General features: G+C 36.6%; 2 protein-coding genes across 4 annotated transcripts; both read left to right on the top strand.

Annotated features, from left to right (window-relative positions):
* The first annotated feature begins 20,709 nt into the window (after nucleotides 1-20,709).
* Nucleotides 20,710-33,809, top strand: LOC110631726 (twinkle homolog protein, chloroplastic/mitochondrial). 3 transcript variants are annotated; one of them, XM_058139140.1, is made up of 21 exons: nucleotides 20,710-21,102; nucleotides 21,235-21,362; nucleotides 21,912-21,967; nucleotides 22,050-22,107; nucleotides 22,196-22,306; nucleotides 22,907-22,990; nucleotides 23,254-23,334; nucleotides 23,549-23,614; nucleotides 23,702-23,818; nucleotides 25,110-25,157; nucleotides 25,250-25,335; nucleotides 25,428-25,488; nucleotides 25,809-25,991; nucleotides 28,361-28,492; nucleotides 29,347-29,408; nucleotides 29,880-29,963; nucleotides 31,172-31,303; nucleotides 31,580-31,676; nucleotides 31,765-31,899; nucleotides 32,189-32,256; nucleotides 32,605-32,768. In XM_058139140.1, exons 1-21 carry the CDS (start codon nucleotides 20,841-20,843, stop codon nucleotides 32,690-32,692), a joined length of 2,139 nt encoding a protein of 712 aa, XP_057995123.1. In that variant the 5' UTR covers nucleotides 20,710-20,840; the 3' UTR covers nucleotides 32,693-32,768. The 3 variants fall into 3 exon arrangements, with proteins under 3 accessions (XP_057995123.1, XP_057995124.1, XP_021635356.2); XM_058139141.1 differs by lacking the exon at nucleotides 32,605-32,768 and adding an exon at nucleotides 33,677-33,809 and having other exon boundaries at nucleotides 20,711-21,102; XM_021779664.2 differs by lacking the exon at nucleotides 32,605-32,768 and adding an exon at nucleotides 32,796-32,952 and having other exon boundaries at nucleotides 20,711-21,102.
* LOC110631733 (patellin-4) lies at nucleotides 33,687-35,755 on the top strand. Its single transcript, XM_021779678.2, has 4 exons — nucleotides 33,687-34,706; nucleotides 34,839-34,963; nucleotides 35,062-35,203; nucleotides 35,306-35,755. Exons 1-4 carry the CDS (start codon nucleotides 33,687-33,689, stop codon nucleotides 35,561-35,563), a joined length of 1,545 nt encoding a protein of 514 aa, XP_021635370.2. The 3' UTR covers nucleotides 35,564-35,755.
* The last annotated feature ends 32,913 nt before the right edge of the window (nucleotides 35,756-68,668 follow it).

The following is a 68,668-nucleotide window of genomic DNA, read 5'->3' as shown; positions in this document are numbered from 1 at the left end:
CTCCAGAGTTAGAGAAGATACATAACGTCTTTCATATGTCTATATTGAGGAGGTACAGATCCGACCCATCTCATGTACTACCAGTAGAAGAGATTGAAGTGAATCCAGACCTCACATATGAGGAAGAACCCATAGAGATTCTGGCATATGAGGTGAAGCAGCTACGGAATAAGCAGATACCATTGGTTAAAGTGCTGTGAAACCATCATTCGGGCCAAGAAGCTATTTGGGAACGAGAGGGGGACATGAGGAGACAACACCCACCAAGAAGCTATTTGGGAACGAGAGGAGGACATGAAGAGACAGCACCCACAACTGTTCAGAGATTGATACCAGGTAAAATTTCGAGATCAAATTTATTTTAAGAAGGGGAGAATTGTAACATCCCTATATGTATAGCCTGGTATATTTCACTGTTTCGATGATCGGTGTCGGTCTGAACAATTGAGGGGATTAGAACCACATCTAAGACACCTAGTAAGCCCTGAATGCAAATAATTAGTGACTGTCAAATAGTTAAGTATAAATAAGAAAAACAAAACATAAAAGGTTAAATGAGTAGAGGGTCACAATGATAGGTGACCTTACTGGGAAGTCACTGCGAGGTCAGTCCTAACCCTACTTTTGAACCGAAAATTATGACGCTGCTGTCCTAAGGACTATTGCGAACCTAGTGAAAAAGAGAAAATCACAGAAAATGATTGATAAGTAGGTCAAATAATTAGGTCAGAGTTCCGGAAGAAACACAGGATTATGTGCAAATCGGATCAAATCGGTGGGAGGCAAATTGGTCAATTCACCCATATAGGTGACTCCTGATCTAACTGTCCAATAAAATTGGAGAAACGAAAATTTCAGAATATAAAATTTATTTAAAGAAGAATGGAAAAATAAAGGAAAAAGAAAAGAAAAGAAAAATGAAAATGACATCACTCACATACCTCACACATGATGTCATAATTAGATTTTACTTAAATAAAATTTGACCAAGTCAATTTAAGACATAAAAACCAAAAATTGGAAAAAAAAATTAAATTTGTTATCTTCTTCCCACAACCCTTGCCGTCTCCACTCTCCTCCCTCTCTCTTTAAAACCTCCATTAAAATACTCTATTAAAGCTTGGTCTCAAGCTTTTAATCCATACATTTAACCCTAATTTCCTTAAAAATTCCCAAAAAACCTTGCTAATTCCACTAGAAAAGAATATTGAAGAAACAAAATAAGGAAGAAAAGTGAAGATTTGGAGAATTAGAAATCAAAGTTGAGGTTAGTAAGTAAACTTGAATTTTGTTGTTTAATTTCTATGTTTTTAGTTAAGTTAACTTATAATTTAACTTAAATTCAAACAAAAACTATTATGGGGGACTAAATATAAAATTCAGCCAGCAATAGGGGGAAATGGAATTGCATGAATTTGATGGAATTAAAGTGTTAATTTAGTTGAATTAAGCATGTAAACAAGATCTATGCACTTTAATTTCATTAGATTACACAATTGAGGAATTAGGATTCTTGAACCTTGAAATTTGGGGGAAAATTATAGAAAATGGTCAATTGATGCAAATGACCTTAATTAAGGTTAGAAATGGTCAATTGGGACCATTTGTGATGTGTTGGAATTGGTAGAATTGAATTGCAATTCAGATTGGTTAGGGGTCCTAATCTGGTAGCTTGACCTAAGTCCCTTTCAGGGACCAAAATTGAAATTTTACCAACCCAATTGGTATGAGGCTAATTGGGAATGAAAATAGATACATAATGGCACATTTTTTATTTAGAAACCATGCCTAGAAAATGACATTAACATAGTGAACAATTAGGTCAAATCCGGGTAATGTGCACTGCCTTTGTACAAAAATGACCATATAAATAGTATTTATTTATTTGACCATAACTTGGGCTAGACAGGTCCAAATGACCTGATTTTTGTGGAATTGGAAAGGTATGACATAGCACTACAACTTTCATGAAGAACACCAATCCAAATTCTGCCTATAATCAAGTCATTTTTCCACCCAAATTTAGTTGTCCAAAACTATCAGAACCTAAACAAGCCCAGAATTCTGGGTTAAGAACTAATCCGGCCAGCCTTATTCAAATGGCCATATCTTGGCCTAAAAAACTCAAAATGGAGTGATTCAAAAAGAGAATTAAAGATAAGATAATAAGGAACAACTTTGATGAAGGACACTTAGCCAAATTCTCACAGTAACTAGACCAATGGAATAGTGCAATACAGAGCACAAAAACTGAAAATTTAAAGTTGTCATTAGGAGACCTAAAAAATTGAAGGGGCAACAAAAACCAACAAATTAGGCACCCAAAATGTGGTATGTGGGTGTAATTAGAATTCACATACCTATTAAGCATGAGAAAGTCAACATTTTAACATAAATAGTAACCCCGAAATGCAAATTTTTAAGAACATGATTTTAAGCATATTAAGATTAGAATTAAGTAGACATGAATTTATTTATTGGATTTATTATAAGTTATGATACTAAAACACTGTAAATTATGTGTTTCAATTGAGAAGAATACGGAAAAAGGAAAGGAAACATTGAGTCAAGGCCTAGAGGCGACTCATACGAGATTTGTGCACAACATATAATTTTTTTGTAAATTTTCTTTGGCAAATTATTTGAATGAATAAATTGTAACTTAATTGTATTGGAAATTGTGATTTAATGGAACAATATGCTTTTGACCTAAATTGTTAGAAAATTTAGTGGTATGTGATGAATTACAAATAAATGTTTAGAAAATTGTTAAGATAGTTTTGAAACCACAGTGTCATGACCATATATTTGAATGCCTCACTAGCATGATTAGTGGGAGAAAATAATTTTAAATTCCCTCTCTGGCTGAAGTATTGAGGTGTGTGCCAGTAGAGGAAGAAATTTGAATGGGCGCCCATAGTTTGAGCTAGCTAGCCTTGGCATGCCTCATAGGCCTCTGGCTATTGAGATGAACAATATATTAATGGCAACATATGACTGTGTGTTTTTATAAAATTTGTTTATAAAATTTGTTTTATGACTTATGAATTAAAAAATTATTTGACTAAAATTTTCAATTGTGTTTTGCATTTGTATACCATTTTCAGTACCATATTTAGATAATTGTGATTTAATTTATGTTTAAATTAGTATTTTTAGTATGTTGTGCACCACTGAGTCATTATACTCAGCGATGACTTTTTATTGCTGTCACAGGTAAAGAGACTAGTAAAGCAGCCGAGTGAGCTGCTGAGGATCATAGTACTACCTTGGATCTTTTGTCAGGTATTACATTATACCCTTATTGTATATCTTTATTTTGATGTAAATGACTGTATATACATTATAAATTGGTCTTGAGCAGTTTGTACAGAAATTGTAATAATATTATTTTTGGATTTTCTGTTATAAATTTATACTGATCAATAAAATTATTTAGCATTATTTTTGAAGATATTTGAGTTGAAAATTGACTTGAATTGTGGAGTTTGGGAAAAATTGTGATGAATTAAGCTATGATGGTGGTTGATTTTAGTGAAGTGCATAAATTGGAAGTATTTTCTACAGGTGAAATTTTTTTATTTTTCTCAATTATAGCCGGTACTCTGCCAAAATTTTTCCAAATTTTGCGAAAAAATAAAAGTGGACAAAAATTTTACATAACTTTTAAATTTCAATTAAATGTTTTTAATGTCTACTAGAAATGCTCACCACTTTCAAAAAGTAAGAAAATTATTTTAAAATCCCTTGTAGTGTATTTAATGGATTATCGGTAGACGGAGTCAATAATTTATTAGGTATACTACGAGATCATGTTATGCCTTACAGAGGGGTAAGGTGTGACAATTATATACATTCCAAAGTTCTGATGGATGTTTGAGAAATTACCACTTCAATTGACATTTTCATAAGCAATTTGACAATTATGAAAACACTAATTTAACTAGCGATTTTGTGTGTATCTGACATACTATCACTATGGGCACCACATTTTGGGCCAACCTCAAGTCACGACTCACATTTAAGCCGATCTCCCTCGTAGGCGTTTTTCCCGATCTCCCTCGTAGGCTTTTTTCCCGATCTCTACCATTTACTTGACCTCAAGTCATTTTCTCCGAATCCGTAATAACTTGTTTCTAGATGAATAGTAAATTAAGAGTCTATCCGATCTCATGAACAAATTAAGTATTTTTTTATCCCTATGTTTATTCGACCTGTTGTCGAACCACCGGAATTTGCATTGTGTTTTCCAATCCCCTAATTCCAAACTTCAGGTAGTTTTAGGATCAGGTCTCACTCACAAATTAATATCTTATCCGATCTATAAGTGATCCTGAACTTAGCAAAATTAGATCGAGACCTGGTCTTAAATCATTTATTTTCAAAAGTTTTATTATCCATTGTGCTTAATGTTTACCGAGCTCTTTTTGGACTTATCCAATTAATTAGGAATTGAGTTAACACTCATTCGCTCTTAGTTTGGTATTTTTTCGATCACATTAGGAATCGATCACTGAAGAAATTAAAATTCATTCCAAAGAAAATTGTACAAAAGTTATTCGGCATGAGGGTCTTCCCTAACTTGCTCTTCAGTTACATTTTCGATCTCAACATTCTCTCTCCCCTCCCTCTCAGGCTCTTCCTCGCTCTCATCTTTAGCTCTCAGGATGAGCTCCTTCATCCAGGAGAAGTCTTCTTCAGGATAGCTCTTTACGAGCTCGGCTAGAAAATCGCCATGAGCATTCACATAGGCACCAGCCTCTCTCACCAGGGTCTCTTCTTCTTTCACTTTGATCTCTTCAGTAAATCGAGTGAGATCGGTAGATCGGCAGACCTGAGCATCTTCAAATTCCTGCTCCAGTTCTGCTATCCTTTCTTTATAAGACTTCGCCCGATCTTCTATCTTAGTGATGTTATCATTGGCAGTTGAGAGTTGGGCTTTGGCAGTTGCTGCGTCCTGTATCGCTTTCATAATCTTCCGTCTCAAGAGATGAGCCTTTTCTCTGATCATATGCTAGTTCGCTATAGTCTCCAAACCCAAGCTCATCGTCTGAGTCAAGAGATCGTCAATGCTATCCTGGACCATCCTATTCCGATCTTCCTGAAAATAGATAGTAGCACCCAGGACCTTAGCTAAATCAAGATTGCCTCGAATTAAGCGATTCCTTTCCAGAGAATGAAGAAGGACCTAAGCACCTCGGGAGAGCATCCTAACAGCCGGTCTGAAAGGCCCCCTTCTGCACTTGAAGAAACCGGCGGAGGTGGAGGTTCGGCCTGTAGAGGTGGAGAAGGAATGACCTCTAACTCCAAGGTTGGCTGCTCTGGAGGTTGGAACAGAGAGCTCGGTACTTCTACCAAGTCCCGCCTCGGCGTCTGGGCAGCAGCAGCAACAACTTTTATCTCTCGTACTTTCTGGGTGAGCTCCCTCTTTCTCTTGTGGCTTTCCTTTGCAGTCTCGCCTCCCACCATACTTACACAAAGAATAAGTTAGTGAGATCACTAAGGTTAAGAGACTAAGGGTCTATATTATACCGATCCTGGGACCGAGGTCAGAGAGTTGCAACTCATAGTCCTCACGGGCGATCAAGCGCATCATCCACTATTTCAGTTCGGCCATAACCACATCCAAACATGAATACTTATGAGCGATTGCCTGATCCTTTAACTCCTTCACCACGGCATCCTTGTCTTTATTTAAGGCGATCTTCTTTGGTACTTTAGGGCAATCTTCAACTCCTGCCAGCTACGTGGAATGCTCTCAAAGCCATTTGGATCCTTACTCCTCAGTATGAAAAATCAATCTTTCCAGTTCTTCAGCAAAGAAGGGAGATCAGTGAAGAGCCCGCAGTTCGGCTTGGCTTGGAAAAATCAATATTCGTCATCTTTTCGCCAAGCGAGCCTACGCAATTCAGCAAAAACCTTCACCATGGGCTCAAGCATTTTAGCTTGGCATAGACCTCTGAAGGCCACCAGGGTCCGCTAGGAGTTCAGATGCACCTGGGCTACACAAAAATGGTGGAACTTCAGAATGGCTTTATTGAATTTGTCTAGGGGAAATCGAAGCCTGGCTTTTAATTGCTCTTCATACACCATGATCAGGTTAGTTTCTTCAAAGAAATTATTAGCCCAAAGATTGCCATAGCATCTGATATGTTCAAAGGAGTCGATTAGAAGATTTTACTCTTAGCTAATAGACTAAAGATCGGTCTCCCCGACGACCGATGGCAACTAGTCCATGGGTAAGTTCTCTTTCCTTGAAGTCGACGCTTGTTTTGACCTAGTCGCTTGACCATGGACCGGGATAATGGCTGTGGAAGGTTCAGGTCATTCACTTGATCTGACCACATCACCTTCATCTGATGTCCATAAAATGTGAACAAAGGGAGGGCTAGCAGCTCTCTGACCATCGGTACCGCTCATTTTCAAAGATAAAATTGATCAGAAAAAGATTAAAGCTCTTATCGGAGTGTAAATCAATGCTGAAAAATTTTAGGAAATGAGAAAGAGCGTCGTAATTACTCAGGGAATCCGAAAATAGCATAAGTGGGCATATGGCCAATACTCCTTCCTATTTATACCTGCCTAAGCATTAAATGCTCACGAAACCCTAAGTGACGCATCGGTTAGCAAAATTTGACCATTGCGATGATTCTAGAAACATGGCAGGGAGATCGGATAGTTAAAGGTCGGTTACGAGAGACCGGTCGATGAGTGTGATCTAGGAGATCAGGTCGGACACAGTTATAAGAGATCACAAAAATAATGCAATCATAAAACAAAATAAAAAATCAATTTTGAATAAACAAAACCTCATTTCATTTCCAAAAGGTCAGATTAGATCATTTTGGTGATCTCTCAAGATCAACAATTACAAATTTCCCTTCACTACATTCTCCCTATCTCGCTCCTACGGTTCGAACCATTTCTGATTCCAAGATGCCACTCAAGAGATGCCTGGAGATCGGGAGGGTAGCTCTCATCAACTATGGCAAAGACTACGAGAAGCTCGGTGTCTTAGTCGATGTCATCGACCAGAACTGAGCTACGATCGGGACCCCTGATATGTTTAGGAGCCAAATGAAATTCAAGAGGCGGTCACCGATATTAAGATTGAAATTAGCAGTCCCCTTGTCAGAGATCGGTTTACAGGTCATACCGGTAAACCGATCCAAGATCGGCACGGTAGTTAATTTTGACCCTGATTGGTCAATTAGTCCAGTTCCCTCACCATCATCAGACGACACCCTCATAAGTCTCTGATCACCGAAATTGTCCATTTTCAGGAGAGAAGCAAGGAAAACATTTGGAAAAAGATCAAGGTGGTTGTCATGAGGAAAATTCTCACTGGAAATGTAACACCCCAAATTTTTAAATTTATTATTTTGTGAGTAATATTAATGTTTTAATTTTATTTAAATTTTAGGAAATTATTTGAAATTTTTCAGATTTTAGAAATCGGGTTTGATTTTCCAAAAATATAAAACTTTGATGATTTTTAAAAATTAATTTAAAGACCACGTGGCAAAACTAAAAATATATTTTGGATTCTATGGATTTTTCTGAGTTTTCTAAAATTTTTTCGGAATTTTTGGACCTTGTTTTTGGTCCTACGATAGAGTAAAAATTCAATTTCGGGTATCCTGAATCGTACCAGCTGAATCGAACTGAACCGAATCGGACCGACCAAATCGGGCCAGCTCTTCTTCTTCTTCTTTTTCTTCCCATGTGCGTTTTCCTCTCTTCCTCTCTCTCTCGTTTTCTCTCTCCTCTCACCGCCCCTCGTCGGCCAGCCGCCACCCCAGCCTCCCCACCTCGCCGGCGCACCGCCCGATGCCTCCCCACTGCCGGCCAGCCTTCCAAGACGCCGGAAACGACGTGCGAAGCTCCCTTTGCATGCGCGCTCCCTTTTGGCTTCCCGGCCAAAATTCGGCCTATCCGGCCACCGATTGGGCTGGGTCTTGTGTCAAACACCATCTACACCTCGAGAGCTTTCCATAGACACTAAGAACACCAAAATCCATCTAGCGATTTGCTCAATTTTTGTTCGAAAAATTTTAGCCCATTTCGACTTTTGGGCTAGATTTCTCACAAACCGTGAACCCCACGAGAAAACCGAGAGTACCAGAGCGCTCCACTCGTCGAGAGCTTCGCGGCAATATAAATTTCAAAATTTTTCGACACCGTTTTTCGGTGGGTCCCACGAAACTTCGTAGTGTTTTTCTGAGCATTAAATGAGCTTAGAAAATTCCATAAAAATTATATACTAACCCCCGTGTTGTGGGCTTCGTGTAGGTACCTTCAATTCGTGAAAATTCGACAGTTGTCCAGGTCTGTGAATTTCTGGCCAGACAGACCGACTACCAAAAAAGTCTTGGAATTGGATCGAGATTTTGGCTACCCCACCGTTGTCAGATACCCCGAGCACGTTCCCAAGATCAGAATCTGCATAGGTAAACCCGAACCTTACTTTTTCGTAATTTTCTAGTACTTAAATGGGATTAAAAATCCATAAAATATTCGTGGTAGCTCAGAAAATTATGACTCATTTTGCATTAGCCTTGTAATATTACTAAGGACCGCGGGGCAAAGTTTTAGAATTTTTAGAGTTTATTTGGGTAGTTTTTGCAAAAAGGGTCAATTATAAGGACTAAATTGTAATTTTATATATTGTGATTGATGACTGTTTGGATGGGCCCAGGAGGGGCTGTGTGATGTGATTGAGATGTGGTATATGGTTTGTGGATATAGAAGTGTGTTTTAAGCCTTTTTGCAGGTTGGGTAGGTCCTAAGTATAGGGGAGACTCTGTCGGATTTTCGGCACGACTTATGACGTATTTGGTCTTTTCTTGGTTTGTATTGAGTCAATTGTATTAAATAATTGTAATAAAATTGTCAGGTGAGCCGGGACAGCCTTCCTCCTCCACCCAGCCACCACAGTAACTTCGGTTGAGTCTGTGAGTAAAATATTAATTTTAATTGTAATTTCGATATTATTATATGTTCAAGCATGCCCATGCATTACTTATATGTAAATATCTATGTAGTTAAACTCTAGGCACGTTTTATGTTGCATTCATAATTGTTAAAGTGCCATGGATGTTATTGTGGTAATTTGGAGCAGTGTGCGTGAGTTGGCGTGCGTGTGGTGTGGTGTTGGCTATAGATAAGACGGGTAGACACGGTTTGAGATCTTCGCTAGGACCCAGTCCATCGGGGTAGACACGGCTTGAGTTCTTCGCTGGGACCCCAATTTGGTTTATCAAGTGGAAGTCCGAGCTTGAGTTCTTCACTGACACAGTTTGGATTAAGAGGGCTGTATAGGGGATCAGCTCTCATATATGTATTGTTTGACATTATCAGGTGTGTGAGTACTCCAAATTACCTTTTTGCTATTATGATGTGAAAATATTTCCGATGTTGCATTTCACTCTACAGGGTGCATTAACTTTAGATAGTTATAGAGATTATGGTTAAAATTGATATTTTACTCTCTGAATTGAATGCTCACTCCTGTTTATTATTTTTCCAGGCTACAGGAGGATTATTGTTGTGGTTAACCTGCTTTTCTTCTTTGCAGGTCGTTTATTTATGTTTGTGTAATTCTGTTAACTAGAAATATTTATTTGATTTGGGTCTGTAATATAATTACCATGTTGGACCTGCAAACTTATTATATGCATGTATGTTGGACTGGATGAGGGAGCTGAGCTCCCATTTATTTTTATGACATTTGAGTATGTGGAGGATGAGTTGAGCTCCCCAATTGATTATATATTGTTTTTACAGGTTGGGTGAGTCAAAAACTCACTGTTGAAAGGTCCATTTTATGGCTGGACTCTGTTCGGTTGAATTCTTGAAATTAGGCCCAAATGGGACTTAGAGTTGGGTTAAGGAATAGTTAGGCTTACTACGGGCCTCGAGGGCTTTAGGCTAGCCTAGGTCCTAGTACCGATTCGGCCCATAGGTTGGGTAATGACAAATGTGGTATCAGAGCTTAGGCTCCAGATTCATAGGGAATAATTGTTTAAAATGTTGAGAAGAGTCTAATAGGAGTCACATGCGGAAAATAGAGTCCACATTCGTCTTGCATTGTCATCCTTGCTTCTAGTTTCTGCTTCATATAATTGTGTGTAATTATGAGTCTATAAAACTATGTAATATGCAGTTTTTAAATTTTGTGGACTAATGTTGCTGCATTTCAGGAAAATGCGTAGAAGCAGGAGAGCTGCCACTGCACCAGAACCAGATGTGCCTGATGAGGTGTCGGCACAGGAGGAGGCGGCTACCCCGAGGAGGCGGGGTAGAAGGCCTAGAGCTGCTCAAGTAGAAGAGCAGCTGCCACCAGTTCAGGAACAGTGTTTTGCAGCCCCGGGTCCCATGGACCCTATGGCAGCTACTCTAACTGGTTTGTAGAGAACCATCGATATGATGGTACAGTATATGGTCCACCCTCCCCAATAGTCGCAGTCCACCGCACCAAGAGGGGAACCTTACAAACAGATAATCAATTTCAAGAAGTTGGTGCCTGGTACTTATGATGTGTCAGACGATGCCTATCGGTTTTTGGATTCCTGTAGACAGGCAAGAACAGAGTTACAGTTGACTGATAGGAGACTTATAGAATGTGTACAGCATGTCATGGGGCCTATGCCTAAACAATGGATGAATGATTACATATTACCTCGGATGGAAGGTTTGTCATGGACCTAGTTTGTGGAATTGTTTATCAATCGGTTTGTACCAGAGAGTTTTAGAGATCAAAAGCAGTAGGCCTTTGAGGCCTTAAGACAGAATGGTAGGTCTGTAGATGAATATGCTACATAATTTCTGGAACTGAGCAAGCATGCCCCTACAGCAGTAGCTACAGAAACTATGAAGGTGAAGAGGTTCCTAAAGGGGCTGGACAGGAGGTATGCAAACCTGGCCATGATGTCTGATCAGTCTTTGATATGGTAGTTGATCGAGCCCGATAGATTGAGATTAGCTACACCGGAGATGATAGTGGAAGAGCAAAGAAAAATAGAGCAGAAGGTTCTTCAGGTGTTCCCCACATGGGTGCTCCGGATAGCGAAGGCCAGAGTAATTACAGAGGAAGAAGTAGGAACAAGAGGAGTGGTTTTAGACACAAATCCCGAGGATTCAAACCAGGGTATGGATCCAGTAGTGGTCACAGTTCGGGATACAGCAGTTCTGGGTCTAGTTCAGGATCCTCCTTGGCACCTTGTGCACAGTGTGGAAGAGGACATTCAGGACTTTGTCTGATGGGTTCAGGAGTATGTTTCAGGTGTGGCCAACCAGGTCACTTTGCTAGGGAATGCCTCGTGTTCAGCGAGCCACCGATGGGGTCACAGGGTTCTGTTGAAAATGTTCCTCATCAGTTTTATCCTGGTGCTTCCAATATGGCAGGCAGTCAGTTCAGTGGCCAACAGGGCCGAGGACAAGGGGGACGTGGATTTGGAAGCAGATCAGGAGGTAGAAGTCAATATCAGGGTTTTGTAATGCAGGGTAGGGGTCAAGCTCGGGTTTTCACCCTGACCCACTAGGATGGTCAGGCTTCCAATACAGTTGTGGCAGGTATTCTTCTAGTCTGTTCCTATGAGGCTCGTGTTTTAATAGATCCGGGTGCTACGCACTCATTTGTCTCCCCAGTGTTTGCCATGAGATTGGATAGGAACCCTACAACTTTAGAATGTCCTTTGTCTGTAGCTACCCCATTTAGTGACAACATAGATGTAGATATGGTTTTTCCGGGTAGCCCAGTAGTAGTGGATGGAAAGATCCTTCTAGCAGACTTGGTTCCTCTACCAGTAATGGATTTCGATGTAATCTTGGGAATGGATCGGTTGGCAACTCATTATGCCACATTAAACTGCAGGAACAAAAAGGTGTATTTTCACATACCTGGTTGGAAGAGTTTAGCTTTGATGGTGACAGGAGCGTGGCTCCATATAAGTTGGTGTCAGCAATTAGTGCTAGAAAAATGTTGAGGCAGGGATGTCATGGGTATTTGGCATTGGTGAGAGATACATCTGTGGAAGGTGTCAACATGAAAAATGTTCCTGTTGTCAGAGAATTCATGGATGTCTTCCCTGAGGAGCTTCCAGGATTGCCACCAGGAAAAGAAATAGAGTTCTGCATTGATGTTGTACCGGGTACAAACCCCATATTAATGTCGCCTTATAGGATGGCACCAGTAGAATTGAAAGAGTTAAAGGAGCAACTACAGGAGCTTTTGGACAAGGGTTTCATACGTCTGAGCACTTCACCGTGGGGTGCTCCTGTTCTATTTGTGAGAAAGAAGGATGGGTCCTTGAGATTGTGTATTTACTATAGACAGTTGAACAAGGAAACTATGAAGAACAAGTATCCACTTCCTCATATCGATGATCTGTTTGATCAGCTCTAAGGAGCTAGATTCTTTTCCAAGATAGACCTACGATTAGGCTACCATCAGTTGAGAATCAGGAATGAGGATATGTCCAAAACAGCATTCAGGACAAGATATGGTCATTATGAGTTATTGGTGATGTCTTTTGGACTCACTAATGCACCAGCAGCCTTCATGGACTTGATGAACAGGGTGTTCATGTCATTCCTGGACCATTTTGTCATCGTATTCATAGATGATATTTTGGTATACTCTCGGACCGAGAAAGAACACGTGTGGGAGGATGGTGTTGCAGACTTTGAAGGAGCACCAACTATATGCCAAATTTTCAAAATGTGAATTTTGGCTAGAAAGCATCTCATTCTTGGGACACGTGGTTTCTAGTGAAGGTATTCAAGTGGATCCCAAGAAAATTGAAGCTGTAACTGATTGGCTTAGGCCTACAACAGTCACTGAGGTGCGAAGTTTTCTGGGTCTAGCTGGCTATTATAGGCATTTTGTGCAATATTTTTCCAGGATAGTGGCTCCCCTAACTAAGTTAACTCGGAAAAATGTTCCATTCATTTGGACAGATGATTGTGAGAAGAGTTTCCAGATGCTTAAGAAGTGTCTAACCACCGCCCCTGTGTTGACACTACCGATGAGTGGTGAAGGATATACCGTGTACTGTAATGCCTCTAGAGTTGGCTTAGGATGTGTTTTAATGCAGAATGGAAAAGTAATGGCTTATGCTTCAAGACAGTTAAAGAGGCATGAGTAGAACTACCCCACCCATGATTTGGAAATGGTGGCTGTAGTCTTTACACTAAAAATCTGGAGACACTACCTGTATGGTGAAGTGTGCGAGATATACACCGACCACAAGAGTTTGAAGTACATTTTCCAACAGAGGGATTTAAACTTTAGACAGAGAAGATTGATGGAGCTTCTGGAGGACTATGATTGCACCATCCAGTACCACCCTGGGAAGGCCAATGTAGTAGCAGATGCTTTGAGCAGAAAATCTTTTGGCAGTTTGGTGCACATATCAGCGGAGAAGAGACCGTTGATTCAGGAAGTACATGAGTTGATGGATCAAGGTCTAATCCTAGATCTTTCAAATGAGGGGGTATTGTTGGCTCATTTTTCAGTAAGACCAGACCTGCGAGATAGAGTCAAGAGTTTCTCAGCACAGAAACCAACAATTGATGAAGATCATAGAAAGAGTACAGCAGGGTGAAGGTGGTGAGTTTGGATTTGCCAATGATGGCGCCCTTATGCAAGGTTCTAGGATATGTGTGCCCGATGTGGACATTCTCAGAAATGAAATCATGCAAGAGGCACACTATACACTGTACAATGTCCACCCAGACTCCACCAAGATGTACCATGATGTGAAAGATAGCTATTGGTGGAATGGCATGAAGAGAGACATAGCAGACTTTGTGTCCAAGTGCTTGACTTGTCAGAAGGTGAAGTTTGAATACCAGAGACCATCAGGGAAGCTACAAGACCTCCCTATCCCAGAATGGAAGTTGGAAATGATTATTATGGATTTTGTGACTGGGTTGCCTTGTACCACGCGAGGATATGATTCGATATGGGTAATTGTAGACCGCCTAACTAAATCAGCTCATTTCTTATCTGTGAAGATCACATATTCTGTTGCACAGTATGCCCAACTCTATATTTGAGAAATCGTTAGATTGCATGGAGTTCCTGCTTCTATAATATCTGACAGAGGACCCCAGTTCACTTCTCAATTTTGGAGAAAGTTACAGGGAGGCACTTGGCACGCAGTTGAACTTTAGTACCGCTTTCCACCCTCGCATGCACGGCAAATTGAAAGGACAATCCAAACACTGGAAGACATGCTCTGCATGTGTGTTTTGGATTTTGGAGGTTAATGGGATGATCAGTTACCTTTGGTGGAGTTTGCCTACAACAACAGTTATTATTCTAGCATAGGGATGGCACCCTATGAGGCACTATATGGAAGAAAGTGTAGGTCTCCTCTGTGTTGGACGGAAATGGGAGAAGCGAAGGTGCATGATGTAGACCTAGTACAGTACACTTCAGAGATGGTTCCTTTAATCAGGGAATGATTGAAAACAGCTTTCAGTAGACAAAAGAGTTATGCAGACCCCAGACAGAGGGATGTAGAGTTTACAGTAGGTGACTATGTATTCCTGAAGGTTTCTCCGATGAAGGAAGTCATGAGATTTGGAAAGAAGGGCAAGTTGGCATCTCAGTATATTGGACCTTTTAAGGTTACTGATAGAGTTGGAGCAGTTGCCTATAGGTTGGAGCTACCACTCAACCTTTCTCACGTTCATCCTGTATTCCACATCTCCATGCTCAGGAAATACATTTCTAATCCTTCTCATATGTTGCAGCCGGATGTAGTAGAGCTGAAAGAAAACTTGATGTTTGAGGAGCAACCTGTAGCCATAGTGGACTACCAAGTGAGACAGCTAAGATTAAAACAGATCCCTATAGTTAAGGTTTTGTGGAGGAGCCAGTTAGTGGAAGAGTGCACCTGGGAGTCAGAGCAGGACATGCGTAGCAAGTATCATTATCTATTTAATGTATAATTCAGTACCTTATTATGCCTTGTGTAAAAATTTGAGGATAAATTTTCTATAAGGAGGGAAGAATGTAACATTCCAAATTTTTAAATTTATTATTTTGTGAGTAATATTAATATTTTAATTTTATTTAAATTTTAGGAAATTATTTGAAATTTTTCGAATTTTAGAAATTGGGTTTGATTTTTTAAAAATATAAAACTTTGATGATTTTTAAAAATTAATTTAAAGACCACGTGACAAAACTAAAAATATATTTGGATTCTATGGATTTTTCTGAGTTATGTGGAATTTTTTTGAAATTTTTGGACCTCGTTTTTTATCCCAAGGCAGAGTAAAAATTCAATTTTGGGTATCCTGAATCGAACCGGTCGAATCGAACCGGACCGGATCAGACCAGTCGAATCAGGCCAGCTCCTTCTTCTTTTTCTTTTTCTTCCTGCGCGCGTTTTCCTCTCTTCCTCTCCCGTTTTCTCTCTCCTCTCACCACCCCTCGCCTGCCAGCCACCACCTCAGCCTCCCTACCTCGCCGGCGCACCGCCTCGACGCCTCCCCATCGCCGGCCGGCCTTCCAAGCCGCCGGAAACGACGCGCGAAGCTCCCTTTGCGGGCACGAGCCGTTTTGGCTTCCCAGCCAAAATTCGGCCGATCCGGCCACCAATTGGGCCGAGTCTTGTGTTAAACACCATCTACACCTCGAGAGCTTTCCATAGACACCAAGAACACCAAAATCCATCTAGCGGTTTGCCTAATTTTTGTTTGGGAAGTTTTAGCCCATTTCGATTTTTAGGCTAGATTTCTCGCAAATCGTGAACCCCACGAGAAAACCGAGAGTACCAGAGCGCTCCACTCATCGAGAGCTTCGCGGCAATATAAATTTCAAAATTTTTCGACACTGTTTTTCGGTGGGTCCCATGAAACTTCGTAGTGTTTTTCCTAGCATTAAATGAGCTTAAAAAATTATGTTAAAATTATATACTAACCCCCGTGTTGTGGGCTTCGTGTAGGTACCTTCAATTTGCGAAAATTCAACAGTTGTCCGGGTCTGTGAATTTCCAGCCAGGCAAACCGGCTATCGAAAAAGTCTTGAAATTGGATCGAGCTTTTGGCTACCTCACCGTTGTCAGACGCCCCGAGCGCGTTCCCGAGATCAAAATCGGCATAGGTAAACCCAAAACTTGCTTTTTCATAATTTTCTAGTGCTTAAATAGGATTAAAAATCCATAAAATATTTGTAGTAGCTCAGAAAATTATGATTCTTTTTGCATTAGCCTAGTAATATTGCTAAGGACAGCAGGGCAAAGTTTTAGAATTTTTTGAGTTTATTTGGGTAGTTTTTGCAAAAAGGATCAATTATAAGGACTAAACTGTAATTTTACATATTGTGATTGATGACTGTTTGGATGGGCCCAGGAGGGGCTGTGTGATGTGATTGAGATGTGGATATATGGTTTTGTGGATATAGAAGTGTATTTTAAGTCTTTTTGCAGGTTGGGTAGGTCTGAGGTATAGGGGAGACTCTGCCGGATTTTCGACACGACTTAAAACGTATTTGGTCTTTTCTTGGTTTGTATTGACTCAATTATATTAAATAATTGTAATAAAATTGTCAGGTAAGCCGGGACAGCCTTCTTCCTCCGCCTAGCCGCCATAGTGACTTCGATTGAGTCTGTGAGTAAACTATTAATTTTAATTGTAATTTCGATATTATTATATGTTCAAGCATGCCCATGCATCACTTATATGTAAATATCTATGTAGTTAAACTCTAGGCACGTTTTATGTTACATTCATAACTGTTAAAGTGCCATAGATGTTGTTGTGATAATTTGGAGCAGTGTGCGTGAGTTGACATGCGTGTGGTGTGGTGTTGGCTATGGACAGGACGGGTAGACACGGCTTGAGATCTTCGCTGGGACCCGGTCCTTCGGGGTAGGCACGGCTTGAGTTCTTCGCTGGGACCCCGATTTGGTTTATTAAGTGGAAGTCCGAGCTTGAGTTCTTCGCTGGCACAGTTTGGATTAAGAGGGCTGTATAGAGGATTAGCTCCCATATATGTATTGTTTGACATTATCGGGTGTGTGAGTGCTCCAAATTGCCTTTTTGCTGTTATGATGTGAAAATATTACCGATGTTGCATTTCACTCTACAGGGTGCATTAACTTTAGATAGTTATAGAGATTATGGTTAAAATTGATATTTTACTCTCTGAGTTGAACGCTCACTCTTGTTCATTATTTTTTCAGGCTAAAGGAGGATTATTGTTATGGTTAACCTGCTTTTCTTCTTCGCAGGTCGTTTATTTATGTTTGTGTAATTCTGTTAACTCCTAGAATTTTTGCATGTGTTAAAAATATTTATTTGATTTGGGTCTATAATATAATTACCATGTTGGACCTGCAAACTTATTATATGCATGTATGTTGGACTGGATGAGGGAGCTGAGCTCTCATTTATTTTTATGACATTTGAGTATGTGGAGGGTGAGCTGAGCTCCCTAATTGATTATATATTGTGTTTATAGGTTTGGTGAGTCAAAAACTCACTGTTGAAAGGTCCATTTTATGGCCGGACTCTGTCCGATTGAATTCTTGAAATTAGGCCCAAATGGGCCTTAGAGTTGGGTTAAGGAATAGTTAGGCTACGGGTCTCGGGGGCTTTAGGCTGGGCTAGGTCCTAGTGCCGGTCTGGCCCATAGGTTGGGTTGTGACAGAAAAATTCAAGAGTAGAAAAGTAAAACATCAGAAATTCACTGGAGAAAGAGAATGTGAGAGTGTGAAGGACGAAATTCCTTTGCATATATATAGGGCCTTGGCATTTATTGCGTGCAGAACTCGAAGCGGTTCATCGGTAATTGAAGAATTAATTGTTTTAGGAGATGAGAATGGGATCGAAAATTAAGATCGAGAAGATGAAAGTTCAGATGCAGAAAGAGCCGAATTGAGAGATTGGAATAAGAGGTCTTAGGTCTACCAACCACAATAGAGATCGGTTAAACTAAGATCAGAGGGCTTAGAGAATCAATCATGACCCTCGAATTTGTAAGATTAACTCATCACCATCGGATCTCAAACAGTTAAAGCAGCCCAGTACATTTCAATTTACATCGTTGATCACATTTGTAAGGAAAGATTTGAGACCTTCAGATCAAAAGTGAATAAATGATTCGACACCTTTTGCTCCCAGCCCTTGGATCCATTCTATAAGGCGGAATTCCCGATCGTTAGATTAAAGAATGAAAGGACAGAGATTCTGAACTAAATCCCGACCCTCAATCTTGATTCTCTTTAATTGTAAGACGTCAGATTGCATCCTTTTAAATACGAGCCATCCATATCTTCCTGCTGGAATCCTGACCCTCTATTTTGAGTACCCATTCCCTATAAATACTTGCATGCAATACTGTAGTAAAGGGGGAGGATCGTGAGAAAACCTCTGCATTTTGATATAGTTTTATTGCCCTTCATTCTGAAACCCTTGAAATTCTTACAGACTTTAGAAATAAATTTTCTAAAGGATATTTTCACTGAGGTTACAGGTATTGCAATTCATACCCTTAATAGCCATGCACCATCTTGGAAGCCCAATCGTAGTTCGTCATTAAGGCCTCGTTGTCATCTCCCTCGGTAGCTTAAAGTCATTCCGTCATCTCAGCTATAGCAGCACCAGAGTCTGCAGAGCATCGGTATTGATCATCCATTGTTTCAGCTCTCTACAGGTAAACGTCTAACTTGTCCATCATTAAGTATCGCTAGTTTGTGTTCATGACGTGAGTATTCTTAAGGTGTCTTGTCTCACTGAGTTCTCAGAATAGGAACATACCAGGTCTGACTTGTGTCATAAATATTACCTTTGGCCTCCTATTATTTATAAGTATTACAATTATCATTATTTTCAATTCTTTTTTTTCATATGAATGAAAGTTCGGGTCGCTAATGCTCCGTAACTATCGTGAGAAGTATGGATAAAGGTGACAACTTAGAAATTTTCGACCCGAATAAATAAAGAAAATAATTAGGAAAATAGATGTATTTCGGGTCGATGTAGAAGGTTTGGATAAGTTGTGAGGTCGGAGACTGAGATTAGCTCAGATAAGTAAATTATGGGATCGAAAAGAAACGAAGTAACCTCAGGCGATAAGCTAAAAGAATGGAAAATCAAGACAAACTCGGATCATAAGACACGAAACCTGAAACAGAAAAAGTTCAGACAATAAGCTATATGGGTAGAAATAAAGGAGTTCGGATAATATAGAGGTCGTGGAATTACGCGGAAGATCGATGAAGAGTTAGGATCGACATTCGCAACTTTTAAATTCACTTTACAAAATGAGAGTTCGAGAGAGAGTCCTTACCCGAATTCTCTTAGCCAAAGTTCTAATAATATTTCAAGAGATCGGGAGAGAGTCCTTTCCTGAATTCTCCGAGTTAAAATCCTAATAAAATATTTCAAGAGATCAGGAGAGAGTCATTTCTTGAATTCTTCTAGTTAAAATCCTACTAAACTATTTTAAGAGATCGGGAGAGAGTCTTTACCTGAATTCTCTTAGCTAAAATTCTAATAAAATATCTTAAGAGATCGAGAGAGAGTCCTTACCCGAATTCTCTTAGCTAAAATTCTGACAAAATATTTTAAGAGATCGGGAGAAAGTCCTTACCCGAATTCTCTTAGCTAAAACTCTAATTAAAATATTTTAAGAGATCGGGAGAGAGTCCTTACCCAAATCCTCTTGACTGAAATTATAATAAATACATTTAAGAGATCGAGAGAGAATCTTTACTTAAACTCTCTTAGCTAAAATTATAATAAATACATTTTAAGAGATTGGGAGAGAGTCCTTTTCTGAATTTTCTTAACCAAAATCCTAATAAAAATGTTTTAAGAGATCGGTAGAGAGTCTTTTCCTGAATTTTTTAGTCAAAATTCAAATATTCTAACACACACCATGCCCTCAGTTATTTGAATGTTAAAGTACATAATGTGTGAGCCGAGAGTCTTCCTCACTTGTTATGAATCTTTAAGGTCCTAATAACATCTATTTAGAATTAGAGTTCTAATACGAAGAGGGAGAAATTTGATAAAATATTTAACAAATCAAATAAACATAATACCCATTCAGTGTAGGATTATCCCATATACCTGTGTTATTGGGAAACCCAAAATGATGAAATATCAAATGTTCCTTTTAACAAGGACCAATATTATAACTCCAACCCCACAATTATCAAATTTAACTTATGAAGAGCACATCGTTAAATTTGCTTACCCTCGTTGAGAGACGAGGTGGTGTGCCTAACACATTCCCCACACGTACATAGACCCCAAACTTAGAATCTCTGTTTTAGAAGTGATTTTATAAATTTATAAATTTTTATTTTTACTAATGATTTCCTTTAATTTTTTTCAAAATTAAAATGACGACTCTTCATTTTTTTCATTTCTGTGAGAATCATCCGGTGACTGTAAAATTTTTAAGACAATCATGTTGACTTTGACACACATAATAACTTTGACACTTTGATATGATAGTTTAATATTATTACTAAAATGGCCTTTTGTATTGATAATTTTATGTTTATTTTTTAAACACTGAAATAACTTTCAGAGTTAATATTTTTATAAACACACATTATATTAATAAATAATTTCAAATTCACATTATTTTAATAAAATATTTTTAAAAACATATTATTTATATAATTAATCCATATCCTTTACGCCAAGTAATTAATTAATTAATTATTCCTCTCAAGCCCTTAGAAGTTAAAACCCTCGAGCCCTTAGCCTTCAAACCGTCGTAAGCCGTTGGCGTTCTTCCTCTCCTCTTTCTATCCATCGCCATGGAGCCCTGTTGAGAGTCTGCCAACAAAGGGACCAACGAAAGGATGCTTCGTTTTGCTCATTACAATTCTCAAACCCATCTCCGCAAGCTTGTCTTCTCGTCCTCAAACATTGGTCTTCTTCATATGGGTTCCAAATTATTTCTCAAACCTGCAACGCCATCTGCTCCTCTTTCTTCAAGAAGACATCTGTACAACTCATGTAAATGTCTGGTACCAACTTTTTGTTCTAAACCTATCTCTAAAATCCGCCCTTATTTCCTTAAAACTAATGGCTTCACCTCAAATGCCACTGTTCCAGCTCCAGGTATGTATCTCTCTTTCTCTCTCTATATGTGCCTCTGGGTTTCTCTTGGAAGGACAGAAAGAAGAGTAATCGTGTGAACAGATAAATGCATATTTAAAACCTAAGGTATGGAAATCTTTGTTCAATTTTCAGTTCATGGTGGGGATTCGGAAGTGAAGAACTTTAGAAAATTGGAGATTCTAAGGCGCAAATTGGAAGAGTTGGGTATTGAAATGGACACATTTACTCCTGGCCAACATAATCACTTACAATGTCCAATGGTAAGCTTTATTACATGCTACTCTGTTGCATGCCAACTTTATCGTTCTTTAGCATCTGCTGGGTATTGAAAGTAATATTTAAAGTGTCTTCTTCTTCATTTGTGTTTATTTATTTATTTATTTATTTATTTTTATTTTTTTTTAATTGTGTGGCTATTATGCACAAACATTGTCATTTTTCAAGCTTAATTAGAAATTGTTGATGGCAGACTCTTGGGTCGCTGGAGAAAATTTTAATTTTTAATAAGGTCTTTCTTTCATAATAATTAATGTAAATGATCTTTGACATCATATAAGCTGATTACTTTAATCTTTATCAATGGAAACTTTCTTTTCTTCTTTCCTATGAAAATTGGAGTGTAAGCAAAATGTTTTGACGTTTGGTTTATTTTTTTTGCCTTGTACTAAACTTAAGCATGGAGGCAGTTCATATCGACTATCATTTGGTAAAATCTCGGTTCACATATGCTAGTAGGAATTCATTTTCTTAACTTTAGATCCCAATGTTTATTCTATAGTACTTACATGTCATTATTTTTTCTATGTTAGTGCAATGGTGGTGATTCGGAGGATAAAAGTTTCTCTCTGTTTATCAGCCCAGATGGGTATGCTCTTGTAGTTTCTCTCTAGCAATTTGTACTTCTAGTTTTTAACAGATTGACAACTTTGCTCCTTATTGATTTATAGGAGTGGTGCATCCTGGACTTGCTTTCGAGCTAAATGCGGATGGAGTGGTGGAACCAGGGTAAGATGTTTGCTCATCTGGATGTGAAACTGCATTTTTATCATTTGTTTTGGGAATTATTCCTTTAGCACTATTCCTCTGGTTTCAGCCCTTTGCAGGAAGAAACTCTACATATGAGAGCTCAATTCAAGATAACAAGGTTAAGCAGAAAAAGGAAATCACTGTGGAGAGTCTGAAATTGGAACCACTATGTAGCGAGGTTGTTAGGTTCTATTTTGCTCTCCTTTCTCACTTTTTATGAAATGGTTGTTGAGTTATGATGCCTAACATGCTTATCTCCTTACCAGTACCCAGTACCTAAGATGGCTTGGGGGGAAGTAGTCAGAAAAGATATAACAAACTCTAGATCTTTTTGAAGTGGTAGCCCTAAATTGGTTGGAGTGGAGGAATCCATGTAGACAACTCCATCTAATTTGTGATTAAGGGTTAGTTTGGTTGAGTTGACTTGAATTGTTTTCTACTTTCTTATGCTGACTGCACTTGGGGGAAAATTTATTATGGGGTAAAAGTTAACTGCTTATTGTTATATATTTTATGCTTGCTTATTTCTGAACATTGAAGATGTGAGATGCCAATATTTAATTTCTGTAAAATGCTTATGCTTTAGCCTTAATCACTCAAATTAGTATTTGAAGTATGTATAATGTGTGCACATGTGTGTGCAACTATCTTAAATATGTTTTATTTTATCCTTTCGAGTTTTCTTTCAGATTGCATTGGTTGCATATGCTTATTCAACTTCATTTCTACACTATTATTTGCTAACACACATGTATATCTTTTTCTGGCCTTGTTTCAGCTCATTGGTTACTTTGCAGAGCGGTTAATATCAGCAGAGACGTTACAGAGAAATCGTGTTATGCAAAAAAGCTATGGTTCTCAGGTGCATGATATTGCTGAATCAAGAAAAAGTAATCAATGGTTATGTCATGTTATGGTGTAGCTCGAGCAAAAGTTTTTTATTTATTTATCTTTTTTTTCGTTTTGTGGGAAGGGGTGGATGGTGGAATATTTTGCCTATATGAAATAGTAATCCTTTGATGATCTGTTCTTGTGGCAGATATTTTATTTGTCATTTCAATCTAATGTGGGCAACAGTTCTGCAGCTTCGGCCTTGTGAAATAATTCTTTGCATTTTATTGGCAGATTATGATCGCATTTACATATTGGCGAAATGGAGTTCTTACCAGCTGCAAATATCGAGATAGCAACAAGAAATTTTTGCAGGTACAGGTTTTGTGCTACTATTGCAAAGAACAAATTTAGAAAGTTTGATAATTGCACAAAACAAATTTTTTCATGATGAGAACAATAAATAAAAAGTAATAATAATAAATTTCAGCAATTGCCATTCCTTTCATTCTAGACCAATAATGGATTTTAAGTCACTTGATGAATTTGAGCAACTGGAATTTGATATTTTATTCTACACTTATTCCAGGAAAGGGATACAGAAAAAATATTTTATGGGCTGGATGATATCAAGGAAGCTGATGATGTCATTATTGTATGTCCTCTTGTCCTCCATGGGAAATTCTTTACATATATACTTAACAACTTAACCTGAGACCTAATATTTTATTTCTGATCATAGGTTGAAGGTGAAATAGACAAGCTTGCAATGGAAGAAGCTGGGTTCCGTACTTGTGTGAGTGTACCTGATGGCGCGCCTCCAAAAGTTTCTTCAAAAGAGTTGCCTTCTGAAGAGAAGGTCTGTGTCTGTCAGCTGTCAAATTTTGAGTCTTCTTAGTAGTAATAAATAATTACTTTTGTCATTGCTGTTTTTATTTTTATTGTTCTAGTTAATTATTGTTGTTTAGTTGAATCATCCTCTTTTTTTCCCCCCTCACCTATAAGGGTTTAGGAGTGTTGTCTTGTCGATGTAAATTGTCCACTTAACTTTTAGTCCTCTCAATTGAGGATGTAAAATCGCCATTAGAGGATAAAAAGGTTGCCTGCATCTGTATAAGAAAAGGAGATATGTTTATAAGACCAAAAAGATCAATGAATTCTGTGGCATCTTTCATATCCCCAAGGTATTCTGACTAACCAAAAATCATTATCTTAAGTTGACTTTTTTCGAGTATTTAGGGAGATGACTGCTCCCCTGAAAAGCGCTCTCATTTGATCATGAAACCAAAAACTAGTGGGAGGGATTAAAGATCTTTTCTTCCAACTCACCCTAAACTATTAAATGGAAAACAATCAATAGCAGAACTTTATATCCTCAACAGAAAATATGCAATCCTCAACCTTTGATGACACACATTTGATAAAATATTTATATGCCAGCTTTCCTGTTAAAAAAAGTAAAAAATCTTTTGACTTGTTTTTAGGTTAATGAATTGACATTATTCTTGTGAGAACTTGAGATTATGTCAAACTTCTTGGGAGATGGTAAACGTTATACAGTTGTCATATGGGGAAACATCCAAGTACGTCTAAGACCAAGCACAACATTCATGCATTAGATAAGTTACTCGTCAATAAATTGAACTTTTTGTGTGGATTGCTCATCCAATTTTCATCTGTTCTTTGAACCGCCTTGTGTAGTCATGGGGTCAGTTCCATTTGATCTAGCCAACGGGCGGCACAGATTTTGTAGGTTGGGGTTTTCCTATGATTGCACTCCACGTCTACAGCAATATAAATTGATTGACATTGCATACATAACTGTGAAAATGAACTATGCATACGGAGCAAAGCGTTAGGTTTCCCATTACCTTTGGAGTGGAAGAATAAAACAATGCAAAATTCATCCCAGAAGCAAACATATAAATGCAAGTCTTGTTTCATTGCTCTAGATTTGGTGTGTGTTACAAGTTAATCAAGTAGCGGTTTTAATTATTCCTAGTGGCATCCTGAGGGCATTACTTTGTCAAACTCGCAATTTATCGAGTCAACTTTAAAAGGCAATGTGCCTTTGTAGTTTCAATGATAATATTGCTTTTTGTATTAGAAACTCAGAGCTGATTCTTCTTGGATATATTTTGTGAAGCTAGGACACAAAATATCAATATCTGTGGAATTGCAAAGAGTACTTGAATAAGGTTAGTGTAAATTACTAAAGTGCTTTTGAATGTAACTCATCAATGTGAAAGGATTTGGATTTTGAACATTGTATCAAAACATGCTATGATAGGCATCTCGTATAATACTTGCTACTGATGGAGATCCACCTGGTCAAGCTTTAGCTGAGGAGATTGCACGTCGCATTGGAAGGGAAAGGTTTGTCATTCTCTGTGATAATACTGTTGAGCTTTGTCTTGTGAGTCTATACTAGTTGTTGAGATAATTCTTTGTTCTCTATGGGGATACAGATGCTGGAGAGTCAAGTGGCCAAAGAAAAATAAAGAGGAGTATTGCAAAGATGCAAATGAGGTCTGATATAAATGTTGCACGTCTTTCTGTGTTACATAATGTTCAAATGAGTTTTAACCATGATAGTGATTTATGTGGCACATCTTCTGCAATATGGGAAGAGTACCATATGCAATATGCTATTTTTTTCCTCTCCACTGGACTATTATTCTTCAATGAGTTATATGTTATGCATCATCCCATGTGATCAGTTTCATGCATTTTTGGTTGGTATTTTTTTTTTATGTTTTAAGAACAATAGTCAAAAGAACAATGAAGTTACTTTTGTAGCTCTTTTTTTCTTGGGATAACTGTCTCACTATATGTCAAAATATGCTCAGGTTCTCATGTTTTTGGGTCCCAATGCACTTCGGGAAGCAATTGAAAATGCAGAGTTATACCCTATCCGTGGGTTGTTCAACTTCAGGGATTACTTTAATGAAATTGATGACTATTATAATCGGACTCTTGGTTACGAATGTGGTGTCTCAACTGGGTGGAGGGCTCTAAATGAATTATATAAAGTAAGGATAATTTGTTTTTTCCTGAGTTTTCATTTTTTTCTATTTAAACCTTTGTTTCTCTCTTTAATAATGAAGAATACTGATTGACATTATGTTATACTGGGTTTTTATCTTACAAAAGTAACTTCCACAAGATTATTTGAATGAACATACAAACGACTAAAGGTGATTTTTGATGGTACCCTTACTAATTTGTAATTCTAATTATTTTTAAACATTTGGTTGAGAAAATTATCTCTATTCCAAATAATGGTATAATTGCCCAAAATATATTTGTAATTTTCAAATAATCATGTTGACTGTTAAGCTTTTTCATGCTCATTTAATGATTATGATTTCAACTCTCTCTTGTTCACTCATTGCTTCAAAATTTAGTAGTTTTCATAAGTTACAATATTAATGTCAAAATACATATCTTTTTCAAAACATTAAGATAATAATAGTAATCATATTAGTGTAAAATGATTTTGTAGATGGGTAGAGTATTTTTTGGATGAACAATTTAATTAATCTGTTTTTTTGTTGAACAAAATTTTTTAATTTTTGGAGATACCTACCATCTTTGATTTCAAGAATGGAATGGGTTGGCACCCCATTGGTGTTGATCAATAAATATTTGCCATGGTGTTGATGAATACATTATTTCTAATTAATAGCATTAGAGCTTTTGAAAATGTGACATTAATGAGTTCCTTTCATATCTTTTTAATTGGCTTAATTCCCAAAGATTTAAAGCCTAAAGATTAAATAACTGGGGATTTGAAATTGTTTAAAGTCTCATGCAAAATTTTAGATATAGTTTAAAATGAATATGTAACTTTGCATTTCATTGGAAGTACAAGTGACAAAAAAGGGTGGGTTTGGTTTGGGTTGTAAATGACTCATGCACCTATTTATTACCTGTTTAAAATTTATGTGGATGACCATACCCATTTAATTCAAATTAATCGTAGTTCAACCATTTACCTAAATCAATGTTTAAATTGCCGGTGTTATTGACTAGTATGATTGTCCACCAATAGCTTTGGTGCAACCTTGACCACCCTTTTGTCACCATTTTCACCACCTCATCACTATTCACCACCACCACCAATCTTGCCATTGTGGTAGTGGCAGTCAATGGCATAGTAGGTAGGGAAGTGGTTATACTCACAAAACTCTGTTTAGCAATTAAGATGGGTACCCATACCCAAATATTATTTGAGCCCACATTAATGGGTGGGCTAGGATGGGCTATGATTCATTTAATACTCAAATATAAGGCCGTTTACAAACATTTAGATGGGTTATGGTTCAGTTTTGCCACATCTAATTGTAACTACTATCAAGTTGCCACATTGTAGGGGCTCGAAGTGTAAGGAAGTTTTTGTGGTTTAGATTATGATATTGAAGGCATAGTTTCTACCATATAATTTGGTGTTGAATATATATAATTATATTGAAAGTATATAATATATTTAAAAATCATGAAAAAACATATGTATAAAATTGTTTTTTTGGTTTGGTTCAATAAGTGTCCGGTATGGTTCCTATTCAATTCTTAGTGAAGAATTAGAATCGAATCAAAACAGTAAATAAGTTCAGTTTGATATATTCTAACTGATCCTGTATAGTTCTTTAGTTCGATTAGGGATCCCCAATAACTGTGCACACCCACAGTTGACACCCAGGGAACAACAATGTTATACTTCACTAATTAAAAAGGTTTAAATGATGATACATCCATTTCTTTACGGGTTTTTATAAATTTGAATTCTCAAATTTCTATTTTCTAATTTATGATGCTGTTTGGCTTCACTTATGAAAATTAGCTTATAAAGTACATGTTTAAAATTTTAAGCAATTACGTGTTTAGTTAAAGTTCAAGTGGCTGATTAGTAACTAATATTTGTGTTAAAAAATAGCTTATAAGCACATTTACTATTAAAATTATTAAGAAGGATATTAAATAAGATATATGGTAAAATTTTAAAAATTAAATGAGGGTAACATTGTAAAATATTTGATCAAATTAGCTGACAAATATAGGGCTTATAAGCACTAACCACTAAATTAAAAAGTTGTTCCTAAACTTGTTATTATTATTATTTTTGGCTTATAAGGCCAGAAAATGTTATAAACAAACAGATAACTTATTTTTAGAGTTTAAAAGCTGGTTTGACTAACTTATGAGCTACGAGAAACATCTTCTAAGTTTAGCCCTTTTTTTTTGTTATTTTCTCTCGGAAGTGAGTTCACTTGTAAGTTCTGTTCTGAAATAAGCATGAACTAACATTAATATATCAAGTTAATTTGTGTTTTTCACTCTTCTGAAATAACCATAAATAAATAAACTGATTAGTTTCAAACGTATCAAATTTTTTTATTAGGTTATGCCAGGAGAATTGACTATAATAACTGGGGTTCCCAATTCTGGTAAAAGTGAGTGGATTGATGCTCTCTTATGCAATCTTAACAGCAGTGTTGGCTGGAAATTTGCACTTTGCTCTATGGAGAACAGAGTAAGCTAATTATCAATTTTAATTTGCATTTGTATGGCATTGATGGAAGTGTTTGCTGTCTGTCTCCATTTATGCATGTGTAACGTGCAGTATATACTACTTCCTTCATCCCATTTCAATAGCTTTTTAAGGTTTTTGCACAAGGATTAAGGAAATGATTGGATAGCATCATTTTTATTAAAAATATACTATTAAGTGACTAAAATACCCTTATAGTATCATTGGAATGTAAAAGGGTGTTACGAAGAGATAAATGCATTGGGAATAATAATAGACAAAGGTAAAATTGGAAAAAAATAATAAATGCTTTCTTGATTTTCTAAAATAGCAAATAAAGTGGGACAATTTTTTCTAAATCATCTATTACAATGAGATGGAGGGAGTGTTATTATTATTATTATTATTATTATTATTATTATTATTATTATTATTATTATTATTATGGAAATATTGGGGATACGTGATCCTTAGTTATCTTGCTAAATTTGAAATGTTATTAAACATAGATTAATCATAATAACTTTTGATGAAACTGAAATTGCATTGTTTTATAACTTGTTTGCCTTTTCAGGTATGACATCTTGGTGTCTGTAGAATCTGTCCCCCAAATGGTAGTATGAGAAAAAAATTGTAAATATTCTGATGGGTCAACATTGAGCAACATATTTCTGTAGACTACTTACTATAAATATTTCAAAATTGTTAAATTCTAAACATGTTAGATTTATTGTTTCTGTCCTTGTGCAAGTTATTGTAGACATTTGTTAAAGAACCACTTCAACCTTATATGCTATGTTTATTCACAATGTCGTTGTGGCTGAAGTCATCTTACTCTCTTCTCATTTCACATATAGGTCCGGGAACATGCTAGGAAACTTTTGGAGAAACATATAAAGAAGCCCTTTTTTGATGCGCGGTGAGTTAGGGTGAATTTCTTTGTTATTGCTGTGTTGCCCTTGGTTCCTTATTGTTTTGTACTTTCTATGAAGTAACAGCCATTTAATTCTTTGCTTTAAAATGTACTTGTATTAGAACACCTTTCTATAGCATCATTTGCCTGGACCAGTCCTTAACTCCTTATTATCATGTCTACCTTGCCCATAACACATGCTCCAAACATTGGATATATCAGTTGTTCTCTTGTAGTATTTCTGTTTGTTTATTGGCAACCTATATGTTTATCTGTTGTGAATGGACAAAGAAGACTGTCATTGATTGGAAAAATAGAAGCCCTTCATAATAGATCGATTTATTGTTGAAAATGCCATTTTTGTTGATAGTTTGTGTTTTAAACTTTTCATTTCTACTTCTCTAATAGCTTTTAGCTCTCAATTCTCATGCTATTTATACTTTTAATTTTGTTGTTTGCTTGCTTTGCCTATCATAGTTATGGAGGGTCTGTTGAACGAATGAGTGTTGAAGAGTTGGAGGAAGGAAAACGGTGGTTGAATGATACATTTTACCTCATAAGGTGAGTTACATTTTAGAGTTTTCCTGTCTATAGTTCATAATCCTGTCCTGCTTGGTTATTATGATTGTTCTGAAGTCAGAACCTGCACAGGGTTTGTATTCATAATCCTGTCCTGCTTGTTTATTATGATTGTTCTGAAGTCAGAACCTGCACAGGGTTTATGTTTGGTCAAGGTTAATCAATACTTAATTTTTATCACTTGTATCTTACTGTGATTGTTAATATGCATAGATTATCAAGCCCAAGCCTGTCCTTCAGTAGGTAATATATTGAAGATCTTTAGCTTTTACTTCTAGCCAAGGCTACCATTTGGATCTTACTGATTGTTTTGTCAATAGATTGGCAAGCAAGCCATTTCTTAGTTGGAGAATATACTGATCTGAAGGTCTTTGGCTTATATAGTTACATCTCCTTGGGAGGTTTAATCAAAATTTTTTGTCATTTGTGTCAAAGGAAGAAACTATTGTGTGTGGTTAATTTAAAAGAAATGACATCAGCTGACATTTAAATATGGCAAGATATTAAATCAGACAGTTATTTCATATGCCAATTACTACATTATATGGGATTACTTGTATATACATGTGTATTATGTTTTCTTCCAATTCTAAGTGACCCACAGCATATTTATGTACTTACATAAAATATTTTGACTCTCTGGCTTAGAATTTAGAAAATACACAAGTCGAGCTCCTAAATACAAACTCACACCGAATATCTATACCCAACTGGCCAAGCCTCAGCAACGTAACCAAAGAGTTTTTGCTTTTTTGCTTCCTAAATCACCATTTCAAATCTCATTAAGTAAATTACTGCTCTTCCTGCTCTTCCCAGGCTTGTTCTAGTGCGCAAATCTGTATGAAGTACGAATTTAGATGTTATCAATGCTAAAACCTCTTTACATCTTTACTGATATATTCTACCCTGTTGTAGATTGAATGTGTAGAAAAAAGCATGCTCACATTATCTTCATAGACTCAAATTAATATTTCTTTTGGTGGCTTGGGGAGTTTGATGTGCTACTTTTCAACTCTTTATTTTTTATTTTTTTATTTTAATTTTTTTATTATGCTTGAAAAATAGTATGAGTTTTCACATGCTCAGGTTTGATCACTGTCATTTTTTCTGATTGAGTCCACAATATTACATATTAACAATCTCATGTTGATGTCTTTTTGTGTTTGTTTTTCCTCTTGACCGTGGAACAGATGTGAGGATGATAAACTTCCAAGTGTAAATTGGGTTCTTGATCTTGCAAAAGCAGCAGTTCTAAGGCATGGTGTGCGAGGACTTGTAATTGATCCTTACAATGAGCTTGACCATCAGCGTCCTATTAGCATGTGGGATTTGAACCTTGTTCCATTTCTACTTCAATTTGTATTTTTGGAGAGACTATTATTATTTGCAACTTCGTTCAATCTTTGTGGTGTCTTATCTACACAATTGAAAATAAATCTTGCTTGCTGGAAATTAGATGGAGAAAATAAGTTCCTCCAAAATGTTAAATTGTATTATTTGTATGAGAGCTCTTCTTGTGATAGACTGATATTCGGTCCTCGTGTTGTAGGCTTTGAATTTACAATTTGTCCTTAAAACATTAAATTTTGGGGTGACAGGACTGAAACAGAGTATGTAAGTCAGATGCTTACACTGGTCAAACGGTTTGCTCAACATCATGCTTGTCATGTTTGGTTTGTAGCACATCCCAGACAGGTTGGTTGTCATGAGCTCTGTTTTTATCCGGCTATTCCTGAATTATAATCACTGTTCTTAGTTCTTACCTGTATTCTTCATCCAACAGTTACACAACTGGGTTGGGGCTCCTCCCAATCTGTATGATATAAGTGGCAGTGCCCACTTCATAAACAAATGTGACAATGGGATTGTTATTCACCGTAACAGGGATCCTGAGGCTGGACCTGTTGATCAAGTACAGGTGGGTTACATGTGTGTGTTTTCATGCTATAACAGTTATCTATCATAAAAAATGTCATCGCTGTTGTTATTTGACATTTTGTATGCATAGACACAATCCAAATGTCTGTGGGTATCAGGCAAACACAAAAACACACACACACACACACACACACACACACACACACAGCATCTTTGCCTGTTTGTGTGTGAATGTGTTGTGGCACCTCGATACTCTTTTTTTTTCAGTGTCTTGTTATTTGTCATTATTGTTGGATGCAAGCCAATTTATATGCATTTATTAATTGCAGGTTTGTGTTCGGAAGGTGCGAAATAAGGTCGTTGGAACCATAGGTGATGCTGCCTTGTCCTATAATAGGTATAAAACTTCAATTTATATCAATATGGTATGAGACGTATTTGATTAAATTGCAATTGGCCCATCCTCAACTAGAATTCAATGAATTGAACATTGGAAATCTCATGTGGCATATAAAAGATATTTTTAAATCCTAGTAATCTCATGTGGGGTACCTAAAGATCAAAGTCTTCATTTTAGGAGCTCCACATATGATTATTAAGATTATAATAGTCTAAGATAGATGCATTGTTAGATTTCTAGTGTCCATTTGATCAGATTTTGGTGAGGATGGGTCAATTGCAACAGATCAAAGTGTTGTTACTAAATTGACAAAAATAGAAGTTTTCTTATGAAATTGGAAACCAGTGCAAGGTATGGCTATATCAATGGTGTAATTTACCCGACTGATGTTCATATCATTGGTTTCTTTCTTCTGCCAGAATATCTGCACTAACAAAAGGTTATTTTTGTTGTTGTGGTTGTGGTGGTGGTGGTATGGTTTTGGTTTGCTTAAACGCCTTCCATGAAACAACTGCTGATCACATGCTCTTTGGCAGGGTAACTGGTGAATTCATGGATATTGATTAAATCATCTGGAAAGAAGATAGGCAGATATGCAGTGACTGAGAAATATACTTGTATATGTTATTTAATTTTTATTTGGCAGAACTTTCCTATATTAAGATGTTCATCATTGAAAATCTTTCTGGATTATGTTCTTTTTGTAAAATCTACCACATGGAGCTGAGTAGGCCAACAAACAGCACTAGCGTGTGGGGCCAGAACAATTGTTAAGAATTAACAACACTGGCAACCAATGCTGTGATGCCAAGCCGCAGCCTGCTAAAACAGAGATTCTATCTCTGCTGCCCAGAATTGGTAAAATATACAGTGCTAAACAGTAATTGTCCAACAAAAAAATGCATTAAAAAAATACTCACTGAATGACTTTAAAAAAAATAAATAAATAAACGTACAGAACAAAATGGGTATAAAATATTAACCCAATCAGCGTGTGAAACTTTGTCGAAGTTCATGGAGCCGATCATACCATATCAATGCTTAGTAACTTGTGGGCCCGACAGGATTCTCTTAAGCCAGAGTATTTGCTGGCCTCCAGGCTAGCAGAACCCTTCGGAAAGAGAATCCGCCCAACGGCTACCACATGCAGTGGCTGGCACCAGATAAGTGACCGTTGGCGGGTCCCGGGGTCCACCCTTTTTAAATATATAACCGTTATACAACTTACCTTCAAAAAACCAAACTCTACCTCTCTCATCAGACCAGAGAGCGGAACAAATCCAAGAAAACAACATCCAGGGCTTGAAAAGGTGGGTTATTGCTTCCATCGGTCCTTGTTTATTTTTTTCAAGTGTGGAACTTAATTTCTTGCGTTTTCTTCTTCTTTCTTTGAGTTTTTCTGTTTGGTGTGGTGCAGGTGATTAAGCATGACTGTTGAGGAAACTCAGGTGGTGGCTGAGGTTGTCATTCCTCAAGAAGAGCCTAAAAAGGATGTTGAAGAAAGCAAGAAAGATGTCCAGGAGGATTGCCAAGTGAAGGAAGTTGAAGATGATGATAATTCCAAGCCTAAGACTGTTCAGAAAAGCTCTTCTTACAAGGAAGAGAGCAACTTTCTTTCTGATCTTAAGGAGTTTGAGAAAAAGGCCCTGAATGAGCTCAAATTGAAACTCGAAGAAGCCATTGTTGGAAACAGTCTTTTCAAGAAAGAGGAGCTGAAGAAGAGAGAAAAGGAAAGCGAAGAGGAGAAATTGGTGAACATGGAAGAGACAGAGAAGGAAAAAGAAGCCAAAGAAGGGGAAGGAGGTGAGAAACAAGTGCAGGAAGAATCTGAAAAGAATGAAGAAGGAGATGAGAAGGAAAAGCCAATACAAGAATGTGAAGAAGAGAAGAAAACTGAGGTGGCTGTGGAAGAAAATGGAGTAGAAATTGACAAAGATATCTCCATTTGGGGAATCCCACTTTTGCCAAGCAACGGAGCAGATGGCACCGATGTGGTCCTCTTGAAATTCTTGAGGGCTAGAGAGTTCAAAGTCAATGATGCTTTTGAGATGCTAAAGAAGACCCTTCAATGGAGAAAGGAATCCAACATCGACTCAATCTTGGATGAAGATTTAGGAGTCGATCTAAGCTCGGCCTTCTACATGAATGGGATTGATCGTGAACGTCACCCAGTGTGTTACAACGTTTATGGGGTGTTTGGAAATGAAGAGCTTTACACTAAGGCGTTTGGAACTGAGGAGAATCGCAAACAGTTCTTAAGATGGAGATTCCAGTTGATGGAAAAGGGTATTAGAAAGCTTGATTTGAAGCCTGGTGGTGTCACATCTTTGCTTCAAATCAGTGATCTAAAGAATTCTCCTTCTCCATCAAAGAAAGACCTCAGGATTGCCATGAACCAAGCTGTTGGGCTTTTGCAGGACAATTATCCTGAATTAGTTGCCAGAAATGTGAGTTTCTTTTGGCTGTTCAATTTCTTTTTTATATCAAAAATTTTATTTTTCTTGTTCTAGTTTCAGTTTATCACTGATAGATATGAAATTCCATGCTCTTAGTCTGTTCTTGTATGGTTTTAATTGCAGATATTTATAAATGTTCCATTCTGGTATTATGCTCTGAATGCCCTCTTGTCTCCTTTCCTAACCCAAAGAAGCAAGAGCAAATTTGTTATTGCTCGTCCTGCCAAGGTAACAGAGACTTTACTCAAGTAAGTTGTCTGTCTCTTTTTTTAACTCCTCTCATTGAACCTTTCTGTAGATAGCCCCCAAAATTTCTGACAAATTGTATTCAATTGGTGATTGACAGATACATTCCAGCAGAAGAAATCCCTGCCCAATATGGTGGCTTCAAAAGGGAGAATGATTTCGAATTCTCAACCGAAGATGGAGTTTCTGAGCTTGTCATCAAAGCGGGATCAACAGAAACCGTTGAGATACCTGCAGCAGAGGTAGTAAATGAGACTAAAATTTTTCATTTTTTTCCTGTTAGATTGTGAAGGTTAGTTAAAAAAGAAAAACAAAAAACTTAATTGATTGCTGTTTGATGACAGGTTGGAGCTACACTGATCTGGGATCTGACTGTTTTGGGCTGGGAAGTGAATTACAAGGAGGAATTTGTACCAAGTGATGAAGGATCTTACACCATCATCATTTCAAAAGGAAAGAAAATGAGTTCTTCTGAAGGACCAGTTCGAAACACTTTCAGGAACAATGAACTTGGGAAAGTTGTCCTCACCATCGAAAATAGTTCGAGCAAGAAGAAAAGGGTTATGTATCGCTACATGACCAAGAAGAGTGCTTCCTTCTGAAATCATCTGTTTTCTGTAATGTTTACATTTCATTGGTTATTACATTCTTTTTGGGATGGGAAAACATGATTCTTTTTCTCTGCTTTGGTTTATTCTTCTGAATTTCCTTGTTACAGATTGGTTTATATATGTACGAGTAATAATAAGTTAAAGATTGATCGATTTAATTCTATATAGTTTACCAGTTCTGCATCTTGTTCTATGTACTGTTCTTGAGATACAAATTTTTGGTTTAGTAGTAACTTGTGACTTTGCTCAAAGGTGGTATCAACAAGTCATTGATGAGAATTGAGAGGTGCAAAAGTGTTCAAAAATGATGATTAACCACTAAAGATCAGCTAAAGATCAGAGAAAAGTACTCTTAGCTATTGAACACTTAGCTTAGACATAATCAATTTTTTGTGGTCTCTCTCAATCATCTTTTCATAATAGTTTAGTAGAATTATGAAATTTTAATTTTCAATATAATATATATGGCCGAAATAAATGGTTTAATTTAAATGAAATTAAAAAAAAAAATTAACTTAGAATCGCAAAAATTGATAATGAGCAAAAAAGATTAAAGATTAATTTTTATTACTTTCAACTGAATTTATTACTTAAATCAAAACTCATGCGAAACATTGATAATCAAATTCATAAAATTAAAAATTTTGACAAAAATCGATAATTATTTCACATATTATTACTGATATTATAAATATGATTTACGAAACTAAATTTTTAATTTTTTTTAAATAACTGGTTGCAATATGTACTTGTCAGTTTTATGCATAAGAATCAAGATACAATTTTATCTCAATTTTAATAAAATATATTTCATACTCTTTTAATTTAAAATTATTGAAATATGTTTTTCACGTAAAATATATATGAACTAGTCATATAATTATAATATAGCTAATGTGGCGGAGCAATATTGTTAGCCTCGCTAACAATATTTTTAACCATAATTAATTTTTAATATTAATGATTAATCGCTACTGCTAAAGTAAACAAGTCTTTATCATAATTAGTAACAAATCAATAACAAATAATAATATCTAATTAATTATTAGAGAAGTTTAACTGCCATTTACCAAGTGTTCTCGGAGGCTTTTAGACAAACCCTTGTTTAAATAAGAAGCAAAAAAAAAGAAAGCAACAACATTCAAGTATATTCCTACTTAGATTAGGACTTCATATTTAGTTTAGGCTTGTAAAAACTAATTTACACCACCCCCCCACCACCCCCCCTTTTTTTTTTTTTAAATTCTATGTAGACTTTAGACTCTGATAACCAGATTTCTCTCAAATAAGGCTGTGTTTTATTTTATTTTCTCTAGATTCTGGATTGAATCTTTTATTTTTGAAGTCTTGGATTCAATTTTGTTTAATTTCTTGAAAACTTGATCATGTGTTAATCCTTTCCATGTTATGCGTTGCCTCGTTTGGTATTAGAGTTGGAAATTCACCATAATCAGATGGCTAACATTGATGGTAATGGTGTTAACCAGCCTTATGATAGAGATCAAGGAGTTGCAGGCTATTTGGAGAGCAAAACATGAGAAACATCAACTTGAAATATTGAGGAGTAGTTGTAGGACATTCAGGAGCAATTGCACGCCTTATTTAGGGTTGATGACAGTGGGAATGGGAACAGTGCATTGGACCAAGCCGAAGGAGATAACCATAGTAGAGCTAACAATGATCTTGTCCTTTTTAAACCATAGTAGAGCTAACAATGATCTTGTCCTTTTTAATCTTAGAAGAATAATAGTTGTATAAAGCGGTATGAGTGATATGAGGAGGAGGTCGATTTAGTTTGCAGATATTTGAGTTTTTTTTTTTACTCAATTTCATCGAGACTTAAAAAGAAAGAAAATGCTATTGTGTATTTTTTTTACTAAATATAATTAAAAAATCAAATTAAAATGATGCAATAAAAATGTTTGTGATGTAGCGCATAATATAGAAAGAATTATCATATGATCAAATAGATAGGAGGATAAACGTCTTTATTATGGCAGGCGAATAAATTCAGCCCGGTAGGCAGGCGGATAAACGCCTTAGTTAAGATGGGCGAGTAAATTCGGCTCAGTAAACAGATGGATAAATGCCTTTGTTATGGCGAGCGAGTAAATTCGGCCTGATAGACAGGCAAATAAACATTTTAGTTAGGACGGGCAAGTAAAGTAAACTTAGTAGACAGGCGGATAAATGCCTTTGTTAAGACGGGTGAGTAAAGTCAGCTCGGTAGGCAGGCAAATAAACGCTTTTGTGAAGACGGGTGAGTAAATTTGGCCCGATAGGCAGGTGAATAAACACCTTTGTCTACAAACACAATAAGAAAAAAATCAAATATAATCTTTTAATAGATAAATAAAAAGACTACATAGTTTAGTAATTCTCTTATTTAAATAATCAAAGTAATTCAACTGATAAAACTTAAGTTTTTGATTATCTATGATCTGGGCACTGTCGTCCTCTATCCAAGTAGCTTGATCACCTAAATGAGACACCATTCTTTTCGTCACTTACTATTGTCCTTTTTTAACTTTCTCTATTTGTAGCTCACTCTACTTTTCATCATCTAACCGAATATACTTTTGTGCCCTCTCCATCAATTTGTAGTATGTCCATGCAGGGTTTTTTTTATCAAAGAATCGATAAATAAGACATTGGTGGAATCTTCTTTTAGGGCTTCACAGGCTATCTCGTGATTTAGTTGTTTCACGTGTATGGAATAACACCCCTAATTTTTAAATTAATTATTTTATGAGTAGATATTAATATTTTATTTTATTTAAATTTTGAGAAATTATTTGAAATTTTTAGATTTTAGAAATCGGGTTTGATTTATATGACATATAAAAATTTGATGATTTTTAAAAATTAATTTAAAGATCACGTGGTAAAACTAAAAATATATTTGGACTCTACGAATTTTTTTGAGTTTTCTAGAATTTTTTTAAAATTTTTGGGCCTCGTTTTTGGTCCCAAGGCAGAGTAAAAATTTAATTTTGGGTGTCTTGAATCGAATCGGCTGAATCAAACCGGATAGGATCGGACCGGTGGAATCGGACCGGCCCATTTTCTTTTTTCTTCTTTCTTCTTCTTCTTCGTGTGCCCCTGACACCTTCCCTCTCTCTCTCATTTTCTCTCTCCTCTCTCCTCCTCTCGTCGCCCCACAGCCTCCTTAGCCACCCCAGCTTGCCGGCGCACCACCTCAGTCCTTCCCCCTCGCCGGCCGCAGCTTGTAGCACCGAAAAAATGCGCCCAAAGGCGCTTATGTGCGTAGCACGCCGCTTTGTTTTCCCGGCCAAAATCTAGCCGATCTGACCACCAATTGGACCGGATCTTATACCAAAACCCATCTACATCTCGAGAGCTTTCTTTAGACACCAAGAACACCAAAATTCATAGAGCAGTTTGTCCAATTTTTATCCAGGAAGTTTTAGTTTATTTTGAATTTCAGGCTCGATTTCTCGAAAACCGTAAACCCCAACAAAAATCCGAGAGTACCGGAGTGCTCCACTCGTCGAGAGCTTCGCAGCAATACCCATTTCAAATTTTTTCGACACTATTTTTTGATGAGTCTCACGAGACTTCACAGTATTTTTTTGAGCATTAAATGAACTTAAAAAATTTCGTAAAAATTATATACTAACCCCCGTGTTGTGGGCTTCACGTAGGTACCTTCAATTCGTGGAAATTCAATAGTTGCTCGGGTCTGTAATTTCGGGCTAGGTAGATAGATTACTAAAAAAGTCTCCGAATTGGGTCGAGGTGATAGGCTACCCCACCATTTTCAGATGTCCCGGACACGTCTCCAGGGTCGAAATTGACATAGGTAAACCTGAACCCTCATTTCTCTTAATTATCTAGTGCCTGACTATAAAATATTCGTGGTAGGCTAGAAAAATATAATTCCTTTTGCGTTAGCTCTATAATATTGCTAAAAACTGCGGGGCAAAATTTTAGAATTTTTAGAGCTCATTAGGTAGTTTCTGCAAAAGGGGTAATTGTAGGGATTAAATTATAATTTTTCAAATTGTGATTGTTGACTGTTTGGGTGGGCCCAGGAGGGGCCATGTGATGTGATTGAGTTATGGATGTGTGGCTTATGAATATAGAAGTACAATTTGAATCCATTTTCAAGTTGAGTAGGTCCTAGGTATAGGGGAGACTCTGCCGGATTTTCGGCACGACCTAGGGTGTCTTTGGTCTTTTTCAGGCTTGTATTGAGTCAATATATTAAATAATTGCTATGAAATTGTCAGGCGAGCCGGGACAGCCTTTCTCCTCTGCCTAGCCGCCGTAGTGACCTCGGTTAAGTCTGTGAGTAAAATATTAATTTTAATTATAATTTTGATATTATTATATGTTCAAGCATGTCCATGCATCACTTATAAATATATATCTATGTAGTTAAATACTAGGCACATTTTATATTGCATTCATAATTGATGAACTGCCATGGATGTTATTTGTGGTAATTTGGAGCAGTGTGCGTGCATTGGGGTGCGTGTGGTATGGTTTGGATATGGACAGAATGGGCAGACACGGCTTGAGAGACACTCGCTGAGACCCGGTCCTTTATGGATAAGTCAGGGTAGACACGACTTGAGAGACACTCACTAGGACCCTGCACTTGGTTTATTAAGCGAAAGTCCAGCTTGAGAGACACTCACTGGTAGAGGTTGGATTAAGAGAGCTATATAGGGGATCAAGTCCCATATATGTACTGTTTGAATAGTGTCGAGTGGGTGAGTGCTCCAAATTGCCTTTTTACTGCTATGATGTGGTTTGTATAAAAATATTGATGATGTTGCATTTCACTCATTATGATGCATTAGCTTTAGTTAGCTATAGAAATTGTGGTTAAAATTAGTATTTTACTCTCTGAGTCGAACGCTCACTCTTGTTCATCTATTTTTTCAGGCTACAGGAGGATTATTTATTGTGGTTAACCTGCTCTTCTTCTTTGCAAGTCCATTAATAGTATTTAATATATTTTGTATAATTGAGTTAAATTTTAGACTCCGCATGTGTTAGAAGTACTTATTTTTATTTTGGGCCTGTATTATAAAAGTTATATTGGACTTGTAAATTTATTAACTGTATACATGATGGTATTGAATGAGGGAGCTGAGCTCCCATTTGAGTTATCGCATTTTGATTATATGGAGGGTGAGCTAAGCTCCCCAATTTATTATATCTTATGTTTACAGGTCGGAGAGTTAAAAACTCCCCATTGAAGGGTCCATTTTATGGCCAGACTCTGTTCTATTGAATTCTTGAAATTAGGCCCAAATGGGCCTTAGGATTGGGTTGAGGAATAGTTAGGCTTACTACGGGCCTTGGGGGCTTCAGGCTGGCCCAGGTCCTAGTGTCAGTCCTGCCTATAGGTTTGGTCGTGATAAATGTGGTATCATAGCTTAGGCTCCAGATTCATAGGGAATATATATCTAAAGTGTTGGGAAGAGTCTAATAGGAGTCACATGTGGAGAATAGGGTCCACATTAGTCCTTGCATTGTCATCTTTGCTTATAGTTTCTACTTTATATAATTGTGTGTAAATATTTATCTATAGAGCTATGTAACATGTCATTTTGAATTTTTGTTGGCTAATGCTACTGAATTTCAGAAAAATGTGTAGAAGCAGAAGAACTGCCACTGCACCAGAATGAGATTTGCCAGACGAGGTGTCGGCATAAGATGAGGCGCTTGCCTCAAGGAGGCGGGGTATGAGACCTAGAGCTGCTCAAGTAGAACAGCAGCCGCCACCAGTTCAGGAACATCTTTTATGGCCCAGGGTTTCATGGACCCAATGGTAGCTACCTTAGCCGGATTGTAGAGAACCATTGATAAGATGACACAATATATGGTCCACCCTCCCCAACAGTAGTAGGCCACCACACCAAGAGGGGAACCTTACAAACAAATAATTAATTTCAAGAAGTTGATGCCTGGTACTTATGATGTATCAGATGATGCCTAGAGTGTGTGCAGCATGTATTGGGGCCAGTGCCTAGGCAGTGGATGACAGACTACGTACTACCTCGTATTGAGGGATTATCATGGACCCAGTTTGTGGAACTGTTCATCAACAAGTTTGTGCCAGAAAGCTTTAGAGATCAAAAGCAATGGGCCTTTGAGGCCTTAAGGCAGAATGGCAGATCCATAGATGAATATGCTACAGAATTTTTGGAACTGAGTAGATATGCCCCCGCAGTAGTGGCTACAGAAAGTATGAAGGCAAAGAGGTTCCTAAAGGGGCTGGATAAGAGGTATGCATACCTGGCCATGATGTTTGATTAGTCTTTTGATATGGTAGTTGATCGAGCCCAACAGATTGAGATTAGCTATACAGGAGATGACAGTGGAAGGGCAAAGAAAAGTAAAGCAGAAGGTTCTTCAAGTGTTCCCTACATGGGTAACACAGATAGCGGAGGCCAAAGTCACTACAGAGGAAGGGGTAGGAACAACAAAAAGGGTGGTTTTAAATACAAATCTTGAGGATTCAAACCAGGATATGGATCCAACAGTGGTCACAGTTCGGGTTACAATAGTTCTGGGTCTGGTTCAGGATCCTCCTTGGCACTTTGCACACAGTGTGGAAGAGGACATTCAGGACCTTGTATGATGGGTTTAGGAGTATGTTTCCGGTGTGGCCAGCAGGGTCACTTTGCTAGAGAATGTTCAGTGTTTAGTGAGCCACAGATGGGGTCACAAGGCTTTGTTGCAAATGTTCCTCATCAATTGTATCCTAGTGCTTCCAGCATGGCAGGTAGTCAGTTCAATGGCCAACAGGGCCGAGGACAAGGAGGATGTGGATTTGAAGGCAGGTCAAGAGGTAGAAGTCAATTTCAGGGTTCTGCAATGTAGGGTAGGGGTCAAGCTTGGGTTTTCACCTTGACCCACTAGGATGCTCAGGCTTCCAATGCAGTTGTGGCAGGTATTCTTCTAGTCTGTTCCTATGAGGCTCGTGTTTTGATAGATCTGGGTGTCACGCACTCATTTGTCTCCCCTATTTTTACCATGAGATTGAGTAGAAACCCTACAACTTTAGAATGCCCTTTGTCTATAGCTACCCCACTTAGTGACAACATAAATGTGGATATGGTTTTTCCAGGTAGCCCAGTAGTAGTGGATGGAAGGATCCTCCTAGCAGACTTGGTTTCTCTACCAGTAATGTATTTTGATGTAATTTTGGGAATAGATTGGTTAGCAACTCATTATGCCACTTTAAACTGCAGGAACAAAAGGGTGTACTTTCATATACATGTTGTGGAAGAGTTTAGCTTTGATGGTGACAGGAGTGTGGCTCTATATAACTTGGTGTCAGCAATTAGTGCTAGAAAAATATTGAGGTGTGGATGTCAAGGGTATTTGGCATTGGTGAGAGATACATCTGTAAAAGGTGTTAACATGAAAAATGTTCCTGTTGTCAGAGAATTCATGGATATTTTCCCTGAGGAGGTTCTAGGGTTGCCACCCGGAAGGGAAATAGAGTTCTGCATTGATATTGTGCCGGGTACAAACCCCCTATCAATGCCACTTTACAGGATGACACCAGCAGAATTGAAGGAGCTAAAGGAGCAACTACAGGAGCTTTTGGACAAGGGTTTCATACGTCTAAGCACTTCACCTTGGGGCGCTCCTGTTCTATTTGTGAAAAAGAAAGATGGGTCCTTGAGGTTGTGTATTGATTATAGACAGCTGAACAAGGTGACTGTGAAGAACAAGTATCCACTTCCTTGGATCGATGATCTGTTTGATAAGCTCCAAGGGGCTAGATTCTTTTCCAAAATAGACCTACGATCAGGCTACCATCAGTTGAGAATCATGAATGAGAATGTGTATAAGACAACATTCAGGACAAGATATGGTCATTATGAGTTCTTGGTGATGTCTTTTGGACTCACTAATGTACTAGTGGCCTTTATGGACTTGATGAACAGTGTGTTCAGGCCATTCTTGGACCCTTTTGTAATCATATTCATAGATGACATTTTGGTATACTCTCAGACCGAGGAAGAACATGTGTGGCATTTGAGGATGGTGTTGCAGACTTTAAGGGAGCACCAGCTATATGCTAAATTTTCAAAATGTGAATTTTGGCTAGAAAGCATCTCATTCTTAGGACATGTGGTTTCTAGTGAAGGCATTCAAGTGGTTCCCAAGAAAATTGAGGCTGTAACTGATTGGCTTAGGCCTACAACAGTCACTGAGGTGCGAAGTTTTCTAGGCCTAGATGGCTACTATAGATGCTTTATACAGGATTTCTCCAGGATAGCAGCTCCCCTAACTAAGTTAACTCGAAAGAATGTTCTGTTCATTTGGACAAATGATTGTGAGGATAGCTTCCATAAGCTTAAGGAATGTCTAACTACCGCCCCTGTGTTGACATTACCGATGAGTGGTGAAGGATATATAGTGTACTGTGATGCCTCCAGAGTTGGCTTAGGGTGTGTTTTTGATGCAGAATGGAAGAGTAGTGGCTTATGCTTCAAGGCAGCTAAAGAGGCATGAGCAGAACTGCCCCATCCATGATTTGGAAATGGCGGTTATAGTCTTTGCACTAAAGATCTGGAGACACTACCTATATAGTGAAGTGTGCGAGATATACACCGACCACAAGAGTTTGAAGTACATCTTCCAACAGAGGGATTTAAATTTGAGACAGAGGAGATGGATGGAGCTTCTGAAGGACTATGATTGTACCATCCAGTACCACCCTGGGAAGGCCAATGTAGTAGCAGATGCTTTGAACAGAAAATCTTCTGGCAGCTTGGCGCACATATCAGCGGAGAGAAGACCATTGATTCAGGAAGTACACGAGTTGATGGATTAGGGTCTGATTTTAGATCTTTCAGATGAGGGAGTATTATTGGTCCATTTTTCAGTGAGACCAGACCTGTGAGACAGAGTCAGAGTTTCCCAGCACAGAGACCAGCAATTGATGAAGATCATAGAAAGAGTACAGCAGGGTGAAGGTAGTGAGTTTGGATTTGCCAATGATGGCACCCTTATGCAAGGTTCTAGGATATGTGTGCCCAACGTGAATAATCTCAGAAATGAAATCATGCGAGAGGCATACTATACACTATACAATGTCCACCCAGACTCCACCAAGATGTACCATGATGTGAAAGATAGCTACTGGTGGAATGGCATGAAGAGAGACATAGCAGACTTTGTGTCCAAGTGCTTGACTTTTCAAAAGATGAAGTTTGAACACCAGAGGCCGTCAGAGAAGCTGCAAGAGCTCCCTATCCCAGAATGAAAGTGGGAAATGATCACTATGGATTTTGTGACTGGGTTGCCTCGTACCATGCAGGGATATGATTCGATATGGGTAATTATAAATCGTTTGACTAAATTAGCTCATTTCTTGCCTGTGAAAACCACATATTCTATTGCACAGTATGCCCGGCTCTATGTTCGAGAAATTGTTAGATTAGATGGAGTTCCTGCTTCCATAATATCTGACAGAGGGCTCCAGTTCACTTCTAGGTTTTGGAGAAAGCTGCAAGAGGCACTTGGCATGCAATTAAACTTTAGTATTGCCTTTCACCCTCAAACAGACGGGCAGTCCGAAAGGACAATCTAAACACTGGAAGACATGCTTCGCATGTGTGTTTTAGATTTTGGAGGTCAATGGGATGATCAGCTACCCTTGGTGGAGTTTGCCTGTAACACCCCCGTTTGCATAGCCTGGTATATTTCACTGTTCTGGTGACCAGAGTCGGTCTGAACAATTAAGGAGATTAGAACCATACTTAAGACAACTAGATAAGCCTTAAACACAAATAATTAGTCATTGCAAATTAGTTAAGTATAAATAAGGAAAACAGAACATAAGAAGTTAAACAAGCCGAGAGTCACAATGATGGGTGACCTTCTCGGGAAGGACCGCAAAGTCATTTTAAACTCAAATTTCGAACCGTAAAATGTGACGCTGCAGTCCTTGGGATCATTACGAACACAGTTGAAAAGAGAAAATCACGAAAAAGAACTGTTAAGCCAGTCAAATAATTAGGTCAGGAAGTCGGAAGAAATATGGAATTAATTGCAAATCGGGATGAACAGGTGAGGGGCAATTTGGTCAATTGACCCCGAGAGCTGACTCCTGACCTAACTGTCAAATAAAATAGGAGAAAAAAAAACTTCAGGATCGAGAATTAAATTAAAGAACTAATAGAAAAAAAAAAGAGAAAATGAAAAGGTTAAAAAGGTATAGGGATATGACATCATGCATGATGCCATAAATCCCATAATTTATAAATTAATTAAAATGAATTGTGGTCTTTCATAAGACATAAAAAAAAGAAAGGAAAAGAAAAAAAAATCAATTGGTCTTCTCTCCCAAAGTTGTCGCCTCCATCCTTCTCTCTCCCTCACCATTGCAAACCTCCATTAAAGCTTGCTTCAAGCTTTGAAACCACCATTAAACCTCAAATCCTTCCATACTTGCTTCACAAAAACTTGATTTAGTCACTTAAGAAGAAGCTTGGTCATCAAAGGGAAATTAGAGAATTCAAATTCAAGTTGAGGTAAGTGCAATTTCAAGTTTAAATTCTTATTGAATTCATGAATTTAAGTTTATGTGTGGTGAAATTGGATTAGAAATAAAGGAAATCATGCTTAAATAAAGGAAGAGAGAATGTGGCAGCCATGGAACCCTAAGGTTTTGATGGTATTTAGTTAGGTTAAACATGAAATCTTAGTGAATAGATGTTAGATATGTGAATTGTATAATTAGATTACATTAATTGTGAAGATTGGACAAACTTAGGGTTTTGGACATTAGGGTTTGGAGACCAAAAATGTGAAAAACTTGTAAATGGTGTTTTTGACATAATGTAAAGTGAGAAATGGTCATTTGTGACCTAATTAAGTATGTTAGAAGTATTTGAATCAAAACCAAATTCGGATTGGGTATACACCATGACCAAAAGTCAACTTTGAGAGACCAAAAATGAAATTTTACAAGTCCAATTGATATGGGACCAATTGGGAATGAAAATAGGAATTAAATGAAACAATTTTCATTTAGGAAGCATGCTCAAAAAGTAACTAAAACCTGGTGAACAAATTGACCAAAGTTGGAAAATTGCAGGCTGCCCTGCACAAACTGACCAAATGAATAGTGTGTTTGTTCATTTGGTCATAACTCGAGCTAGGCAGGTCAAAATGACCTGAAATTTTACCAGTGGTTAGATGAGATATAGATCTAAAACTTTCATGAAGAACACCAACCCAAATTATGCCATTAACCCAATCAAATTACTGAGCAAAGTTGGTGACCTGAACCTGCAGAACTGCAGATTTACTATATGAACAGTAAAGTTTCAATGGCTATAACTCTCTCTAGAAAACTCCGATTTAAGAGATTCTTGAACCGATGGAAACCTAAGACATAGTAGAAAATTTCATATGAAGAAAATTAGACCAAATTATGGACTTAACTTAATCAAATTGCTGAACGAAGTTGGATCAATAAATCTGCCAGAACTAAAATCTGTAGCATGAACAGTAACCGTATTTTGGACATAACTTGAGCTACAAAACTCCAATTGGGGTGATTAAAAAAGTAGAATAAACTTAAGACAATAGGGAACATTTTCTATGAAGAAAGTTTTGCCAAATTCCAACAGTAAAAGGACCAATGAAATAGTGCAACTTAGGACTCTAAAATTGAAAATTGACAATTTTGCCTAAGAGACTTAAGTGTTGAGAAAATGACCAAAACCAACAAGTTTGGTGACCAAAATGTGGTATGTGGGTAAAGTTGGAATTCCCATACCTATTAAGCCTTAGAAAGTCAATAATTTGACTTGAATAGTGTAGTGAATAGTAATCCGAAACACAAAATTTCAAGAACGTCGAGTTTAACACGTTAGAGCTAGGTAAAAGTGAAGTTAAATTTATTTTTGGATTTATGCTAAGTTATGGTACTGAAACATTGTGAAATTGTGCTTTTCAGTTGAAAAGAACACCAGGAAAGAACCCGAAGAATCAAGTCAAGGCCAAGAGGCGACTCGTTTGAGGTTTGTGCACAACGTATAACTTTTGTAAATTATTTCTGCATATTGTTTTGAATAATTTGAATTAGTGAATTATGACAATTTTTATGATGCTTTGATTTAAATTGTGGAAGGTTAGTTGTGTATATTTGAAATGACAATGTTTAGCAAATTGTTAAGATAAGTTTTGAAACCACAGTGTCATGACCATATATTTGAACACCTCACTAGCACGACTAGTGGGGGTAATTAGTTTCGAATTTTGATTCCTTCTCTGGAGAAGTGTTGAGGTGTGCCAGTAGAAGAGGATGTGAATGGATATCCATATATTTGTATATTTGAGCTAGCTAGCCTTGTGATGTGATTTCTCTTTAGCTTTTGGCTATTGAGATTCTATTTGTTTCGAATGGCATGATCTAACTGTAGGTTTTATGAAATGTGATTTGATACTTCAAAATGAAAGTGTTGGGATTAAAATCTCATGACGCATGAATTGTATTTAATTTTCATGTTCAGTCAAATTTTTGAATAAATGTGATTTAAGTTTTGCATAAAGATTATTTTAGTATGTTGTGCACCACTGAGTCCTAGTACTCAGCGATGGCTTTTATTGCTGTCGCAGAAATAGAGACTAGAGGAGCAGCAGATTGAGCTGCTGAGGATTGAGGATTTATCAGCTTGGGAGTTATCGGGTATAATTTATACCCTAATTATAAATATTTCTTTTGATGTATGTATTGCATATAAATGTATGGACATGTAAATGGGTCTTGAGCAACTTGTACAAAATTTGTATGAAGTTTGTATTAAAGTTTAGTTTGCATTTCTATTGATGTAAATTTTGTAAGGATATATATAAATTGTTTTGTCTCTAATGAAATATGAGTGGAACTATTTATTTAATTTGAATGAAATGTATTGCTAGTATTTTGAGGATTATTGAATTTTGAACTTGAGAAATTGATTGAGTTGATTGTGAAATTGAAGTAGTTGTTGAGAAAAAATTTTAGAAGTGCTTTTTACAGGTATTTGAAGAACTGGTTTCTCAAAATACAAACAGAATTCTGTCAAAAATTTTATAAAATTTGCGAAAAAATAAAATGGACCAAAAATATTAATTAGATTTACTTTTAATCATATGTTTTAAATACCTATTAGAAAATGCTCACCACTTATCAAAAGTAAGAAAATTGTTTTAAAATCCCTTGTAGGGTACTTAATGAGTTATCGGTAGGTAAAGTTTGGTAGTTCATTAGGTATTCTACGGGATCATGTTATGCCTTACAGAGGGGTAAGGTGTGACATTGCCTACATGTGACATTGCCTACAACAACAGTTATCATTCCAGCATCAGGATGGCACCCTATTAGGCGCTATATGGCAGAAAGTGTAGGTCTCCTCTGTGTTGGACAGAAATGCAAGAAGCGAAGGTGCATGATGTAGACCTAGTACAGTACACTTCAGAGATGGTTTCTTTAATCAGGGAATGATTGAAAACAGCTTTCAGTAGGCAGAAGAGTTATGCAGATCTCAGACAAAGGGATGTAGAGTTTGCAGTAGGCGATTATGTATTCCTGAAGGTTTCTCTGATGAAGGGAGTCATAAGATTTGGAAAGAAGGGCAAGTTGGCACCTCGGTATATTGGACCTTTTGAGATTACTGATAGAGTTGGAGTAGTTGCCCATCGGTTGGAGTTACCGCTCAACCTTTCTCATGTTCATCCTGTATTTCACTTCTCCATGCTCAGGAAATATATACCTGATCCCTCGCATGTGTTACAACCGGATGTAGTAGAGTTGAAGAAAGATTTGACGTTTGAGGAGCAACCATTAGCCATAGTGAACTACCAAGTGAGGCAACTGAGATCAAAACAGATCCCCATGGTTACGGTTTCATGGAGGAGCCAGTCAGTGGAAGAGTGCACCTGGGAGTCAAAGCAGGACATGCGTTGCAAGTACTCTTATTTATTCAATGTATAATTCTGTTATTTTATTTTACCTTGTCTAAAAATTCGAGGACGAATTTTCTGTAAGGGGGGAAGAATATAACACTCCTAATTTTTCAATTAATTATTTTATGGGTAGATATTAATATTTTATTTTATTTGAATTGTGATAAATTATTTGAAATTTTTGGATTTTAGAAATTGGGTTCGATTTTTCGAAAATATAAAACTTTGATAATTTTTAAAAATTAATTTAAAGACCACGTGCAAAACTAAAAATATATTTGGACTTTAAGAATTTTTCTAAGTTTTTTAGAATTTTTTTGAAATTTTTGGGCCTCGTTTTTTGTCCCAGGGTAGAGTAAAAATTTAATTTCGGGTGTCTTAAATCGAACCAACTGAATCGAACCAGATCGGATCAAACCAATCGAATCAGACCGGCCCATTTTCTTTTTTCTTCTTCTTCTTTACACGTGCCCCCTACACCCTCCCTCTCTCTCTCATTTTCTCTCTCCTCTCTCCTTCTCTCGCCGCCCCAGCCACCCCAGCTTGTCGGGGCACCACTTAGCCTTTCCCCCTCGTCGGCTGCCACCTGTAGCACTGGAAAAACGCGACCAAAGGCGTTTACACGTGCAGCATGCCGCTTCTTCTTCTTGTCAAAATTCGGCCCATTCGGCTACCAATTGGACCAAGTCTTATGCTAAAACCTATTTACACCTCGAGAGCTTTCTATAGACACCAAGAACACCAAAATCCTTCTAGCGGTTTATCCAAATTTTGTCTGGGAAGTTTTAGCCCATTTTGATTTTAGAGCTAGATTTCTAGAAAACCGTAAACCCCAACAAAAATCTGAGGGTACCGGAGTGCTCCACTAGTCGAGAGCTTCACGACAATACCCATTTCAAATTTTTCCGATACCATTTTTTAGTAGGTCCCACATAACTTCACAGTATTTTTCTAAGCATTAAATGACCTTACAAAATTTTGTAAAAATTATATACTAACTCTCGTGTTGTGGGCTTCACGTAAGTACATTCAATTCGCAAAAATTCAATAGTTGCTTGGGTCTACAATTTCAAGCCGGGTAGATAGAATATCGAAAAAGTCTTCAAATTGAGTTGAGATGATAGGCCACCCCACCATTTTCAGATGTCCCGGATGCGTCTCCAGGGTCAGAATTAGCATAGGTAAACCCGAACCCTCATTTCTCTTAATTATCTAGTACTTGATTTCGATTAAAAATCTATAAAATATTCGTGGTAGGCTAGAAAAATATAATTCCTTTTGCGTTAGCTCTATAATATTGCTAAGGATCTTGGGGCAAAGTTTTAGAATTTTTAGAGCTCATTGGGTAGTTTCTGCAAAAGGAGTAATTATAGGGATTAAATTATAATTTTTTAAATTGTGATTGTTGACTGTTTGGGTGGGCCCAGGAGGGGCCATATGATGTGATTGAGTTGTGTATGTGTGGCTTGTGAATATAGAAGTGCAATTTGAACCTATTTTTAGGTTGGGTAGGTCTTAGGTATAGGGGAGACTCTGCTGGATTTTCAGTACGACCTAGAGTGGGTTTGGTCTTTTCTAGGCTTGTATTGAGTCAAATATATTAAATAATTGCTATAAAATTGTCTGGAGAGCCGGGACAGCCTTCCTCCTCCGCCGAGCCACGGTGGTGACCTCGGTTAAGTCTGTGAGTAAAATATTAATTATAGTTATAATTTTAATATTATTATATGTTCAAGCATGCCTATGCGTCACTTATAAATATGTATCTATGTAGTTAAATACTAGGCACATTTTATATTGCATTCATAATTGATGAAGTGCCATGGATGTTGTTTGTGGTAATTTGGAGCAGTGTGCGTGCGTTGGCGTACGTGTGGTATGGTATTGGATATGGACAGGACGGGTAGACACGGCTTGAGAGACACTCGCTGGGACCCAGTCTTTTATGGATAAATTAGGGTAGACACAGCTTGAGAGACACTCGTTAGGACCCCGCACTTGGTTTATTAAGCGAAAGTCCGGCTTGAGAGACACTCGCTGGCAGATGTTGGATTAAGAGAGCTATATAAGGGATCAGCTCCCATATATGTACTGTTTGAACAGTGTTGGGTGGGTGAGTGCTCCAAATTGCCTTTTTACTGCTATGATGTGGTTTGTATGAAAATATTGATGATATTGCATTCCACTCCTTAGGATGCATTAGCTTTAGTTAGCTATAGAAATTGTAGTTAAAATTAGTATTTTACTCTCCGAGTCGAATGCTCACTCCTATTCATCTATTTTTCCAGGCTATAGGAGGATTATTTGTTGTTGCTAACCTGCTCTTCTGCTTCGCAGGTACATTAATAGTATTTAACGTATTTTATACAATTGAGTTAAATTTTAGACTCCGCATATGTTAGGAGTACTTATTTTTATTTTGAGCCTGTATTATAAAAGTTATGTTGGACCTGTAAATTTATTAACTGTATGCATGATGGTATTGAATGAGAGAACTGAGCTCCCATTTGAGTTATGGCATTTTGATTATATGGAGGGTAAGCTGAGCTCCCTAATTTATTATATATTTTTTTTACAGGTCGAACGAGTTAAAAACTTTCCGTTGAATGGTCCATTTTATGGCCGGACTCTATCCGATTGAATTCTTAAAATTGGGCCCAAATGGACCTTAGGATTGGGTTAAGGAATAATTAGGCTTACTACGGGCCTCGGGGGCTTTAAACTGGCCTAAGTCCTAGTGCCGATCCGGCCCATAGGTTGGGTCATGACATATGGCTTCTGAATTTAATCGGTTTATGTAATTTTGGAGGCTCTTCCCTTCTTTCTGCCAGATCTTTTGTAGGTCAAATGATAGTTTTTTGGATTGGATGCAAGTGATAAATTTCTGTTTGAAGTCACTTGCTAGTTGGTTGAAGTTTTGGATGGAATTTATTGGGAGGTGTTGATACCACCTTTGTGCTATACCGGTTAGGGTAGATGGGAAGACCCTACAGAGGATAAAGTCATTGACATTTTGGAATCTACTCATATGGTAAGGAAATTGATATCCTTATAAAAAAATTAAGGACAAGATGTCAAAAGACTTTAATGATTTGGGAAAAGAACAAAGAAACCAATTTAAAAATGGGAAGCAATTTGAATTAAGGAATATATTCTAAGCTTGGAAAATCAAAATTTGAAAAGTCTGGACCTCTAATTGCAACACCTTCTAATATGGTTGTTACAATTAAAGATTTATCTAACTCTTTAATTCTTATTGCTTTTATTGATTTTATATATACATGTATTTCCATGGATCCACAGGAAAACATGAAGTTTCTCAATTTAATTTTTCTTAATTCAATCTTATTATCAAGACTGACCAAGAAGATAACATAGTGTATTATTTTAATAAAGTTCTTTATTCTCTCACACTTTAAAATTTGAGGTGGAATTTTTCACTAAGTAAAGGAGAATTGTGTGGGAGGCATTAGCACATTATTTTTGGATCATTGCAAAGTGAAATCCTGTATATTACACGGACTCAGTCCAGCGCCATGTCCAAGACCATGTTCCCTTTTGAGGAGGCATCAAAGAAAAGGGCTCAGGATACAGAGAGTCACACAGCCAAGGGTACAGGAATGTCAAAAACTAGGAGCTTACATGACCAGCCAAAGTGATCGCGTCTCTACTCGTGTCAAATACCCATCTATTCCAATAGTTCACGTGGCCAGTTCGTGTAACACCACACGGTCGTGTAGACTGTTGACTGGATTAGCTTGAATTTTTTTTTTAATTAGGATTTTGATCGTAATTAGAAGTTTTCTTTTGTTTTATTTGTGAAATTATATTTTCTACTTAGTTTACAACTTATAAACTAATTTCTATTGAGTTTAGGATTTATAAAAATTTCATACATTTCTTTTTTTTTTTTTATAATTTGATCTGCACTTTAAATTTTAATAATCAAATTTCTCTCAAATAAAGTTGCGCTTTGTTTTATTTTCTTTAGATTTTGTATTGAATGTTTTGTTTTTAAGGTTGGAATTAAATCTTGTTTAGCTTCTTAAGAATTTGATCATACGACAATTCTTTCTACACTATGCGCTACGTCACACACATTTTTATTGTATTTTTTTTATCTATTTTATTATGTATCATTTTAATTTTATTTTTTTATTATATTTGGTAACAACAATACATAATAGCGTTTTCCTTCTTTTTAAGTCCCGATGAAATTGAGTATAATGTAAAAAAAAAAAAATCAAATATCAAAATTTTAAAAAATAAATAAATTTGAAAAAACAAATCTCTATTTTAAAAGCTGGACAATCTTGAATAACGATGAAATTTCATCTTTTGACCAGCACATGATAATATAATAATGAGTATATCATTGAAACTGATTGCTATATGTATATATAGTATTCAATTGCTCAACAAATAATTTATATATATAATTTTTTTTTTAATATATATACAGCTATATATAATTTTTTTAAATAATTCAAATAAATTATTCCCTTATATATATTCAGTATCATTGAAACTAGTTGATATAATATTCGATTGCTTTAAACCCCTTGAAAATCATGACCAAATAGTAAATATTCGGATTTTCTTGTCCCTTTGATAATTTAATCTAATTAGAGAAAGGATCGATTTGGATCTTATGGTATTTGGAACAAGTTAGTATTATTAATTTTAAGGATGACACGTTAGTGTACTAAAGCTATTTTTTTTTTATTGATTTGATTCCCAAAAGTTAAAACTTTAGTAAATATTATACATTATTATTCAACATTTATTTTTATAAAAATTATTAAATTTTAATTTTTTTTATAAAATTTACTTAACTTTAATTTAATTTCATAAAAGTTATTATAATAAAAAATTAAAAAATTTTAAATTAATTTACTAATTTATAAATTATTTTATAAATAAATTATTTTATTTTATTAATTAAAAAAAAAAAATGCATACAACACATTCGGTTATCAATTTTCTATCAAATCCTTCTTCTTTCTTTGTTTTTTCTTTATTAACAATCACTAATTAAGTAATTTTATTTATAAAATAATTGACAAGTCAATAAGTTAATTCGAAAATCTTAAATTTTCGACTAGAATAATTTTTATAAAATTAAATTAAAATTCAATAAATTTTATAATAAAAATTAAAATTTAATAACTTTTATAACAATACTTATAAAATTGAATGGCTACTTATAATAATTGTCCTTAAAACCTTACATTCTTAAAAATATTTCATTAGCATTAAATTAAAATTTATTGACACTATAATTATGTTAGTAAATTACAAGCAAATTGAAAATGCATTAAAATTTTAATTTAATTTTATATCTTTACTTGTAAAATAATCATGTAATAATGAAAGACGAAAACAGGAGCCAAATACATACAGGTGTAATGGCTACTGATTTGCCAACACAAGGGATGTATTTGCTTAGCGTGCACTTTAAAATGGGTAACGTGTCCTTACTATTTATTACCTTAATATAGTTATAATTAAAATTATTCATCAATATCAATGACAAATGATGCTTATAAAAAAATTGCATAATATATAAATAAATCCTGAAATTATTTAAAAAATCTAATGCAATCTTTTTTTTTTATTTTAATGTATCATGCGTTTAATCTTTTATACTTTATAATCAATAAGCATATTTTATTCAACTCAATAATAACTAATTTAATTTAATTGGTTAAAAGTGAGAAAAAAAGATATATTTAGTGGTATTTAATATTTTATTAATAAATTTGAAAAATTATAATTATTATTTAAAAAATTAAAATATAGAAAAAAGTAGTAAGCTAAAAAAATTAGGAATATAATTTTTTCAAGATTTGTAATAATTATTTTATATTATTAGATATGTTATCATGATATTATAGTTAGAATTCCTCATTATAAATTTAATCTAATTAAAGATAATTACAATTTAATTGATTTCATATATTTATAATTATAGATTATTAAAATAATTAAAGAGAATATAATAAATTACATAAGGTCTTAGTAGATTTATGATAAATTATATAAATATTTATATCATGGAATTGTTAGACCTAATGTTTTGTTTTTCGAGCAAGAGTGCAATGATAATAGTATAAATTTTCTTTCTATAAGAGTAAAAAGTTTTTTTTTATCTTTAAATCAGCTCATAAAAAGATCTTAAAGTTAAATAATGTTAAATTACCATCAAGTGTAGTGTGTTTCCTTCCGAATAATTAATTCAAGTATTCTGTCAACATGATCAAGTCATTAAAATCAAAATAATTGCTATTATATTTTATACATATAATTTATCTTAAATTTTCTTATCTAAAATTGTAATTAGCATAAAATTTTATAATCTAATTAAATCTATATTATGTCTCATTTAACGAAAGTTCTTTTATTTTTTTAAAAAATGAAATTCTGTTAAAACTAAAACACTTGTTCTTAGTCGGTTTGGTATAGTTATCAAAACATAATATTAATTGCACTACTCTTCATAAATTAGGAACTCAATCTATTTGTCCCTTTATTTTTATTATTGAATGAGGCCGAAATGCCATATCATGAAGCTTAGTTGGTGCTCCAAGCAATAATAACACAACATATAAAAGTATTTGTCAATCACGTTTTTGGTGTCTAAAATTTAAAAGAATATTTTAATTCCAAAAGTGTTAGAAAGTGGTATTATATTTATTAAATTTTTTAATTTTTTAATAAAATTACTGATATATTCTATTTTATATATATATATATATTATATGAGATTCGTTATAATAATAACTAAAATAATAATGTCACACCTTACCCCTCCGTAAGGTATAACATGATCACGTAGAATACTTAATGAACTACCGAACTTCACCTACCGATAACTCATTAAGTACCCTACAAGGGATTTTAAAACAATTTTCTTACATTTTGGAAGTGGTGAGCATTTTAGTGAGAATTAAAAACCAATTATTCAAAGCTTAAGGACTAGTAAAAAAAATTTTGTCCATTTAATTTTTACCGCAAATTTTATAAAAATTTTGACAGAGTTCCCTCTGTATTTTGAGAAACCAGTTCTTTAAAGACCTGTAAAAAGCACTTCCAAAAGTTTTCCACAACTCCTAATCTCCAATAAAACTCAAATCAACCCAATTCAAAACACTTCAAAGTAATTTCCACAATTTAATCAAATTTGGTCATCACAAAATTTTTAATACTTCATTAGCAGGGCATAAAGCAGAAAATTCATATTTACAAATATTAAATTTACAGAAGCAAACCCAAAATAATATTAGTACAATTTATTTACAACTGCTCAACTTTCATTGATACATACAACATTCCTATATTTACATCAAAATTATCTACAAGGGTATAAAATAATACCCGTACAACAGACTGGTGTAGTTTTCCAGTTAGTAGCAGCTCACTCTGCTGCCTTCTCTTTGCTCTTATCTGCGACAGCAAAATAAGCTATCGCTGAGTATAAAATACTCAGTGGTGCACAATAAAAAAAAATTAAAATGCTGTAAATAAATCATTCATTGCCAAACATACTTTAAACAGTTCTCAATCATATTTCACAAGTATCAAAGTTCATAATAACACCATTTTGTCAAATAATCTATTAAACACAATTTAGTCAAACAATTTCATAACACAGTGTTGCCAAAGTCATACACAACTTAAGTCATGACACAAAATTTCCGATTAATGCCGTGTTGTACACCACGACAAAGCAATCTACAACCCCATTAATCGAAATCAATGAGGAATGTGGCTAGCTAGCTAATGAGTACTCATCCGATCTACAATCTCAACTGGCAAGCCAGAGAGGGAGGAAAATAAACGATCTCAACCCCATAAATGGAGAAGGAAATGTGATACTGTCATGCTAAGTGTGAATCCAAAATCAATTTAAAATAATTATTTTCAATAATTTACGAGAGATCCAAAACAATTTTCAAAGTCATTTTTGTATTCACAAAGTGGCAACACAATTCATAAATAACACAGCGATTTCATAAAGTATAACAACTCAAATTTTCAATTGGAAAACAATTTACATAAATTTATTGTGCACAAACCTGACTGGAGTCGCCTCTAGGCCTTGACTCAGTCTCTCCGAGCTTCCAAGTCCTTTTCAGCTGAAACACACAATTTCATAGTGTTTCAGTACCATAACTTAACATAAGTCCAAAAATAAATTTAACTTCACTTTAACTAGCTCTATTGCGTTAAATTCGACGTTCTCAAAGTTTTTGTGTTTCGGGTTACTATTCACTACACTATTCAAGTCAAATTGTTGACTTTTTAAGGATTAATAGGTATGGGAACTCCAACTTCACCCACATACCACATTTTGGTCATTAAACTTGTTGGTTTTGGTCACTTTTTCAAAGCATAGGTCATTTTGGCAAAATTGCCAATTTTCGGTTTTAGTGCTTCGAAATTGCACTGTTCCATTGGTCGAACTACTGTTGGAATTTGGCAAAACTTCCTTCATAGAAAATGTTTCTTATTGTCTTAAGTGTATTCTCATTTTTGGATCACCTCAATCGGAGTTTTGTAGCTCAAGTTATGGCCAAAATAAGTTTACTGTTCACGTGCACTGTTCATACTGGCATTTTGGGTTCTGGCAGATTTTGATCCAACTTTGGTCAGTAATTTGATTAAGTTAAGTTCATAATTTGGTCTAACTTTCTTCATATGAAATGTTCTACTATGTCTTAGGTTTCCGTCGGTTCAAGAATCGCCTAAATCCGAGTTTCCTAGAGAGAGTTATAGCCATCCAAACATTACTGCTCAATTGAAAATCTGCAGAGTTGCAGGTTTGGTAACTTAACTTTGCTCAATAATTTGAATGGGTTAATGGCATAATTTAGGGTGGTGTTCTTCATAAAAGTTTTAGATCTATGTCTCATCTAATTTCTGGTAAAATTTCAGGTCAATTTGACCTGTCTAGCTCGAATTATGACCAAATGAACAGTTACTGTTCATTTGGTCAGTTTGGTGCAGTGGCAGCCTGCTCTCATTTCACTTTGGTCAATTGTTTCACCAAGTTTTGGTCAGTTTTTGGCCATGGTTCCTTAATGAAAATTGTGCTATTTTATGTCTATTTTCATCCCCAATTGGTGGCATATCAATTAGACTTGTAAAATTTGAGTTTTGGTCCTTCAAAGTGGGTTTGGTCATGCTGCCAGCAGCATGACCATTTACCTCCGAATTTAACTTAGTTTCCTATCATTCCCACACAAGTTATTTGGTCATAATTGACCATTATTTCACTTCACAATAGGTCCAACATGCCATTTATGAGTTTCTCCAAATTTTGGTTCACAAACCCTAGTATTGAAAACCCTAACTCATCATTTTCATGCCTTTAACTACTTCTAATGGTTTAAATGTTAATCATTTAACTAAGTAAAGTTTCTAAACTCATTCAATTGCATCATATTCATGCAAACCATACTCCTCCCAAGCTGCCCGAAAATTCAGTTTGTTCCTCCCCATATTTTTATTTCATTTTAACACATTACAAACTAATTCAACAACTAATGATGCATTAAAAATGGAAGATAATAAGTTAACATGCTCACCTCTCTTTAATCCTCAAAACCCTATCTTTAGCTCCACTTTCTTCTTGTAATTCTCTTCTCAAATTGCAACTACAAGCTTTAAAGAGGTTCTTATGAGAAATATTATGGTTGGGTAAGGAAAATTTAAGCTTAATGTAAGCTTAAAGAGAAAGTTTCCATGGGGGATTTATGGAGGAAGGTGGGGTGTCACTTTAGGAAGAAGAAGAGCTTTCTAATAAATTTCTTTTTCTTTTCTTTCCTTTATACGTTTTTTGCTTATGGAAGACCACTAAATCCAAATTAATTAATTCAATTTATTAATTTAGTTATGACATCATGCATGATGTCATAACTTTTGACTTTTTCCATTTTCATCTCTTTTTCTTTTTTTTTTCTATTAGTTCTTTAATTTAATTCTCGATTCTGAAATTTTCTTTTCTCCGATTTTATTTGACAGTTAGGTCAGGAGTCAACTCTCGGGGTCAATTGACCAAATTGCCCCTCGCCGGTTCATCCCGGTTTGTAAATAATCCCATATTTCTTTCGGCTCCCTGACCTAATTATTTGACTGACTTAACAGTTCTTTTTCGTGATTTTCTCTTTTCCACTGTGTTCATAAGGGTCCTAAGGACCGCAGCGTCACTTTTTATGGTTCGAAATTTGAGTTTAAAACAACTTCAGCTGCTCCTCGAGGAGGTCACTCATCGCTGTGACTCTCGGCTCGTTTAACCTCTTATGTTCTGTTTTTCTTATTTATAGTTAACTAATTAAACATTACTAATTATTTGTGTTAATGGCTTCTCAAATTGTCTTAAGTGTGGCCCTAATCCCATTAATTGTCCGGACCGACACCGGTCACCGGAATAGTGAAATATACCAGGCTATGCAACGGGAGTGTTACAATTCTCCCCCCCTTAAATAAATTTCGTCTTGAAATTTTTTACCTGGTATCAATCTCTGAATAGCTGTGGGTGTTGTCTCCTCATGTCCTCCTCTCGTTCCCAAGTAGCCTCTTGGCCCGAATGATGGTTCCACAGCACTTTTACCAACGGTATCTGCTTCTTCCGTAGCTGCTTCACCTCATAGGCCAGAATCTTTATGGGTTCTTCTTCATATGTGAGGTCTGGATTTACTTCAATTTCTTCTACTGATAGTACATGAGATGGGTCTGATCGATACCTCCTCAACATAGACACATGGAAGACATTATATATCTTTTCCAACTCTGGAGGTAGTGCCAACCGATATGCCAAAGGACCCACTCTTTCCAATACCTCATATGGCCCGATAAAACGAGGACTTAGTTTCCCCTTCCTGCCGAATCTCATAATTCTCTTCCAAGGGGAAACCTTGAGGAATACTTTCTCACCCACTGCATACTCAATATCCCTTCTCTTCAGATCAATGTAGGACTTCTGACGGTCTGATGCAGTCTTAAGTCGATCTCTGATCACCCTGATCTTCTCCTTAGTTTGCTGAATAATTTCGGGTCCAATCATTTTTCTTTCACCCACGTCATCCCAACACAATGGGGTTCTACATTTTTTTGCCATACAAAGCTTCATATGGAGGCATCCCAATACTTGATTGGTAGCTGTTGTTTTAAGCAAACTCAATCAAAGGCAAGTGTGTGTTCCAACTGCCCTCAAATTCAATCACACAAGCCCATAGCATGTCCTCCAAGATCTGAATTACCCTCTCAAATTAGCCATCTGTCTGTGGGTGGAATGCCGTACTGAAGTTCAATATAGTTCCCAGGGCTCTCTGAAGACTACCCCAGAATCTAGAAGTGAACCTAGGATCTCTGTCTGATACAATGGATACTGGCACTCCATGCAGTCTCACAATCTCATCAATGTACAACCTGGCCAATCTGTCTAAACTATAGTCCATCCGGACTGACAGAAAATGAGCAGACTTAGTCAGTCTGTCAACAATAACCCATACTGCATCATGACTCTTCTGTGTCCTCGGAAGTCCCATCACAAAATCCATTGTTATTCTTTCCCATTTCCATTCTGGTACTGGTAGTGGATGTAACAACCCAGTTGGCACTTGATGCTCTGCCTTTACTTGCTGACAAGTTAGGCATCTGGATACAAACTCTACCACATCTCTTTTTAAACCCATCCACCAGTAATGCTCCTTTAGCCCTCTATACATTTTTGTACCACCAGGGTGCATAGCAAAAGGAGACTCATGTGCTTCCTTCAAAATGATCTGCCTCAAATCAACATCATTAGGAACACATATTCTACCCTGGTGTAGCAATAGACCATCATCTCTGATTGAGAACTCTGGTTTCTTGCCCTGTCGAACTTCTTCCATCAGCTTCTGATATTTCTGATTATTCTGAGCAGCCATTCTAATCTGATCAATCAACACTGGCTGTACATGCCATGCAACTGCTGTCTGCCCATCATCATTAATCTCTAAGCTGACATGCAATGATCTCAACTCATGCACCAAAGACAAAGGAGTAACCCGTAGACTTGCCATAGTCTTGCGACTTAAGGCGTCAGCCACAACATTAGCTTTCCCTGGCTGATAGTCTATCAGACAATCATAGTCTTTTATCAACTCTAACCATCTCCTCTGTCTCAAATTCAACTCTTTTTGGGTGCCCAAATACTTCAAACTCTTATGATCTGTGTAGATGTAACACTTCTCCCCATACAAATAATGTCTCCAGATCTTAAGAGCAAACACAATGGCTGCAAGCTCCAAATCATGTGTCGGATAATTCCTCTCATGCGGTTTTAGCTGGCGTGATGCATAGGCAATGACATTTCGATCTTGCATCAACACACAACCTAACCCGTTGTGAGAAGCATCGCTATAAACTGTGTACTCTTTACCCGGAGTAGGTAAAGTCAGGACTGGAGTCTCAGTCAAACATCTCTTCAATTCATCAAAACTTTGCTGGCATTTGTCCGTCCATTGAAATTTCACATCCTTTCTAAGTAGCTTGGTCAATGGAGATGCCAACATCGAGAATCCCTTCACAAACCGATGGTAGTATCCAGCTAAACCCAGAAAACTGTGAATCTCTGTGACATTTCTGGGTGGCTTCCAATTAAGGACAGCTTCAATCTTACTTGGATCTACCTTAATGCCCTCTTCTGATACTACATGCCCCAAGAAAGATATTTCCTTCAGCCAAAATTCACACTTTGACAATTTGGCATATAACTGTTTCTCTCTCAAAGTCTGCAGTACAATCCGCAGATGTCTATCATGCTCTTCTGCATTTCTCGAATAGACCAATATATCATCTATGAATACCACAACAAACTGGTCGAGGTATGGTCTGAAGATAGTGTTCATCAGATCCATAAAAGCAGCCGGAGCATTAGTTAACCCAAATGGCATAACCAAAAACTCATAATGGCCATAGTGGGTTCTGAAGGCAGTTTTAGAAATACTCTGCTCTTGTACTTTCAGCTGATAATAACCTAATCTCAGGTCAATTTTGGAGAATACAGCTGCACCCCTCAACTGATCAAACAAGTCATCAATGCGGGGCAATGGATATCTATTCTTTATTGTCACCTTATTCAACTGCCGATAATCAATACACAAATGGAGAGTGCCATCTTTCTTCTTTACAAACAACACTGGCGCTCCCCAAGGTGACACACTAGGGCGGATAAAGCCCTTGTCAAGCAGTTCTTGCAACTGCACTTTTAACTCTTTTAGTTCTGCTGGTGCCATTCTGTATGGTGTTATGGAGATTGGGTCCACACCAGGCATAACATCAATTTCAAACTGCACTTTTCTTTCTGGAGGTAATCCTGGCAATTCATCAGGAAACACATCCGGAAAGTCACATACAGTAGGAATGTCCTTCAGTGCTGGACTCCCCACTTGGGTGTCTATCACATGTGCCAAGTACGCCTCACACCCTTTTCTAATCATTTTTTTAGCCAGTGCAGCTGAAATGATGTTTGAAGGCAATAACTGCCTCTCCCCATGTATTACTATATCACCATACTGAGGAAGACCAAAAGTGACTGTCTTCAGTCTACAGTCAATCATAGCATAATGCCTGGCTAACCAATCCATGCCCAAGATAATGTCATAATCTCTGAAGGGCATTTCAATTAAATCAGACAAAAAAGTGTGTCCTTGGATCACCAAAGGACAGTCCCTATATAGCCTATTTACCCTGACCTCCTGGCCTAATGGACTAGTTACTAGCACATCATAGTCCATTGGTACACACCGAATAAATAGCGAGAATACATCACACTAGCACTAACATATGAATGTGTGGAGCCAGGATCAAATAACACATACACATCTTGGTCAAGGATGGAGAAAATACCAGCTACTACGTCTGATGTTTCAGCCTCTTCCCTCTGACGCATGGTATACACTCTAACTGGTGCACCACTGGATGCTAGCTGGTTAACAGTGCTTTGACTTCCAGGAGTGTTACCAGGACCCCTACCTCTGCCTCTACCTCTAGCAGCTGACTGTGACCCTCGGGGTGCAGAGACTTGGGCTGATCCTTCAGATGTAGTGAAAGATCCAGACCGGCGCGGACTAGTGCAATCCTTAGCGAAATGTCCGCTCCCTCCACAGTTAAAACATGCACCAGTAGCTCTGAAACAAACCCCACCATGAGTTCTACCACAAGTTTCACACTGCCGGACTGATAGAGCTCCTCGGGGTGTCTGCTGGGTCTGCTGACCAGACCAGGGTGGTCGTTGGCCAGAAAATCTGCCTCTACCTCTACGGGAGCTGGATCCCCTAAACTGTTTTCCCTTTCCTGAACCACTCTCAGATGCTTGCCCAGTAGTCTTTTCAGCCTTTTTTTTCTCTTGTGTACCCTTTTTTACTACCCCTTCTGATTCTATTCTTTCTAATTCCAGTGCATGTGAGATCAATTTAGCAAAATTTTGATGTCGAAAACCCACTACTTGCATTCTCAAATTCTGCCTTAGCCCAAACTCAAACCTCTTGCATCTATATCTGGGGTTGGAGACTAAGCTTCCAGCATAGTGGCTTAGTCTTGAAAAATCTCTTTCATATTCTGCTATGGTTCTGTTCCCTTGTTTCAGACTCAGGAATTCTTGTAGTTTCATATCCACATATGCATCGGGGACCCATTTCTGTCGGAACTCCCTCAAGAAGTCTGACCAGGTTAACACAGGTGGCTCCACCAGGCTATGGGGGATGGTCTTCCACCATTCATAGGCATTCCCTTGCAATAAGAAAACAGAATATTCGAACTTCATCTCTTCCATGCACTGCAGCTTTCTAAAAACTCGTTCCATTCTTTCCAACCACTGTTCTGCTTCCAGTGGATCCACAGTGCCTTTAAACTCAGTGGCCCCAAATTTCATCAACTTTTCGTATTGCCGAGTTGAGGGCTGTGGTTGTGCTGCAGGTACTAGTATTTGAGCTTGGGGTGGCACATTACCCGCCATTTGCTGAAGAAATGCAGCCATCTACTGTACAAATTGAGCAGGAAACTGCAGTGCTGGAGCAGGAGCTGGAGTGGCTGACCCACTCACGTTCTGGAGTGCTGGGGCTTCCTCTTGAACCTCAGCCTCAACAGATTGTTCTTCGGAATGATCTCCTTCTTCCATTCCGTTTTCTCAAATTTTCTACTTCCTGAGATTAAACACAAGGAGGTTGACCTCCGTTAGTGCATATTCATGATGTAAATATGTCATATGTATCAATTAAAGACACTTGAGCAGTTGTACTTATCAAAGAAATATTCACATACATAGTCAAAATTTATTGCAAAACCATGCTCTGATACCACTAAAACATGTCACACCTTACCCCTTCGTAAGGCATAACATGATCCTATAAAATACTTAATGAACTACCGAACTTCACCTACCGATAACTCATTAAGTACCCTACAAGGGATTTTAAAATAATTTTCTTACATTTTGGAAGTGGTGAGCATTTTAGTGAGAATTAAAAACCATTTATTCAAAGCTTAAGGACTAGTAAAAAAATTTTGTCCATTTAATTTTTGCCGCAAATTTTATAAAAATTTTGACAGAGTTCCCTCTATATTTTGAGAAACTAGTTCTTCAAAGACCTGTAAAAAGCACTTCCAAAAGTTTTCCACAACTCCCAATCTCCAATAAAACTCAAATCAACCCAATTCAAAACCCTTCAAAGCAATTTCCACAATTTAATCAAATTTGGTCATCACAAAATTTTTAATACTTCATTAGCAGGGCATAAAGCAGAAAATTCATATTTACAAATATTAAATTTACAGAAGCAAACCCAAAATAATATTATTACAATTTATTTACAGCTGCTCAACTTTCATTGATACATACAACATTCCTATATTTACATCAAAATTATCTACAAGGGTATAAAATAATACTGCATAACAGATCGTGTAGTTTTCAGCTTAGTAGCACTCACTCACGCTTTCTCTTTGCTCTTATCTCATGATAAAGAAATAAGCTATCGCTGAGTATAAAATACTCAGTGGTGCACAATAAAAAAAATTAAAATGCTGTAAATAAATCATTCATTGCCAAACATACTTTAAACAGTTCTCAATCATATTTCACAAGTATCAAAGTTCATAATAACATCATTTTGTCAAATAATCTATTAAACACAGTTTAGTCAAACAATTTCATAACACAGTATTGCCAAAGTCATACACAACTTAAGTCATGACACAAAATTTCCGATCAATGCCGTGTTGTACACCACGACAAAGCAATCTACAACCCCATTAATCGAAATCAATGAGGGAGGTGGCTAGCTAGCTAGCTAATGAGTACTCATCCGATCTACAACCTCAACTGGCAAGCCAGAGAGGGAGGAAAATAAACGATCTCAACCCCATAAATGGAGGAGGAAATGTGATACTGTCATGCTAAGTGTGAATCCAAAATCAATTCAAAACAATTATTTTCAATAATTTACGAGAGATCCCAAACAATTTTCAAAGTCATTTTTGTATTCACAAAGTGGCAACACAATTCATAAATAACACAGCAATTTCATAAAGTATAGCAACTCAAATTTTCAATTGGAAAACAATTACATAAATTTATTGTGCACAAATCTGACTGGAGTCGCCTCTAGGCCTTGACTCAGTCTCTCCGAGCTTCCAAGTCCTTTTCAGCTGAAACACACAATTTCATAGTGTTTCAGTACCATAACTTAACATAAGTCCAAAAATAAATTTAACTTCACTTTAACTAGCTCTATTGCGTTAAATTCGACGTTCTCAAAGTTTTTGTGTTTCGGGTTACTATTCACTACACTATTCAAGTCAAATTGTTGACTTTTTAAGGATTAATAGGTATGGGAACTCCAACTTCACCCACATACCACATTTTGGTCATTAAACTTGTTGGTTTTGGTCACTTTTTCAAAGCATAGGTCATTTTGGCAAAATTGCCAATTTTCGGTTTTAGTGCTTCGAAGTTGCACTGTTCCATTGGTCGATCTACTGTTGGAATTTGACAAAACTTCCTTCATAGAAAATGTTCCTTATTGTCTTAAGTGTATTCTCATTTTTGGATCACCTCAATCGGAGTTTTGTAGCTCAAGTTATGGCCAAAATAAGTTTACTGTTCACGTGCACTGTTCATACTGGTATTTTGGGTTCTGGCAGATTTTGATCCAACTTTGGTCAGTAATTTGATTAAGTTAAGTTCATAATTTGGTCTAACTTTCTTCATATGAAATGTTCTACTATGTCTTAGGTTTCCGTCGGTTCAAGAATCGCCTAAATCCGAGTTTCCTAGAGAGAGTTATAGCCATCCAAACATTACTGCTCAATTGAAAATCTGCAGAGTTGCAGGTTTGGTAACTTAACTTTGCTCAATAATTTGAATGGGTTAATGGAATAATTTGGGGTGGTTTTCTTCATAAAAGTTTTAGATCTATGTCTCATCTAATTTCTGGTAAAATTTCAGGTCAATTTGACCTGTCTAGCTCGAATTATGACTAAATGAACAGTTACTGTTCATTTGGTCAGTTTGGTGCAGTGGCAGCCTGCTCTCATTTCACTTTGGTCAATTGTTTCACCAAGTTTTGGTCAGTTTTTGGCCATGGTTCCTTAATGAAAATTGTGCTATTTTATGTCTATTTTCATCCCCAATTGGTGGCATATCAATTAGACTTGTAAAATTTGAGTTTTGGTCCTTCAAAGTGGGTTTGGTCATGCTGCCAGCAGCATGACCATTTACCTCCGAATTTAACTTAGTTTCCTATCATTCCCACACAAGTTATTTGGTCATAATTGACCATTATTTCACTTCACAATAGGTCCAACATGCCATTTATGCATTTCTCCCAATTTTGGTTCATAAACCCTAATATTGAAAACCCTAACTCATCATTTTCATGCCTTTAACTACTTCTAATGGTTTAAATGTTAATCATTTAACTAAGTAAAGTTTCTAAACTCATTCAATTGCATCATATTCATGCAAACCATACTCCTCTCAAGCTGCCCGAAAATTCAGTTTGTTCCTCCCCATATTTTAATTTCATTTTAACACATTACAAACTAATTCAACAACTAATGATGCATTAAAAATGGAAGATAATAAGTTAACATGCTCACCTCTCTTTAATCCTCAAAACTCTATCTTTAGCTCCACTTTCTTCTTGTAATTCTCTTCTCAAATTGCAACTACAAGCTTTAAAGAAGTTCTTATGAGAGTTATTATGGTTAGGTAAGGAAAATTTAAGCTTAATGTAAGCTTAAAGAGAAAGTTTCCATGGGGGATTTATGGAGGAAGGTGGGGTGTCACTTTAGGAAGAAGAAGAGCTTTCTAATAAATTTCTTTTTCTTTTCTTTCCTTTATACGTTTTTTGCTTATGGAAGACCACTAAATCCAAATTAATTAATTCAATTTATTAATTTAGTTATGACATCATGCATGATGTCATAACTTTTGACTTTTTCCATTTTCATCTCTTTTTCTTTTTTTTTTTTCTATTAGTTCTTTAATTTAATTCTCGATTCTGAAATTTTCTTTTCTCCGATTTTATTTGACAGTTAGGTCAGGAGTCAGCTCTCGGGGTCAATTGATCAAATTGCCCCTCGCCGGTTCATCCCGGTTTGTAAATAATCCCATATTTCTTTCGGCTCCCTGACCTAATTATTTGGTAGCGTATGATTCTTTTTCGTGATTTTCTCTTTTCCATTGTGTTCATAAGGGTCCTAAGGACCGCACGTCACTTTTATGGTTGAAATTTGAGTTTAAAAGCGACTTGTGATGCGTTCGAGGAGGTCACTCATCGCTGTGACTCTCGGCTTATTTAACCTCTTATGTTCTGTTTTTCTTATTTATAGTTAACTAATTAAACATTACTAATTATTTGTGTTTATGGCTTCTCAAATTGTCTTAAGTGTGGCCCTAATCTCATTAATTGTCCGGACCGACACCGGTCACCGGAACAGTGAAATATACTAGGCTATGCAACGGGGGTGTTACAAATAATTAATGATTAACTGAGCATATACATCTTGTATAAATAAAAATTACTTGATTAATTATGCAGATAATAAAAACTCTTTTGCTTATAAAAAGTGATGTAGTAGATGAAGAAA

This window comes from Hevea brasiliensis, chromosome 17 (genome assembly GCF_030052815.1).
Source record: "Hevea brasiliensis isolate MT/VB/25A 57/8 chromosome 17, ASM3005281v1, whole genome shotgun sequence".
NCBI classification, from domain to species: domain Eukaryota; kingdom Viridiplantae; phylum Streptophyta; class Magnoliopsida; order Malpighiales; family Euphorbiaceae; genus Hevea; species Hevea brasiliensis.
This window is presented reverse-complemented; position numbering and strand designations above follow the sequence as displayed.

Excerpts from the sequence above, each read along its gene's own strand:
- LOC110631726 (XM_058139140.1), top strand. The coding sequence starts at position 20,841 with ATGCTTCGTTTTGCTCATTACAATTCTCAAACCCATCTCCGCAAGCTT. Across the intron at positions 22,991-23,253 it reads AAAAAAGCTATGGTTCTCAG|ATTATGATCGCATTTACATA; the intron begins GTGCATGATATT and ends TTTTATTGGCAG. Across the intron at positions 28,493-29,346 it reads TTTGCTCTATGGAGAACAGA|GTCCGGGAACATGCTAGGAA; the intron begins GTAAGCTAATTA and ends TTTCACATATAG.
- LOC110631733 (XM_021779678.2), top strand. The coding sequence starts at position 33,687 with ATGACTGTTGAGGAAACTCAGGTGGTGGCTGAGGTTGTCATTCCTCAA. Across the intron at positions 34,707-34,838 it reads CTGAATTAGTTGCCAGAAAT|ATATTTATAAATGTTCCATT; the intron begins GTGAGTTTCTTT and ends TTTTAATTGCAG. Across the intron at positions 35,204-35,305 it reads TTGAGATACCTGCAGCAGAG|GTTGGAGCTACACTGATCTG; the intron begins GTAGTAAATGAG and ends GTTTGATGACAG.